The following is a 66,845-nucleotide window of genomic DNA, read 5'->3' as shown; positions in this document are numbered from 1 at the left end:
TGACATTCAAGCCGGTCACATACGAACATCAAATCCGCCCACAAATGCCACAACAAGCCAATCATTGACCCACCAACATTAGCTACTAATATGCACTCAAAACCATCCCAATTCTAAACCACGAGCTCACCAATCCGACATTCAAATCGGCCACAATCAAACGTCAATTTCCCCCACACACGCCACGACAATACGATCATTTAGCCCACCATAATTAGCCACGCAATCACCACAATTTAATCTACCACCTACGACATAATCCATGTACTAATCGTATTCTAACCAACTAATCCATTCCCTAACTTAGTCACTAAACCAATTCTAATTGACCCCTAAACAAGTCTAAAAATACCCATTGTACTAAATAGGGATTAGGAAGTCACTTACTAGGTTTTGGCCCGGGAAAAATCGGCACGGGCCTAAAATGGCCCGGGTGAACAGTGCTGGACTCGGCACGGGCGAGGGCGCGATGGGCACGGGGTTCGGCCACGGCTCGGCACACGGCCCGGCGACTCAGCGCGGCGCTCGGCCACGGGCAAGGGCACGCTCGGGCTGGCTGGGCAGCAGGCTAGGCGAGCTTGGCCACGGCCCGGGACGCTCGGCCATGACCTGGGCAGTCCAGCCACGGCCTGGGCGACTCGGCCGCGGGCTGGGCACACGGCCCGTTGAGCTCGGGCACGGCTAGGCACGCTTGGGCTGGCTGGCCGGCTGGGCACACTGCGGCGGCGGCGGCGACGGCGGCGAGCAGCTGCGATGGCGACGTGGAGGCGGCGACGAGCTCGGCCAGAATAGGAAAGGCGAAGCAGGGGCAGCCGCGTCGTCACCGGAGCGGCAGGGGCGACGGCGGCTCGGGAGGGGAAGTTGGGGTGGTGGTGGCGAGCTGAGGGGAGGGGCGACGGCGTCCGGGACGGCGGCGAGCGGAGCTGGGCAGGGGCGAGCTCGGCCGGAGAAGGGAAAGGCCGGGGAAGAAGAAAAACAGGGGAAAGGATGATCGCGCGGTGGCCGGAGGCGGCACGGCGGCGTCCCGGGCGGCCGGGCGACGAAGGACGAGCCGACGAGCGGCTGGGCAGCGCCGAACCGCGGCGGGCGCGACGTTGACTTGCTGCTGCGCGCGACAGGGAGGAGAAGAATAGCCAAGCCGGAGGAGGGGAAACGGCCCGACGGGTGGCGGTGCGGCGGCTGGCGAGGCGGCGATGCCAGGCGGACTGCCTGCGACGGTCGGGCGTGGCGAGCGGCCTGCTGGGGATGAGCTCGGGCGGTCGAGCAGGAGCAGGAAGCCAGAGCAGTCGGGCGGAAGAAGAGAAACCAACGAAGAAGAAGAAGGAACAGAAGAGAAGAAAAGAAAGGAAAAAGGAAGAGAGAGAGAGAGAGAGAGAGAGAGAGAGAGGGGACAAGCGCAGGGGGGAAACGTGCGCGGCAGAGAGGAGAGAGAGATACAAAGTCAACGCACTTAGTCGATCCAACGGTCTCGATTCGAATCCGAAAACGATCTAACAGTCCACGAAAATTCATAATTAATTATTAGGAAAAAGGCCAAAAGAAATCAAATAAAACACACTATGAGAAATGTCTACTAGTCCAAATTCGTGCCAGGTCAAAAATTTCACTTTTCCACTATTCCTGGCAATCTCGAGGCTGGCCACAATAATATCGATGCCGTTCAATTAAATTCATCCTAGAACTCCGAGAAATTCAACACCAAAGTTTAAGCTCTAAATAATGGTCAAATTCGATCGAGTGCGATTCTAGCGAAATCTCAATTTTAAAAATAATAACCGAGAGTGATCAGTTCTCGGGCGAGATTTTACTATAAGCACACTGACGAATTATACGCTTTATAAATCACAAAAATAGGTCGAAATTCGGAATGTCACAGTGGTGGCAGCCCCCACCAGCGACGATTGGAAAATGTCAAAAACTTGTCACTAGGTTGTTTGAGCTACCGACTTTCATTGGAGCCTACCCACCAACTTCTTCTTCTTTTTTTATTATTTCATACTTTTTAATAACTTGTGATTATTGATTTGGGAGCTCAGCAATGGGTTAAATTTATCAATTCTTATAAGAAATTATCAATTCTTTTTAAAATTACCAACTATTCCAACAATTACTATTATTTATTGGTGGAACTTAAGTTACAAACTTTTATATGTAATTATTAACTTTATCTAAATTCAGTTACCAACCTTTATTTGATTTTTTTTATTAATTAGCAGTTATTCTGATAATCTACCAAAATATGAAACTAATGACTCTTACGTGGTAAGTTTATCATGCTAGTGTTTGACTCGTTGAAAGGGTCGGTAAATTGAAACAATAAAATTAACTTTGGTAAGTAACTGAAATCAAGGTTTGTAGTCTCGTGTAAAAGTTATTAACTTTAACACATTGGTAACTTAAGAAATTAAATATTGGTAATTTTTTTTGGAATAGTCGATAATTTGAAAGAATCAAATAATGATGGCACTTCTCTTAAAATAGTTGTAAGTTAATAACGTGTGATAGACAAGCAAATCGCCCTGTCAACATTCGCTACCAATGCGGTTTTACAGTTGTCAACTCTTTCACGAATTCAACAATACAGAACAGTGTTCTGTATTTTCTTTCACGGAACACAACAAGAATCGTCCAAAAACTTATCCTCTTTGTAACTAGAAGGATATTAAACAGGAAAAAAATTTTCAAAGTATCTATCACAAACAATGTCCTATACTCTTACTTGAAATTCAAAATCGTTCCTTTACTTTTCTTTTCTTCAAAATAGTCCTCGTACTTATGAGATTTTGTGAGAGCACTGCCAACTGTTATAAAAGTTTAACAGCTTAAGCTTTTAAAACAGTTGGCAATCGTCCCACAAAATCTCACAAGGTATTGGAACTGGAGGTCCGGAGTTCAAATCTTTCCAGGCTCCAATTGCCTCCACTATTAAAAATGCCCATGCTTAGTGCTAGATAAAGAGACCAGACTAAGCGTGAGAGGGAGTGTTATAGTAATTAAATATTAAATCATGCCTTCATTTAACAGCTTAAACTTTTAGAACAGTTGGCAGTGGTCCCACAAAATTTCGCAGTACTTATGCACAAGGGTCTCCGTGCAACTTTGAGCCATTCTAGTGATGAATTTTTTCTCATATGGAATTTTTTAGGGGTCATATTCTCATGTGGATTAAATGCTGTTAAAAAATGTTGATTTGCTTGTTATTTTATCGATAACTTACAAATAATTATGCGCTCACTTGTAAAATCTAAACATAAGTGGTACCATTGGAGTTGCCGATCGTAGAATTGTTAATTCATTAGTAATTCAAAGGGTTAATACCACGAAAAATCCCAAACTGGTACACTTGTGACAAATTTACTCAAAACTAAATTTTTGACCAAGAAAAACCCCAAACTGGTACACTTGTAACAATTTTACCCAGAACTAATTTTTTAACCACGAAAAATGCCAAACTGATACACCTGTGATAATTTTACCCGAAATAATTTTTTGACCATCAAAAACCCCGAACTAGTATACATATGACAAATTTATCCTCTGTTAATTTCTGTTAAATTTTACTGTTAAATTGCTGAGTTTGATGACACGCGGTAGTTGACGGGTGTACCAGTTTGGGGTTTTACCCCTCCGTTTGTCACAAGTTTACGAATTTGTGATTTTTTGTGATATTAATCCAATTTAACGAAGGGTAAATTTGTCAAAGATGTACCAGTTTGAGGTTTTTGGTGGTCAAAAAATTAGTTCGGGGTAAATTTGTCACAAGTGTACCAGTTTAGAGTTTTTGATGGTCAAAAAATTAATTCGGGGTAAAATTATAACAGGTGTACCAAATTGGAGTTTTTCGTGATCAAAAAATTAGTTTATAGTAAATTTGTCACAGATGTACCAGTTTGGATTTTTTTATGATAAAAAAATTAATTCGGGATAAAATTATCACATGCATATCCATTTAGAATTTTTCATGGTATTAATCCTAATTTAAATATAGTTGACTGAACTAACAAATTATTGGTCATGTTTTTCTCATGAAAAATGTTTTGAATTTACTACCAAAGTTATATAATCACCGTTGACGGAACAAATTCCGTTTTTGTCGTAAACATAATTTCAGAAATCAGCAGATTGAAGTAGTCATGTCAACCGAAAGCTATTGCACTTACTTTTTTTTCTTTGTTTTTTTACTTTGGGTTACACGTGATTGGAGTAGTTTAATGTGTTTCCTCTCCATAGTAGTCAATGGTTAACGGAGGAGATGACCAAATTAAGAATTTTAAGACCTGTTCTGTCTGTCTACTGAACGAAAGTCCGTCAATCAAAAGCATTTGTCAAGTTTGGATAATATAAAAATTCTTCGAGCCTGTACCCGCCAAACAGGACCAAAGGTGGTCCATGCCGCTTTTGGGTTTGACTACTTCATCCATGGTCTGATTAGTGATGACTGTTGCTTTCCTGTAACTATTATTGACAGAGTATAAACATTAAACCGCACTTTCATTTTTTTTTTTTTTATCTTAACCACACTTTCATTTAACAGCTTAAGCTTTTAAAATAATTGATAGTGGTCACATGATATCAGAGCTGGAGGTCTTGAGTTCGAATCTTTTTAAGTCCCATTTACCTCTTCAATTAAATATGTCCACGTTTAGTACTAAGCAAAAAGATCAGACTAAGCATGAAGGAGAGTGTTAGAGTAATTAAATATTAAACCACATATTTATCTAACACCTTAACCTTTTAGAACAATTGATAGTTGTCACAATCATGTTGTACATGAAATACAGTATGCTAATTTCGATTGGCTTCACTAAGATCTAGTAAGTTTTCTGGAAATGTTAAATCCTAACAGTTATGTGATGCTCCCCATCATACGTTAAATTGTGTCACAGACTAGTTCCACGTGGTCGCACATGATCTAACTGCAATGAAGATGTAAGTTTTAAGCAATCTAAATTAAATTAAGGGTAGCAACCGAAGCGATATCAAGAAATGAAATCGAGCAGGTCACAAATTTCATTGCTTTGATAAGATTTATCTAATTATGTTTACGAAATAGAGTTGCTGAGGTTGGTTAATTCTTGGGATGATGATATTCGTAAGTAGCAAAGAAGGTCTTAATGACAGTAAAAACAAAGAGAATGAAAGTAGTAGCCATGCCAAAGCACTCACGCTCGATCTCGGTCCATTTCACGTGCCATTTGTTCCGGTGGTATCTGGCCACTCGCCCAAATTACTCGGTCAAATAGCTTGAGCCAATATCGACCCTAACATCCTTAGGGAGATCATTGAAGAATCTCGCAACCTCACGAGATTCACGTTAGTGCAGACGAGCTTGGAACAGTAACAGTAGCAGTGCAACGCTGCTCGAAATTCCAATATATTGATTATATATTTCAAGGGCAGAAATGATGTACCTCAGGAGCTTAGCTCTAAATCACGAGACAGGATAATCAAAGAAACTGCTCATCCTTTAATCATAAATTCTATAGGTACAATAAGGACTAGACCTTAGTTTTTTTTTTTTTTGGTCGAAGACTTGACCTTACTTTGAAAGGAGTAAAATCTGACATATGCGAAAGAATGCAAAAGTAAAATCTGACATATGGGAAAGGATGCAAAAGTAAAGACCAAGAAACACGGATCACTTAGGGCACGAATGATAACCATTCTGCTCCAGAAATCAAATTCTTGCCAGAAATTGATTTTTGGAGGAGAAATCTGTTTGATAAAACATGACTAATTCTGCTCCAGAAATTGATTTTTGGAATAGAAATCTATTTTGATTTGTTGATTTTTTCTTGCACCTAAAAAAAATAAATTTCACTCAAAGTGGATGGCCACAGGTATTCTAAGCCATTCTGTGAAGTTTTGAAATTTTTGATTTTTTGATTTTTTTGGGCACCTCAAAAAAATTAAATTTCACTCAAAGTGGGTGCCCAAAGTCATTCTAAGCCATTTTGTGAAGTTTTGAAATTTTTTATTTTTTGATTTTTTTGGGCACCTCAAAAAAATTAAATTTCACTTAAAATGGGTGCCCAAAGGTATTCAAAGCCATTTTGTGAAGTTTTGAAATTTTTTATTTTTTGATTTTTTTGGGCACCTCAAAAAAATTAAATTTCACTCAAAGTGGGTACCCAAAGGTATTCTAAGCCATTCTGTGAAGTTTTGAAATTTTTTATTTTTTTATATTTTTGAAAAAATTCACAAAATTTCCTATTTTCCCGAAATCTGAATTTTTTTTATTTTCTGGAATTTTTCAATTTTTATGCATTTTCTGAAAAACAATTAGTGAGATCTCAAAATGTGTTGTAAATGCCACGAAAAAGAGAGAAAATAGGGAGAATGCATTCTGGAGGAGAGAAGCTACAAAAAGTAGCTTTTCTTTTTCTTGCCCAAAACTCATTCTGGAATAAAAAATGCATTCTGGAATCAAGTATTTTTAACAAATGCATTTTTATTCCAGAATGTAAAAATTGCTCCAGAATGCATTCCGGAAATTTTTTAACAAACACATTTTTATTTCGGAATGCATTCTAGAGCAGAATTTCTACTCCAAAATGGATTTCATGCGCGCCCTTATTTTGTGAAGATCAATCCAAAGGTAACAGGAAAACGAGTCTGAGAGCTCCATCTTTGATTTCCTTATTTTCGCGATAGTGAACATTAATTAAAAAGAAAATCAGGTCCTGATTACAATGAACCTTTTAGATATAAAACGGGAGCAACATGAATATCTGCTCTCAAGAGGGGAACTTGTACTGTAGAAAGCGGGGAATGATGTCCTAGGGAAAGAGATGCTCTTGTTTTTTATTTCTTTGGCTTTTCTTCGTCAGCAGTCAAGAACCACCCAAGGCCGCCACTGGCTCAATCAAGTGATTTGATGAATTTGCATTCATAAGTCAAATCAACATAAGATAGTCACACATAGGGACTAAAAAATTAAGGGATAAGTGTATTAGAAGTCCTAAAATTTATCAGGAAAATGTAATTGAGTCCTAAGACTTCCAAAATATGCTATCAAGTCTTAAAACTTGTCACGAAAGTGTAATCAAGTCCTAAAACTTTCAAAAAGTGCAATCAAGTCCTAAATCTTATCACGAAGGTACAATCAAGTCCTAAAATTTATTACAAAGGTACAATCAAGCCCTAAAACTTTCAAAAGGTACAATCAATGGAAGGACTTGATTGAATCAATTTGACAAGTTTTAGGACTTGTTTGCACTTTCGTGACAAGTTTTAGGACTTCTTTGCACTTTTTGAAAGTTTTAAGACTCAATTGCACTTTCCTAACAAGTTTTAGGACTTAATTGCACATTATGAAAGTTTTAGGACTCAATTGCACTTTCGTGATAAGTTTTAGGACTTTGAATGCACTTATCCCAAAAATTAATGATACGGATGCGACAAGAATTAGAGCAAACACAGCTCCATTGAAATCCCATACATGGAGGTTCCTGTTTATCTGCCTTCCAATAGGAACAAAACTCCTCCTTGTATGTGTTCACTCACTAATTCTGCAAAAGAGTATTGAAGTTTGCACTCAATGAGAACCTTGCAGTTGTTGTGGCTTCTCTTGCCATTCATTGGCATCAGCTTCTAGTCCATGTCTCGGCGATCAAGAATTGTTGCTGGTCAAGTTGAAAAATACCCTTATCTTCAATGCATCCGTGTCTTCTAAGCTGGTTACGTGGAATCAGAACGCTCGCCATTGGAATGGTGTGACGTGTGACAAGGATGGAAAGGTCATCAGTCTAGACTTGAGCTTCGAATCAATCTCTTGCAATATTAACAGTTCGTCAAGTCTCTTTAGACTAAAGCATCTTCAAAAGCTAAATTTGGCCTTCAACGATTTCAAATCCTCTGCAATTCCGTCTGGCTTCACAAATCTCAGTGGCCTGGTTTATCTGAATTTGTCCAATGCTGGATTCTATGGGCAGATTCCAATAGAGATAGCGCGCTTGAGGAAGTTAATGTTGGAAGTTTGTAAAACAAACAAAAGCGGCTTTTCTATGTCCCACATGGATAAGTTGCAGTGAAGTAGGCTTGTTAATAAGTGTGGGCTTCTTTTTGCGTGCTCAAAAAAAGTGTATGAGTTATGGGCTAGATTAGGGGCCCAATTCTCTAAAAAATCCTCAACTTTACCCTTTGTCCCAATTATATCCCAAACTTTTTTTTGTCTTATAAAAAACCTCAAACTTTTACTTTTGTCCCAAATCTACCCAATTCACTTTTCGTCCAATTTTTTAATATTATTTTTTATTTTTTCGAATTTTTTTTATTTTTTCTTTTCTTTTCTTTTTCCTTTCCTTTTCTTTTTTTTTTTTGTTTCACCTTTGGGCCGGTCGCCGGACCGGCGACCGGCCAGAGGCGGGGGCCGGCGGGGGCGAGGCTCGGCCCCGCCGGCGTTGGGCTAGGCCCGAGCCTCGCCGTGGTGGCGAGGCTCGGCCTCGCCAGATCTTGGCGAGCGCCGACCTCGCCGGTCTGGGCGGGGCCAACCTCGCCGGCCACGGCGAGGCTTGGCCCCGCCGGCTATTGGCGAGGTCGGGCTCGCCGGCCGGCTGTGGCCGAGTTCTCGCTGACTGGCGAGGCTCGGCCTCGCCGCAGAATCCGGCGAGGTCGGCCTCGCCCGAAAGAACGGCGAGGTCCTGGCCGAGGCCGAACCTCGCCGTTCTATGCCGGGCGAGGCCGACTCTCGCCAGCTGCCTGGCGGGGCCGAGCCTCGCGTATCTCGGGCGAGAACTCGCCACGCGGCCGGCGAGGCCGAGCCTCGCCGGCTATCAGGCGAGGTCGGCCTGCCGCAAGAATCGGGCGAGGTCGGCCTCGCCCGGCCGGCGGCGGCCGAGCCTCGCGGCTATTGGCGAGGTCGGCCTGCCACGGCTATTGGCGAGGCCGGCCCCGCCGGCTTATTGGCGAGGTCGCCTCGCTAACGGGCGGCGGCTAAGCCAAGCTCGGCAAGCTGGGCCGGGGGGCCGACCTCACCGGCCCCCGCCTCTGGCCGGTCGCCGGACCGGCGATCGGCCAGAAGGTGAAACAAAAAAAAAGAAAAGGAAAGGAAAAAGAAAAGAAAAGAAAAATAAAAAAAATTCGAAAAAATAAAAAATAATATTAAAATTGGACGAAAAGTGAATTGGGTAGATTTGGGACAAAAGTAAAAGTTTGAGGTTTTTTATAAGATAAAAAAAAGTTTGGGATATAATTGGGACAAAGGGTAAAGTTGGGGGTTTTTTTAGGGAATTGGGCCCTAGATTAGGGGTGAGCGATTTTCGATCCGGTCCAGTCCCACCCAAGAATCGGGAACCGGATCGGAAGGACCAGTTCTCATTTTCTAGGACCGAGGATCGGACCGACTAATCCTAGGACCGTGAACCGGACCTGTTGGTCCGATCCGGTTCCAATGGAACCGATCACCTACTTTTAAATTAGGCTTTCCATTTTAAATAAATAAATATATTTATTTTTCTATTTTCAAATGGAACCAATCACGTTTCAATGAAACCAATAGGCTTTCTATTTTAAATAAATAAATGTATTTATTTTTCTATTTTCAAATAGAATCAATCACGTTTCAATGGAACCAATGGAACCAATCCTTAAAAAAATTGGTAAAGGCAAGAGGAAATAGATTAGGCTTTCTTTTTTTCTTCAAAAAATTTAAAAAGTAAATATATATATTTATTGGTCTGGTCCAGTCTGGTCCGGTTCCCACCCTAGAACCGGGAACCGGATCGCTCGGAAACCGGTTCCACTTTAGGAACCGGGAACCAGACCGATACTCTCGAGAACCGGATCAAACCGGCCGGTCCGGTCCGGTCCGGTCCGGTCCGGTCCCGGTTCGGGCGGTCCATCATGCTCACCCTAGGCTAGACCCATAATACTCGCGTGCGGTGATGCGATTATCAGGCGCACTTTGCACGCTTGCGCTTGCGGATTAATTAGCCTAATCCTCTACTTTGTTCTTATTTTTTTTTATTTTATCATTTTGGAATTTTTGGAAATTATGAAATTCAGAATTCATAAAAAAATATACATATATATTTTTTTTATGAATTCCGAATTTCCGTGTCTTTTCATATACCCTTTCGGCAGCATACCTTTTCAATTATAAACTGTCGATCGAAGAGTTGTATTTGTTTATTTTAACCGTTTACCGAAAGGTTGCCATTGTTCATTAAAATGTGTTTATATATACTCGTCGGTTTTTGGCACGACATAATGCTTTTATTTTCGAGATTTTCATTCCTCAAAAAACACAGTCATCTTCTCGAATTGTTTCGTAGAGAGATCCTGGAGAAATACTAGAATTGCTATCTAGTATTCTCATCGAGACTTTGTTGTATCCTGAAGGAAATTTACCGGTGACCATTAGCAACTTAGTGGGGCAAATAATTCCTTAAAGAAAGTGATATCACGCCTCAAAGTCTCACTTCATTGTTCTACTCATTTTCGAAGTCAATTTTCTAACAGTTAAGCATTCATGATCTTTCTCTTCTTTATTTCCGTGGAACCGATACACTAAAGCTCAAGAATCCCAATTTGAAGACCTTGATCAGAAATCTCACGGAGCTACGACAGTTACATCTTGATGGCATTGACCTGTCTTCCGAGGGAAATGAGAGGTGCAATGCATTGTCCTCTTCAGTGCGAAAACTTCATGTGCTGAGCATGTCTAATTGCTTCCTCTCTGGTCCTGTCGACTCTTCCCTCGTGAATCTTCATCATTTGTAATTCATTGAACTCAATGGCAACAACCTGTCAACCACAGTTCCTGAGTTCCTCGACAGATTCCCCAATCTAACCGTTCTGCATATGAGTTATTGTGGGTTGTATAGAGAGATTCCCAGTAAAATCTTTCAGGTGCAGACACTTCGGATCCTTGACTTATCAGGCAACCAACTTCTTCAGGGTCCTTTGCCCAATTTTCCAGAGGACAGTTCTCTTGAGACTCTAGTCCTGACGTACACAAGTATTTCAGGTAGGCTTCCAGATTCAATCGGTAATCTTAGAAAATTGTCGAGATTGGAATTGTCTAATTGCAGATTGAGTGGATCGATCCTGAGCTCAATGGAGAACCTGTCAGAGCTGACTTATTTGGACTTGTCTTTAAATAATCTTACTGGTTCAGTTCCTTCGTTCAGTATGTCCAAGAATCTGAGACAGATTATGCTATTCCGCAATGCTCTAACAGGAGAGATTAAGTCCACCCGATGGGCAGAACTTCTAAGCCTTGTATATCTAGATCTGCTGTACAACTCACCGGAGGGCAGCGTTCCCCCGTCTCTCTTTATACTTCCTTCGGTCAAGATCATAAATTTGTCCAACAATCAGTTTTCTGGTGAGCTGAGTGGGTCACTAAATGTCACTTGCTATCAACTAACCCTGCTTGATTTGAGCAGCAACAATTTAGAGGGGCCCATACCAGCGTATGTTTTTGAACTTCGTGGGCTTAGCTACCTCTTACTTTCTTCTAATAATTTCAGTGGCTCATTGCACATTGATGCATTTCAGCGGCTCAAGAACCTTACATATCTCGATCTTTCCCACAATGGTTTGTCAATTAATGCTACTGCTTCCACTTCTGCTATGTTCAGTTTCCCACTCTATACACTTTAAAGCTGGCTTCCTGTCAGCTGAGTTCGTTACCTGAATTCTTGGAAAATCAACCATTACGCTATCTAGACCTCTCCGACAATCAAATTCAAGGAGAGATACCAAAATGGATATGGGAGAGTAAACTTCTTTCTTATGTCAATCTTTCTTTCAATTTCTTCGATAAATTGGGAGAACCTATACTTAATCTCACTTATACTTTGTCTGTTATTGACCTCCATAGAAACTAAGTCCAGGGAAAAACGTTACCTTTGCCAAGGAGAAGTGTCTACCTGGATTTCTCAAGTAACAATTTCAGTTCAGTTCTTGAAAATGATATGGGTAAACACCTGGGTTCCACAAGTTTCTTCTCTCTTTCAAACAATCATATCTATGGCCCTGTCCCAGAATCAATTTACGAAGCCTGGAATCTTGAGGTACTTGACCTTTCAAAAAACCATTTGATGGGAACCATCCCTCAGTGCTTAATGTTGGAGAATCTAAAGGTGTTGAACATGAGGAATAACTACCTGACTGGAGGAATTCCGCATACATTCCCAGGCACATGCCTCTTGAGGACTTTGGATGTTAATGGTAGTCTCTTGACAGGAAAGCTCCCAATTTCTTTGGCAAAATGCTCCATGTTAGAGGTGCTAGACATTGGAAACAATCGGATTAAGGATGTATTCCCATGCCAGTTGAAGAACATATCTTCCCTGAGAGTCCTTGTTCTGCATTCCAACATATTCCACGGGCAAATTGGTTGTCCAGTCAATAGTGGCACATGGAAAATGCTTCAAATTGTGGACCTAGCTTTCAGCAATTTCAGCGGTATGCTTCCTGAAGATTTCCTGATGTCTTGGGAGGCCATGAAGGTCAATTTGCACTTTGAGCATCTTCAATATCCGTTTCTTCGGTTGAGCAATCTCTATTATCAGGACACAGTTAGTCTTACTTTTAAAGGTCTGCATCTAGAACTAATGAAGATCCTAACTGTTTTCACCTCAATCGACTTCTCGAGCAATAGATTTGAGGGTCCAATACCTGAAGCATTGGGAGATCTCCAAGCACTCTATTTTCTCAACCTGTCGCACAATGTGCTTTCAGGTCCTATCCCCCCCTCATTAGGAAAAATACAGCAGCTCGAGTCCCTAGACTTGTCACAGAACTACCTCAATGGGAGAATTCCAGTGCAGCTTTCTGATCTGAACTTCCTTTCATTCCTGAACCTCTCCTATAATCAACTTGCCGGAATGATCCCAGCACGCAAACAGTTTCTCACATTTTCAGAAGGTTCGTTTGAAGGTGATGAAGGACTACGCGGGTTTCCACTTGACAAAAGTTGCCCGATAACCTCCAATCCTGAAGAAGCAGATGCTGTTCCAACTCAAAGGTCCAAACATCGCGAGGACAATGGCTGGATTGACATGAAGTTGTTTTACATAAGCATGCCCCTCGGATTTGTTGTCGGCTTCTGGGGTTTTTGCAGTACGCTAATATTTATCCAGCCATGGAGGAGTGTGTATTATCAGTTTTGGGATGACTTGCTGTTCAGACTTTCGCAAAGTTATCATGTTCGCTGAACTTTGGTCATTATGCTTGATTGGAGTAAGTTCATAGTTTTTCTTCTCCATGATTGTCCATTATAAACTGTCAATGGTCTATGAAGTAGAACTGAGGATGTGCATCTAGCAGAAGATGATTGGGCTTGAGAAATTCAAGACCTGTATGTCTATTGCTAGGAAAGTTGTTGAATAAAGAAAATTCTTCAAGCTTGAATAACATGAAATTTCTTCAGACGTGTACTGCGCCAAACTGGACCAAGGGTGCCATCTTCCCAGCTCTGACAATGTGCATGGAATTCTTAAGCTTGGTGTGTGCAATTGGAACCCAGGTGACTTGTTGACTTCATCAATGGTCTGATTAGTGATTACTGCTGCTTTCAAGTCCACAGTCATGTTGTATAAGAAATAAATTCTGCTAATTTCAATCACCGGCGCTAGCATTTAGTAAGCTCTCTGGAATTGTTAAATCCTGCATTTAATATAATGCTCTTTGTCGTACCATAAATTATGTCGTGGAGGAGTTCCATCTGGTATTACATGGTCTAAAAAACAAATTAAGAGTAGCAGCCTCAGTGTAATCAAGAAATGATACCAGTACGTCACAAATTTCATTGGTCTAATAAGATTTCTCTAGATATGCTTCTGAAACTAAGTTGCTGTGAGGTTGGAACAATAACAGAAGCACAGCTCGAAATGCCAACATCGCTATTAAATATTTCAACAGTGGATTGACATGAAGTCATTTTACATGAGCATGCCACTCGGATTTGTTGTCGGCTTCTGGGTTTTTTGCAGTATGCTAATATCTATCCGTTCATGGAGGCGTGCATATTATTAGTTTTGGGATGACTTGCTGTCAAGACTTTCGCAATGGTACAGTTTTCACTGAACTTCGGTCGTTATGCTTGATTAGAGTAAGTTCAAAGTTTTTCCTCTCCATCATTGTCCTCTATTAACTTTCAATGGTCTATGAAGTAGAACTGAGGATGTGCATCCAGTAGGAGATGATTGGACTAAAAATATTCAAAACCTGTCTGTCAATTGCTAGGAAGATCCTTCAATAAAGAAAATTTTTTAGTTTGAATGACATAATTTCTTCAAATATGTACTATGCCAAAGTGGGCCAAGGTTGCCATCTTCCCAGCTGTAACAAGATGCATGGCATTCACATTATTGGTGCGTGCAATTGGAACCCGGGTGACTTGTTCACTTCATCAAATAGTGATTGCCGCTGCTTGCAAGTCAACGATCCCGTTGTAAAAGAATTATAGTTTGCTAATTTCAATCAGCAGGCTAGCATTTAGTAAGTCCTCTAGAGTGGTCAAATCCTGCAGTTAGTAAAATGGTCTTCGTTGTACCTTAAATTATCTCATGGACTAGTTCCATGTGGTAGCGCACGGTCTAGGAAGCAAATTAAGAGTAGCAGCAAAGTGTTATCAAAAAATGAAACCGGTACTTCGCAAATTACATTGGTCTGATAAGATTTCTTTAAATATGTTTCTAAAACTGAGTTTCTGAGGTAAGTCAGTTGTTGAGATGATAATGCACGTAAATGGCCAAAAGGCCAGAATGACAGTAAAAACTAGGCTCCGTTTAAACATTTTCCAACATTTGGATCGTTTAAAGAAAATGAAACGACGGAAAACATTTTCCTAATCAACGAAAAATCTATGTTTAAATTCAGGAAAGTGATTTCCTTTTTAAAAAATCAGAAAACATTTTCCAAAATTTGACTAATTATTGGCGCTTGGATAAAAAACTTTACGTTTGGGCACAGGAACCCCAACGCTTGCTTGTTCTTGGGCCCTTGGTAGCGGACTTGGGTCTAGAGGCCGAGCCCGAAACCCTAGTGTTTGGGTCCAGGTCTATAGAGGTTGGGCTCGAGACACCATCGCCCATGGCCTGGCTTAAGACTTCAGTACCATTGCCAGACTCCCTTGGGCCCCAGCCCGGGTCCACAAAGGCCGAGCTCGAGACCTCGATGCTCGTGCTCGGATCTCTAACACCCTGGCTCGAGACCCCGCATCCGAGATTGGGTCCATCAAGGTTGAGATCGTGACCCTAGTGCTAGTGCCCGGTTCCCTAGTGCCTAGGCCTGTGTCCATCGAGGCCTGGTTCAGGACCTTGGTGCTTGAGCTGGGGTCTATCAAGGCTAGGCTCGGATCCCCGGCGCTAGTGTCGTGTCCATTGAGACCGGGCCTAGGACCTCATTTCTCATGCCCAGGAACCTGGCGCCTGGACCTCGGATGGCATCCCTACTTGGGTCCGCGATGCTTGGGCTAGGGGCCTGAGTCCATTGAGGCTGAGTCTAGGACCCTAGCGCCCGCCTGGGTTAATTAAGGCCAAGCTTGAGACCCTGGTGCTCTCGCTTAGGTTCATTGAGGCCAAGCACGTGTCCATTGAGGTTAGGTCTAGGACCTCGGTGCCCAAGCCAGGGTCCTCGACTCTCACGCCCTGTTCCATTGAGGTCAGATCGAGTCTCCGACACCCCGATCGTGGTCTATCAAGGCCGGACCTCGGACCCTGGTATCAGTACCCGATTCTATGGATGCTTATGCGAAAATCACTAACACCCCAATAATGTTTGTCCATCTGATTTTCCTTACTAAATGACATAAAATATTTTTCGGTTCATTTTCAGGTTTTTGCCAAACACCAGAAAAATACTATCATTTTCCTGAAAAATGACTTCTTGAAAAATATATTTTAAAAATATTACATTTTTCATGAAACAAATGGAGTTTTAAAAAATAAAAGCAATCAAGATGAAGGACCAAGGGCCGCCAAAGTACGTGCACTTGATCCCCGTCCATCTCGCGTGTCATTTGTTTTCGTGGTATCTGGTCACTTGCCCGAAGAACTGTGACAAGTAGCTCGCGCTACTAAGGAACCTGACATCCTTAAAGAGATAATGGAAGAATCTCGCAACCTCCTGGTCGGTTCCCAAAATCATACAGCACTGAGACAAGAAGGTTATATCCCAGGGCAGTCTCACTAGACATCCCATGAGGATCACTTAACTGATGTGCTTGGAACAATAACAACTGTGCTGCTCAAAATGCCGGCGTCGCTGTTAAATATTTCAACAGTGGAAATATACCTGAGGAGCTTAGATTCGGATTATGTGACGGATAATCAAAGAATGTGTTCCACCCGTAACCATATAAATTCAATAGGCACCGTAGCTTCACCTTAGTTTGAAAGAAAAAAGAAATGTTATATTTGTGAAAGAATGCAAGAATAAAAACCAAGAAACACAGATCATTTGGGTTTATATGTGATCTCCTCGTCTGACTGCTTTTATTTTTTATTGTTATTTTGTGTAAATTTTCCAAGATTAGTAAAAATCTATAAATAATAAGAAATTTGGGTAGAATGGAGCTTTGTATAGTTTAGCCACACCATCACAAAGCTCCATTCCCTCCTGCTTCCGTAACATTAATTAGACGTATTACTATACATTATTTACACTACAAAAAAATAAGGATTTAGCCACGAAAAATTAGCGACGAAAAAAATTCGTCGCTAATTTGCGACGGCATTAGCAACGAAAAACAAAATTCGTCGCTAATTTACGACGGAATTAGCGATGAACATTACATCCGTCGCTAATTTGCGACGAAAAAAAAATCGTCGCTAATTTTGCGACGAAAAATAATTTGTCGCTAATTTGCAACGGAATTAGCGACGAAAACTAATTCCGTCACAAATTTTGCGATGAAAAAATAGTCGTCGCTAATTTGCGACAGATTTTGCGACGAAAAATAAATCAGCGACGGATTTAGCGACGAAAATATAAAATAGTCGCGAAAGTGCCCGAATGAGATTTTCATCCCGAATATGATTTTCGTCGCTTAGCGACGGATTTAGTGACGAAAATATAAAATAGTCGCGAATGTGCCCAAATGTGACTTTCGTCGCTAAATCCGTCGCTAATTAGCGACGGAATTAGCCACAAAAATATAAAATAGTCGCGCATGTGCCCGAATGTGATTCTCGTCGCTAAATCCGTCGCTAATTAGCGACGGATTTAGCGACGAAAATAAAAAATAGTCGCGAATGTGCCCAAATGTGATTTTTGTGGCTAATTCCGTACCTAATTAGCGACGGATTTAGCCACGAAAATATAAAATAGTCGCGAACGGATTTAGCGACGAAAAAATCAAATAGTCGCGAATGTGCCCAAATGTGATTTTTGTGGCTAATTCCGTACCTAATTAGCGATGGATTTAGCCACGAAAATATAAAATAGTCGCGAACGTGCTCCGAAAGTGATTTTCATGGCTAAATCCATCGCTAATTAGCTACGGAATTTGCGACGAAAAATAATTTTCGTGGCACATTCATCACAAAATTTGACAAAGCGTCCAACGAGTATTTCAAGCAAAACCTTGCTTAGATAAAGAAATCTCGAAATTCGATATTGATGATAATGTTATATCGTCAAAAATAAAATCCTTACACAAGATTATATAACCCTAAAATTAAAATTACAAAGCGTCAAATATAAAAATTACAAAACGGCCCCTTAAAATTAAAATTAAGTCAAGAAAAAATATTAAAATAATTGAAAAAGTCATCTAAATGATCCTGAATCGCTAAAATCCATCGTCGATCATCGCCAACGGCAGTGAGTTGCGTTAAGAAAGCCGTTTCGCTTCAACCGACCAAATTTGGTCAATCGGGTCCTCCTGTTATAGTCGCATCACCGTTTCGCCTTCCGTTTGGACTTCTGCACCACTAATAAATTCTGCATCAAAATTCGTATATTATGCATCATATCCTAGTTTGAAATGTGACAAAACTGATTGATGGGCTGTGTGTAAAATCAAAGCACGAAGAAAATTTGAGGAATACTTGAATGATACAGTATATCAACAAGAGGAAGTTTGTAACAAGGTTGAAACTGAGGAATGTAACATTCAAACTTTACGAGATCCATGTGAAGCAATGATAGATGTGAAGCCAACAGAAATTCGTGAATCAAATTTAAAAGGTGTTGAAGAATCGGATTTTGAGACAAAGGATGCATGAAGATGATGCTCATGAAGAAGATGAAGATGAAGATCAAGACGAAGATGAATGTGAAGATGAAAATGAAGATTATGATTTTTGAGACTTTTAACTAATTGTGTGTAATTATTATTATTATTGCAACATGTGTTATTGTTGTTGTCATAATTATTATTATTGTTGTTGTTATTGTTATTGTTATTATTATTGTTGTTGTTGATTATTATTATTGTTATTATTATTAATGTAATAGGTTGTCGGAAAATTCGTCGCTAAATGGCGACAAGTCAAATACTATTCATGCGATGACATTTGTGATATTTTATTTTCCATTGGATTTGGATTGTTGCTAATTGACAAAATTAGTTACGAAAGTCGTAGTTAATTTCGTCGCTAATCGTCGCAAAAAAGCCGTCGCTATTTTTGCGACGAAAACTTATTTGTGGCTAATTGTTGACAAACAGTGTTCATCGCAAAATTATCGACGACATTGGCGACATTTTGTATTTGCTGAATTTTTAACATTAATAGGTCGTCGCTAATTTGTGTAGTCGCTAATTTCGTTGCAAAATTACAATTTTGCAAAAAAACAAGGATTTAGCCATGGAACATTAGCAACCAATGCCAATTCGTCGCTAATTTGTGATGGAAATAGCGACGAAAGAAAATTAGCGAGGCAAATAACTTTCGTGACTATTTTTATATTGGCGACGGATTTAGCCATGAAAATCACTTCCGGAGCACGTTCGCGACTATTTTATATTTTTGTGGCTAAATCTGTCGCTAATTAGCTACGGAATTAGCCACAAAAATCGCATTCGGGCACATTCGCGACTATTTTATATTTTTGTCGCTAAATCCGTCGCTAATTAGCTACGGAATTAGCCACAAAAATCACATTCGGGCACATTCGCGACTATTTTATTTTTTCGTCGCTAAATCCGTCACTAATTTAGCGACGGATTTAGCGACGAAAATCACATTCGGGCACATTCGCGACTATTTTATTTTTTCGTCGCTAAATCCGTCCTAATTAGCGACGGATTTAGCGACGAAAATCACTTTCGGGCACATTCGCGACTATTTTATTTTTTCGTCGCTAAATCTGTCGCTAAGCCACGAAATCACTTTCGCACCTTTGTCGCTGAATCCGTCGCTAAATTTAGCGACGAACTCTGAATTTAGCTCCCAGCCAATCTCTCAAATCTGCCCGCCCTCACCCCAGTTTTTCTCTCTCTCTCTCTGTGCTATTCCTCAGAACCACCCCCCCCCCCCCCGCCAAACACCTCTCCGTCGCTCCCTCCTCCCCTCCGCCAGCCATGATGGCCACCCTCACCGCTATCGCCGTCGCCTCCTCCTCCATCACCATACGCCCGTTCTGCGCCCACCAGCCCTCCCTAGCCCCAGATCTGGGCGAGGTCGAGCAGCCTTGCCCATGGCCGCCGCTCGACCTCGCCCATGGCTGGTCGACCTCGTTGTCGCCCAGATCTGGGCGAGGGCGAGGGCGAGCAGTGGCCATGGGCGAGGCTGGGATCTAGTGCTTCGTTGCCGAGGGCCGCCGCCGGGGACTAGTTGATTGCGTGGTGGTTGGGGGCGGGATCGACGGGCTCTGCATTGCAGCGCGAAGCTCGTTCTTCGGGACCGCGTTCGCAGAGAGCGAGAGCGAGGCGAGGCTCGAATCGGCGTGAGTTCTTTCTTGGGTGTTCTTCCTTTTTTTTTTCCAGGGAAAAGGAAGAAAATGGAGAGGAGCACGCCGGTGAGGAAGCCTCACACTTCGACTTCATATCTGCTCACGTGGTCGGAGACTCCGCCTCCCCACGATTCGGTCGCGCCCGGTTCGGCTTCCTCTCGCTCCAATGCTCACTTTCACCAGGTGCGGCTTTCGCTATCACCTTCTGCCTTTTTTTTTTTATCTTCTTGGGCTTTCCTTTTTTAAAGGGTTGTTCTGGGGGGATGACGCTGTTAGTAGGGGTGTCAATGGGTCGGGTCGGGTTGGGTTTTCATGATACCCGACCCGACCCGAAATATTGACCATGTGTGTTCGACCCGACCTGAAACAAGACCCGAACAAGATATCACCGCATGATTAGGCCGGGTCAGGTTGGGTCGGGCTGTGTTTCAAACAATGAATTCTCTTGTTTCGCTACTCGCCGTCCCCTCTCAAGATGCCCAAGCAAGAACCCCCTCACTGCTTCCCCGACTTCGCTCCCGCTTCATCCCCGTTTGACTCCCTCTCGCTGGCCGACGACTCGACCCTCTGCTTCCCCCTCCACCGCCTCTCCGACCTCCTCCGCTCCCTCGAAACGCTCCAACCGCAGCCCCCGCACCCGCCGCCGCCAGCAGCAGCAGCTGGTGATGCCGTAGGGAGAAAGAAAGATGGACACACTCGCCACGCTGGAGGAGGCCTACAAGCAGGTGGTGTACCTACAACAGCTGGTGAAGAGCGCTCTTCAGCTCGTGCCCCGCGAGTCGCCGCAGCCGCAGCAGACCCCGTATTTCCCTCCTCGTTGCCCGACGGACAACGATGTCGGCAGCGGCGAAATGTTGGGGGAGGTGGACGATGCGGCATCTGTTGGAGAGGATGGTGAACTCGCCCCCGGCTCAGGCCGTGTTGTGCGATCAGGAGTACGGCGTGGGGGCGGCGGCGGCGGCGGCCGTTGTCCGCCGCCGTAGCTCTACAGATCCCGCCATCCAAGGAGTCCCTAATCCATTCCCTCGATATTCGGTGATCCCGGGATCTCATGTCCGCCTAGCATTCCCTCGAGGTCTCCCCTCGGCGGGACCACGAGCCCAGCGCCGACGCCGCGGACCCCGCCTTCTCCGACGAGGACCTGCCACCATAGCCCCGCCCCTGTTCCCCTCGCCGCTGCGGCCGCTCCCCTGCACCGCGGCGTCGCCGGGGCCGGTCATGTCGACGGCCTTGGTGCGATTGCCGTCGGACTTGGACTGGATGGAGGAGAGACTGCAGAAGAGGCAAGAGTGTGAGAGAGAAAAGTGGAAGAGAGATGTTAGGGTTTCAATCTATCGAAGAATTGCCCAGACTAGAGTTGGGCCAATTGGCCATTTCTATCTATCGAAGCCATCAAGAACCATCAGGAACAGTTTGGGTTATTGTTTGGGTTGGGCTTGGGTACCCGAGCCCAATAGATCCAAACAATACCCAATTCTTTTTATTGTTACCCAAACAAGTTGAGATCCAACCCGACCCAATAAGAAAATTTTGTGTTTGGGTCGGGTCGATTCGTGTTTCGGTTCGGGTATTGTGTTTGGTTTTGACACTCCTAGTTGTTAGCCTTCGGATGGGATCAGCAAGGTGGTGTTTGGAGGTCAAGTGACTGCAGAGAAATCTGAGAATTTGAACAAAAGGTTAGATCTGCTCTTCTTGGTTTTTTTCCCCTCTCCCTGTTTGTTGATGATGTTTTGTGTTTTTTCCCCTTAAATGCAATGTTTCATTTGGCGGAATGGGTCGCCACCGTTTTACCTATTTATCCGCATTCTCTCCATGTTCTCCAATGCTTTGGATTTTCTTTCTTTAGAAATTATGGTTGGATTGTGTAATATAGGTTCAATGTGGATGTGTAGTGATCGATCTGCAGGGAATGAGGGAAGAAACTTTGAATCCAACATGATAATCTTTACCACCTTCATTTAAATTACAAAAGAAGGGAAATTTTTTTGGGGGTGGCTGTTAATGGAGTAATCTTGGTCAATTGGGTGGATCTTAGAACTTCAGATGCCTTGGTAGGTCGAGCTTGCTCATCTTCCTTGGCCTTAGAAGTCTGGTTGGCCTCTTGAGCTTGATTCTATTGCAAGCCCTCATGTCTAATTGAGATAGTCCAGTCATTCCCTTTCCATTCAATGACTCTTCAATTAATAGTAATTAGATGGACAGCGTAAGTTCCTTAGATGTCCGGATTCGAGAAGTAAACATTTCTTGGGCGACTATCTTTGGGGCTCCTTCAATGTCTGCTGAACTTCTGCGGTCATGAAAATGCCGATTTGATCATCCCATTGACAATCTACCGAACTCTGATCTAGATACAATTGTAATAGGTGCTTAGCTGATGTGAACTTATTTTTGATGTCTTTTCAATTTGCGTATGTGAAATATGTTATTGACATGTGAAAGCTCTAGTCCATGTAAGAGTAGGTTGTTCTTAGTCCATTCATGGAAAGGAGATGGCATTTTGCTGAGGATTGGTAAGTCACAAATAGTGCATCGTCAACATCCTTCTAAAAAGTGCTGCAATAGAAACAATTGTTTGTTGCTAGATTAGGAAAAGGTTCAATCCATGGATAACATGTACATACAGAAAAGTCATTACATATACAATTACAAATACATGCACGCACAAACATGTCCATCTAAAAAGCCAGTTACTTGGCTATCTATCTATCTTTTTTCGTACACATATAGAATGGGGATGAATATTTGGCACAAATGCACATGCACCCACACAAAGGCGCACAACCATGCATGTTTGGTTGTGGGCACGCTCTCATACACACGTGACCTTTTTATATCCTCCTTGTCAAGAGAGTTACATAAGCTTTCATAATGCCTTTGCACTTGGACTCCGCTTATTGTGGCTTTTTCCTTGTCTCCTTCTTCATAGAATAGTGCTTTTGTAATCTTCTAGGAAGTCTTGTTCTGCCTACAAGTTGAAAGAAATCACCGGAAGCACCGCGACAGGGCCCCCGACGTGGTCGTCACCAAGGCCAGGGACCGTGTCAAAGAGTTTTATATGTTTGAGATTATAAGTATAGACGGAGGAGCATCAAAGAGTTGCAGAAGATGCTTCACAGATGCAACGAGCAACTTCGACAGTTAAGTCATGTAAACAAGAAAGCACTTGATCAGTACGTGAACTTCACAAAGCAAAGGAAGTGAGTATCTCACATGAACCGTGTCTTTAGTTTTGTTCAATATTTATATGATGGAGATTGTCGCTAAAAGCCGGATATTCTTTTTTGATTCATTTCTGTCGTCATTGTTTATTGTGCAAGATTAGTTATTATGCAAGATTATTTATTCTCTCATTATGTGTACTATAAAGAAAAATATTTATGTCATTCTTGAGGAAAATGTAGATGAATGTATTTCATTTTCAAATTATTATAATATTTTGATGTTATTAAGTGCTTAATCAATGTTAAATATAAATTTCAGAAATTAATTTTGCTTTTAATTAAGTTTAAAATCGAAAAATAAAATAAATGATTTTATTGTACGATCACAAATTATAAAAGTTCGTTACAAAAATAAAATTTTGTCGGTAATTTCGTCCCTAAACGATATTCGTCGCAGAGTTCGTCGCTAAAGAATTAATAAAAAATAGTTGCTAAATTTGTTCATGAATAATGTTCATGGCAAAAGTCAAAATTTTTCGTGACAAATTTGCAACGAATTTTGCCACGAATAAGTTTGTCGCAAATTACTAACAAAAAAAATTCGTGGCAAATTAGCGACGAATTTTGCCACAAATACAGTTCATGGCAAATTAGCGATGAATTTTGCGACGAATAAGTTCGTGGCAAATTAGCAATGAATTTTGCGACGAATAATTAGTGATGAATTTTGCGACGAATATAGTTCGTGGCAAATTAGCGACGAATTTTGCGACGAATAATTAGCGATTAATTTTGCGACGAATGTAGTTCGTGGCAAATTAGTGACGAATAATTAGCGACGAATTTTGCGACGAATAAAGTTCGTGGCAAATTAGCGACGAATTTTGCGACGGAAAAAGTTTGTGGCAAATTAGCGACGAATTTTGCGACGAATTTTTTTCCGTCGCAATTTAGCGACGAAAATTGAAATTTTCCGTCGCTAAATTTTGCGACGCCGAATTAGCAACGAATTTTTTTCCGTTGCTAATTTCGTCGCAAATTCGTTTAGCGACGAATTTTCCCAATTTTTTCGTGACAAAATTCGTCGCTAAAACCTACTTTTTTTGTAGTGTTAGAAAAAAATCTAATCATCTCATTTAATTTTGTACGATATTTCTAAATTAATATATCCACATCAATTTGCCTCATAACTTATTAATTAGGATGTAGTTTGATAGATAAATCAATAAATCTAAACTCATCGACGAAGAATTTTAATTATTTTTCTCTTATATATTATTGTGCTATGATGTTTCTATTAATAATTAAATAACAATTGTGAAAATTGTGTACGGTAATATCCACTTCTTTTGTCAAGTTATGAATTTACCTGTAATTAAACTATGCACATCTATAATCTACAATATGTAATATATAAAGTCATACTATAAATTGAATTTTGTAGTTAAGATAGGTGATTAGTATAGGTGGTCAAAAAAAAAAGGTGATTAATGTAAAGACATTTGGAAATTAGTGTCTTAGCCAAAATGGAATTTGTAGTTAAGATAGGTGATTATTATAGGTGGTCAAAAGGTGATTAATGTAAAGACATTTGGAAATTAGTGTCTTAGCCAAAATGGAATGGAAATAACCTCACCCTTCAAATAATTTACCAAAACATATTTGTGCAGCTTACCAACTTATAAAGCTATTGATTCTCATATGAAATTACCAACTTTTATTGGGCTCTACTTACCAACATTTACTTCATTATTTCATACTGTTCTGACAACTTACGAACATTTATTTGGGAGCTCACCAGTGGATTGAATTTGCCTAAGAAGTTATAAACTCTTTTCAAAATTACCAACTATTCTCATAATTACCATCATTTATCAGTGGAACTTAAACTTACAAACCTTTCTATTTGAAATTATTGACATTATTTAAACTCAGTTACCAACCTTTATTTGATTAGTTAGTAATCACCAACTGTTTCGATAATCTACTAACCTACAAGCTACTAAACTCTTATACAAAATCATAAACTCTTGTACGGTAAGTTTATCATGTCGGTATTTGATTTAATTAAACTTCGTATAAACTATTGAAATGATTGGTAAATTGGAAAAATAAAATAAATGTTGTTAAGCAACTCAAATTAGGGTTGGTAGTTTCCTATGAAAATTAGTAACTTTAACATGCTCATGACTTAAGAAAATAAATGTTGCTGAATTTTAGATAATTGATGACTTCAAGAATCAAATAATGCTAGTACTTTTCTAAAAGTCGTTGAACGTTACCCTAACGTTTAACAGACGAAGCAAGTCACCAGTCAATTTTTGCTACCTACAGGGTTTTGCAATTGCCGACTCTTTCAAAAATTCAACAGTGTATCGTGTTTCACGGACCAAAATTGTCCAAAACTTGATCCTCTTTGTAGCCCACAATATATGAAAGAGGAGAAAATTGCCAAGTAGCTATCACAAACAATGCCCTGTACAGTAGGACAGAAGGAAAATGCCATCGAAACTCCGTACTCTTTTTTCGTTTCTTGTCATGATGAGTCGCCTAAGAATCACATGGAAGTGTCTAACATTCCATTTGGCCATACATAATAGTTTCCGTTCAATAGTAAATTTGTAACACCATTTATAAATTTTAAATAACCGTGGTAAAATCGTCCGACTTGCTACCTATTGATTAAGTAAATTGACTTGATTGTGGAACAATGTTAGCGACTTACGATTATCAATGTTCTAATAACTTACCACTTATGTTACATATTTACTATTGAGCTTGTGGATGGTAAAATTGTTATTTTATTGATAACTTACAAACAGTCATGTGCCTTCTTGTAAAAATGTAAAAACAAATGCTAATTTACCGTTAGATTTATGGATGATGAAATTGTTATTTCATTGGTAACATACAAACGGTTACTTACGCGTCTACTAGTAAAACCTAAAAACTAGCAGTAATCTACAATTGAGTATGTAGATGATAAAATTATTATTTCGTTGATAACTTACAAACAATTACGCGGTCACTTGTAAATTCTAAAAATAAGTAGTAATCTATTATTGAGTTTCTTGATGTTATAGTAAGATTTTCATCTCATTGGTAACTTACAAACAGTTATATGCCAACTCGTAAAATCTAAAAATATGTGATAATTGCTATTGTGTTTTGTGGATGGTAGAAATGTTATTTCACTGGCAAAAAGTCATGTGCCTACTCGAAAAAATTAAAATAAGCGGCAATTTACTACTGAATTCGTGAATGATAAAACTTTTACTTCACTAGTAAATTACAAATATTTACGCACTCACTTGTGAAATAAAAAAAATGATAATTTATTATTGGGTTCGTTATCATCACATTCCAAATTTAATACTGTCGTTACCTTTTTACCACCCACAGATGAAATTGCGTTTTATCCGGAAACGAAATTTTCGAAATCCACGAAAGGGGGAAGCACCACCGAAACGACAATTTTGCATTCTCTAGTCAAGTCAACCGAAAGCTATTGCGTGTATATTGGTCGTGATGCTTTATTGGAGTAAAGTTCAATTGTCTTTCCTTTCCGTAATTGTCGATTGTCGGAAAGTCCTTCAATCAGGACCATTCTTCACGCGTGTACCCCACCGAACTAGACCAAAGGCGCAATCTTCGCAGCTCTAAGATGGTGCATGGAAATTTCGTGTTCAAATTCCAGCTCAGTTGATGTGCTTGGTTGACCAAATAGTCAACTATCATGTTTATCAAATATAGTCTGCTAATTTTCGATTGGCTACGTTAACATTTAGTAAGTTATCTGGAAATGTCGAAATCCTAACGTTAATATAATTCTCAAGTTTATATTTGTTTGCTCTTTTTATAGTCTTAGAAAAATTTTACAATTAATTCCAAATATAATCAAATCATTTTATTTCTCCTCTTGAATCTACTTATTTGATTAAATAATCGGATAGAGTATCTATGGCGTTTGCTTTTGGCCGATCTCTGCGGGGTCAATGTTGATGTACAAAGACAACATTGATCACATAATGTCATTGGTTTTATGATCTTAAAATAAGATGAGCCAAAAGCAATTTCAAGGGATGTCAAGTTCTGATCTCAACACCAAAGGAAGATTTCTTTTATTTTTCCTTTTTTCCTAGAAAACATAAATATGGTCTTTAGTTTTTATTGAAAATTATGATAGAAAAAGAATTTCATTTTGTTGCGCAATATTGCCAAATTTTGCGAGGATTTTTGAAAGTGTTATAAGTCAAATTTGGGGACTAATGACATCTGGAAAATTGACACAAGATTGCCCTTATATTGGACGACTCCATAGTAAGTGTCGACTTTGTTTCGTTCCACTCTCTTCCCCGTGCCCTCTTCCAGCGCTCTTCTTCAACCTCTTCCGATGAACATTTCCATCGTCTCATGGCTTGTTCTTGCGATATCCACCATCTCCATTTTCTCCTACGTTGCTGGGGCTTCAGCTCCAGTCCGGTGTCGCGGAGTCGACCAGAGATCGCTCTTGCTCAAGCTGAGAAACAGCCTCGTCTTCAACGCCTCTGTGTCTTCCAAGCTAGTACAGTGGGACCAAAGCGTTGATTCATGGAGCAACGTGACGTGCGAGGATGACCTTGTCGTCGGTTTCGATTTGAGCAATGAGTCGATCTCTGACGGAATCGACGGTTCGTCGAGTCTCTTGAGGCTCGAGCTCCTTCGAAGACTGAATTTGGCGTTCAACGGCTTTAACTACTTGCCGATTCCTTCGGGCCTCGCAAATCTCAGCCGCTTGACACATCTCGACTTGTCCTATGCCGGATTCGCCGGGCAAATTCCAGCGGGACTATCGTGCTTGACGAAGCTACGCACTCTTGATCTCACTAGTGGCAGGGACTATTATCCGGCTTTGCTGTTCCTTGGGCAGCCCTCTTTGAGTTTGCTGATTGGGGATTTGAGGGAGTTGAGAGAGCTATACCTTGATGGGGTAGATGTGTCTGCTGAGGGAAGTGAGTGGTGTGACGCGTTGACTTCTTCAGTGTCGAAACTTGAGGTGTTGAGCATGTCTTACTGTTAGACATGGCTACGCTTCGGAATCGGCAGTGCCGAAACTTGAGGTGTTGAGCATGTCTTACTATTAGACATGGCCACGGTTCGGAACTAGCCGGTTCCGATTCGTGGCCATGTATGAACCAGAACTGGAATCGGCAGTTCTGGGCCAGTTTCGGTTCCGGCCCGCTTCAGAACCGGCTGGTAAAAATTAAAAAAATAAATTATGAAATAAAAAAATAATGAATTATCAAATTATGAAATAATAAATTATTCAATATAAAATGTAATCAAAATGTACATTGTAATCAAATTTGGGGAAAAAAAGAGTGAAAGAGATGGGGCTTGAACTTAATGAATTATCATTAAGCGCCTTACATATCTTCTTGGAGATAGAAGAATCAAAATCCATGTAGTTTTTTTACCCTCAATCGTCGCTACCCATTCTATGGTACCGGTACCGGTAGTGGTGGTATCTCTATCGTCAAAGAATTCGGATTTATTATTCAAATCTATCTCTTGTTGTCGATATTGAGCCTTCATTCAATCATCGACGCAAGCTTGAGCCTCCACTGATTCCGGAACTAATCTTGAATGTTGTTCATCCAAAATATTACCTCTGGCACTGAATGCTTTTTCGACCGCGTCTATCGAACATGGGGTTGCAAAAATTTATTTTGCAATAAGAAAAAATGATTGGGTATTGGCTTGCGTGCCTCTTCCACCAATCTAAAATTAAAAAACCTATACTACATTCGGATTCAGAAAACTCAAAGGAAACGGTTAGATATATCTCTAATGCAGAAATGTTTCCTATTACTCCCTTTTGCTTTTTTTGTCTATGTAATAAAAGTTGGTACCCTCTACTAATTTACCTGTACTCTCACTTTGTGTCTCGGTAGATTGAGAAGATCCAATATCACCTCCCTTAGTATAAAATTCATTATATAATTCTATTACTACGTTTTTAACCTCCCTTAGTATGGTTGCAACATCTATCGTATTAGAATGTAAACATTAATAATATATATGCAAATAATCACCTAAACCATTTAATTTGCAACGTGGATAAAAAACACAAGCAACTAAATAAATAATGGGAATTTCGCTATAATAATGTAGCTACTTCATTCTTATTATTACTATAGTATTTGGTAATTCAACATTATTTTTATATTCCTCAAAAACTCCGACAATATTAATACACTCTACAAAAAATAAATGCATAGTAGGATAATAAATAACGGACAAAGTATAAGTTGCATAATTAAAAACCTTTAAAATATCTAATTTTTTTTTACAAATATCCCACTCTTGTGGGTATAAATTAATCTGCGATATATTATTAAAAATGAATGCACATAATAAATCTTTATATGCAAAAGATTCATTAAGTAAGTGGAAAGTAGAATTCCAACGAGTTGGAACATCTCTTAGAAATCTTCTTGGCCTTTTTCCATTTACTTTACAGAATTTACTCCATTCTTTCATTTTTTGGGGATGTTTTCATAAAAATTAAATCGTTGTTTTTATTGGTTCAAGAAAAATATCAAGAGTTTTCAAACCATCTTGTACACATAAATTTAAAACATGACAAGCACATCTAATGTAAAAAAATTTTCCGCCAAAAGTGAATCTACAAATATTTTCTAAATCAGTAATTGAAGCAGTATTTGCCACGGCATTATCAAAACCAATTGAAAAAATTTTGTTAAGCAAACAATATTCTTCTAAAATTTGCATAATTATTCTATAAATATTATTTGCCGCATGCTTACCATCGAAAACTCTAAATGCGAGGACTCTTTTTTTAATATTCCAATTGTCATCTATCCAATGACATATTATGCCCATGTAAGAATGAATTTGCCAATGATCACTCCAAATATCACTACCTATATGCACACATCCATTAAATTGCATAAAAAAGTTTTGTAAATCTTTTTTTCCATTTTTGTAAAGATCTTTAATTACTCGTTTAAGTGTATTTCTAGGAATACGTTTTGCTTGTGGAGCACAAGCTTTTTGTACAAATTGATTAAAACCAAATCTTTCTCCAAAATTAAATGATAAATGCTCAACGGAAACAAATTTACCTAATTCTTCCTTATAAGTTTTTTCATTAAAACGAAATAAATGAGAAGTGTTAGGATTGACGTACTCGGAAATTTGTTGTTGCTTGGTATCGATTCCCGCTTCGGTTGGATGTTTGCTCCTAAGATGTCATTTGAATGTTCTGTATCCTTGTCCACCTGTATATTTATATATTGCCCCACAATGTTTACAAATTATATCATACCTTTTTGGACCAATATCAAACCTTTCCGTTTTCGTAAAGTGGTCCCAAATATCAGATGTAAGTTCCCGCTCTGCCTCCTTTGTTGTTGACATTTCGGCATGAAGACTTTCTTGTGTTGGACGAGCTCCACATTGGGAAAAATGTTGATTTCATCATCTTGAAAATCTGCATAATCACGAGGATCAAAAGAATATTCGGATTCCGTCATTCTATTCTTACCTTTGCCAGTTGCCGCTTGACTTCCACTTGCCATTTTTCGAGTGGATTGAAAGAATTGAGCAAATTGATTGGGAGAATTAAAAGAGAATTGCGCGGACTGAAAAAATTTATAGAATTCGGATTGAGAAAATTGAGAGAATTTATAAGAAAAAAATGAGAAGGAAATTTAGGGAAAAATAATAATAAATATTAGCAACGGCTACTTTAAAATATATATATATATATATATTAGCCATTGCCAAGGCCAAGTGGCCAACGACCACTTGCCCTGGGCCTGCAGGCCCTGCTCCAGTTTTTTTTTTTTGGAACCGGGCCCGGAACTGGCGGCTCCGGGCTGATTCCAAAATTATTGGAACCGGGCCCATAGGCCACAGGCCGGTTCCGGTTCCGAACCGCTGGCCCGGTCAATGGGCCAATCCCGGGTTTGACCCTGGCCGGTTCCGGGTCGAAACCGGCCCGTGGCCATGTCTACTTACTGTTCTCTGTCTGGTCCTATCGGCGCTTCTCTTATGGGTCTTGCTAATCTATCTATCATCCAACTCAATCATAACAACTTGTCCACCACAGATCCTAATATCTTGCGAATTTCTCCAACTTGAAAACTCTGAGCCTAAGTTATTGTGGCCTGTAGGGGGAATTTCCTCCTAAAATCTACCAGGTACAAACACTTGAGACCCTTGACATATCAGGCAACGAACTCCTTCGAGGTTCTTTGCCAATATTTCCGGAGAATAGTTCTCTTCAGACAATGGTTCTGAATGACACAAATATTTCCGGGAGGCTCCCAGATTCAATTGGTAATATGAGGAATTTGTCCAGAATAGAATTAGTGGATTGTAGCTTTTATGGAAATATCCCAAGCTCTCTTACCAATCTCTCGCGATTGTCTTATTTGGACTTGTCATTCAACAATTTTACTGGTTCTATTCCATCACTCAGCAAGTCCAAGAATCTAACACATATCATTTTGTACTACAATAATCTAACTGGTCCGATTGATTCAACAGAATGGGAATCCCTCTTGAGTCTTCTTATTCTCAACCTAGAATTCAATTTATTTGAAGGAAATATTCCTTCATCTCTGTTTACACGTCCATCAATTCGAGAGCTTCGACTTTCCAACAACCGATTTTCTGGTCAATTGAAGGGATTTTTTAATGCTCCATTGCAAATGCTGAAAACACTTGATTTGAGCAACAACAATATAGGAGGTGAACTACCGACGTCTATATGGGAACTCCGAGGGCTCAATGTCCTCTCACTTTCTTCCAATAATTTTAGTGGCTCATTTCATATTAATTTGGTTCAGCAGCTGAGAAATCTTTGGGATTTGGATCTTTCCTACAATCATTTTTCCATTGATGCCACAAATACGGCTCCCCAGGACTCTTCATTCCCTGACCTTCAAGACTTAAATTTGGCTTCCTGCCAATTGACGACATTGCCTCGGTTTTTGGCTAACCAGTCCACATTGTTCTTCCTCGACCTCTCCCACAATTATATAAAAGGGGATATACCGAGATGGATATGGACACTAGAAAATCTTAACCATCTCAATCTTTCCTCTAATTTCTTTGAAGATATGGAAACACCTCTGGGCAATCTTACCTTTCCTTTGGATTTCATCGACCTCCATTCAAACATGCTCCGAGGGAATATGCCACCCTTGTCGTCATATGCTTCCTACTTTGATTTCTCAAGTAACAAAATAAATGCTATTATTCCGGATGACATCAACATACTAAACTCGATGTTCTTCTCCCTTTCAAAGAATAATTTCCTTGGGTCCATCCCGAAGTCAATTTACAAAGCTGGTTATCTTGATGTGCTTGACTTATTGCATAACCATCTGAACGGAACTATTCTTGATTGTTTAATGATGGCATCCCCAAAGGTATTGAATCTGCAAAATAACCAGTTGAGTGGTGATATTCCGCAAAACATCTCGTCAACATGTGATTTGAAGATATTGGATATTAGTGAGAATTTCTTGCAGGGCTAGATTCCGTTGTCGTCGGCAAATTGCATGACGTTGGAGATTGTGAACATCGGCGACAATCAAATAGATGGGGCATTTCCATGCCCATTTCCAGGCAATATCGAGTCTCCGTGTCCTTGTTTTACAATCCAACAAATTGCATAGGGAAATTAGATGTCCGCATAGTCCCAGCACTTGGCAAATGCTTCAAAATATCGACCTATCTTCCAACAATTTCAGCGGCACATTGCCTGTGAGTCTCCTCGCATCTTTGGAGGCTGTGAAGGCCAATGTAGACTTCAATCTTTTTATGTATGAGTTATTCCAATTAATGGATATCTATTATCAAGATACAATGGGTGTAACCTTCAAAGGTCTGAAGCTAGAACTCGTCAAGATTTTGACTATTTTCACGTTGATTGACTTCTCGGCCAATAGATTGGAGGGTCCGATACCAAACACACTTGGAGATCTCAAAGCACTTTATTTCCTCAACCTATTGCATAATGCCATCTCTGGTTCAATTCCTCCTGTTTTAGGGAATCTGGATCAGCCAGAGTCGTTGGGCCTGTCATGGAACTATCTCAATGGAACCATACTTGCTCAGCTTGCAAATCTTCATTTCCTTTCGTTCCTGAACCTCTCAAAAAATCGACTTGTGGGAAGCATCCCGACTAGTCAACAGTTTCTCACGTTTTTCGAAAGTTCTTTGGAAGGAAACCTCAGATTGCGTGGGCTTCCGCTCAACAAAAGTTGCTCAACTACAACGAATGGGACAGAAGAAGCGAGTAGTGTTCCAACTCAAAGCAACATAGATGATGACGAAGACAATGATGATAGCAAGAAGTGATTTTACATGGGCATACCGCTTGGATTCGTGGTTGGCTTCTGGCTATTTTGTGGTCCGATAGTGTTTATCAGATCATGGAGGTTTGCTTATTATCGATTCTGGGATAAAGTGTCGTTCAGACACTCATGACCATGAAGATTTCCACTGAGGTTCAGTTGCTAAACTTGGAAAAGAGTCTTTTCCTTCTTTCTTCTCTTCATAATTCTTCATCACCTAGCATGCTTCTAAATATCCTTATCTATTGATCTTTCCATTTTATTATTGATATGCAACTACCTAGGTGATCATGAATAGCCTATATGCCACATGACAATTAAAGATGCAATTTTATGATTTTTCTCACTAATCTACATGAACTAGCAAACTGTATCCTATATGCTTGAATAAAACGCAGTAAAGGTTTGATCTTTCCTTGAAAGATTCTATCTTTTTGACATGAGCGAAGTAATCGATAAAGGTCGAAGCTTTAGCCTATTTTCCATGAATCTCAGCAAAACAGATGATCAAAATTCTTCCAAGCAAGACAAACCCTAACCGAGATGCAAGGAAATTAAAATAAGGGCAATCAATACGAGACAACATTAAACATATGCAATCAAACAAGGAGGGGGCGAACCAAGAGCACCAAGGGGACCGGCCATGAACAACATGCAAAGGAATTATCAATTCAATCCGATCCCTTAAATGTTAACATGCAAAAAGATCATCCTTATAATTCAACCAAGGACAAATCCACGCAAAAAGAGATATATCTAAGTAATAAAGATGCGACCCTTCTCTGATTAAGTTCATCCAAGGGGAATCAAAACATGGCAATCTATCAACCCTATTAACATGAGCAATTTAGAGATAAACATGGAATCAACAATCCCTGCATGTAAATCATGATCAATACTTGGCCATAGACATGCAATCGAATCATGGACACGAGCCGATGGATATGCACTCGAGACTAGATAGAATTCAATTCCTAGGTGTAAGGGATGAAAGTCTTACTTTCAATGGACACCAACACCGAGAACACCACAACCTTGAGTATGGACATTGGGATTGGAGGATTGGACGCCTCTGCACGAACAGTTTGTGAATTCTCTGATTCAACGAGGCAGATTTAGTAACTTCTCTTGCTTGTTTCGAGGTTAATATGAACTCAAAAGGCTATGTTTCAAGCACCAAAATAATCATCTTCGAGTGTACTTTCCTACAATATATTGCTAGCACACTGATGTAAAATATATTGCGCAACCACCTACCTTCTGCTCATGTATGTTGACTTGATTTTGCAACAATGTTAGTGATTTGCTACAAGATAAGAACAGCACAAGCGTCATAATTTTTGTACAGCGCTTAATTGAGTGCCATAACTTTTTTTTTTACTACTTGAGTGTCGTAACTTTAAAAAAAAATTTCACGCTAAAGTGCCATAACTTTCAATTGATCATTTGAGTGTCATAAATTTTTTAAAAACATTCACCTAAGTGCCGGAAATCCAACGTGTCATGAACTTGTGGTGAATGTTTTCAAAAAGTTTCGATACTCAAGGGATCGATTCAAAAGGTATATGCTCAGGTGATCGCCAAAAAAAAAAGTTATGGCATTTACGTGAGTGCCTTATATAAGTTATAGAACTCAAATCATCGAAAAAAGTTATTGTACTCAAATGAGCGATGACTTTCAAAGCCCATTCGGCCATTGAATTCAAATTTGGCCCGATTAGCTTGACTCAAACCCAAACCCGTTTGCTCATGAATTTGACCCGCAAGACTTCAATCAACGTGTGCGCTCACCTGACCCATAAGGGTTGAGATTCCGAGATATAAACAGAGATCGGTTCCTTCTCCATTGCCGCTAGTCCCCAACTTCGACCGCTACAACCTTGTTGCCGATCGTCGCTCGCGCGGTACGGAGAGACGCGCCTCCGCACGGATTGAGTTCGAAACAATTGCGGAGTACACTTTTGAGAGAGATTCCACCATAAAATTTCCCTCAGGGAATCGATTTCCAGAGACTACTTTCTCGTTTCTGGCTCATCACCGCGCCCAAGGCGACGTAGCCATCGCCGGACCCCCACCTCGCGAGAAGGCCCCTTGTTCAACTCTGTTTCGCGGCCGTGAAGATTGAAGTGGCCCAAATTGGCTTGAAACTCGTCGACGGGTCTTCGGTTTAGCCGACGACAATCATGAGAGCTCTCGATAGTTGATTGGACTTAGCTTGGCTTCATCAACAAGGTAATCTCCGATTCTCCATCATGCTATGATTCTGGCGAAGGTGAATCGAATGTGGAGCTCGTTTTGCTTCGATTAGGATCGGTCATGTTAGAGTCGCGTGTTTGATTCCGAACTTCGCATGTTGATTTCGTTTGCGGCATGGTCACAAATACGAGCTTAAAATAGCAAAAAATCTGCTCCTTAACCGATTGACTGCAATCTGTTTGACAGAATGTCTATGAGGTTTCAATGCGAATTAGTTTCGTTGTTTTCCTGAATCCGAAAGCATGCTGACATAGATTAAGTTGATGTTAATTGATTGGAGTTCTGGTGTTTTCACAATGGCCGAATACATTTATGCGAAAATCTACCTCGGCAATCTCTACAACGAAACCTCACGGTAACATCTCAGAGAGAGAGAGAGATGGGCAAAGAAGAGAGGAGCGAGAAAGCAGGAGGGCCTAGCTTTCCAACGATTTCAGTGGTATGCTGCCTCAAGATTTCCTGAAGTCTCGGGAGGCCATGAAGGTTAAGTCGCACTTTGACCATCTTCAATATCCGTTTCTTTCATCGACCAATCTCTATTATCAAGACACAGTTAGTGTTACTTTCAAAGGTGTGGAGATAGAACTCACGAAGATCGTAACAGTTTTTCACCTCGATCGACTTCTCGAGCAATAGATTCGAGGGTCCAATACCAGAAGCATTGAGAGATTTTCGAGCACTCTATTTTCTCAACCTGTCGCACAATTGGCTTTCAGGGCCTATTCCCTCGTCATTAGGAAAAGTACAGCAGCTCGAGTCCCTAGACTTGTCACAGAAATATCTGCATGGGACAATACCGGTGCAGCTTTCAGATCTGAACTTCCTTTCATGCCTGAACCTCTCCTATAATCAACTTGTTGGTATGATCCCAGCAAGCAAACAGTTTCTCACATTTTCAGAAGGTTCGTTTGTAGTTAACAAAGGATTATGCAGGTTTCCACTTGACAATTGCTCAATCACCACCAATCCTGAACAAGCTGATGCTGTTCCAACTCAAAGGTCTGAATGTCGTGAGGAGAATGGTTGGATTGACATAAAGTCGTTTTACATGAGCATGCCACTAGGATTTGCTGTCGGCTTCAGGGTTTTTTGCGGGACACTAATATTTATCCAGCCATGGAGGCGTGTGTATTATCAGTTTTGGGATGGCTTGCTGTTCAGACTTTCGCAATGTTATCATGTTCGCTAAACTTTGGTCATTATGCTTGATTGGAGTAAGTTCACAGTTTTTCCTCTCCATGATTGTCCATTTTAAACTGTCAAAGGTCTATGAAGTAGAACTGAGGAGGTGCATCTAGTAGAAGATGATTGGACTTGAGAAATTCAAGACCTGTATGTCTATTGCTAGGAAAGGCCTTCAATAAAGAAATTCTTCAAGTTTGAATAACATAAGATTTCTTCAAATATGTACTGTGCCAATCTGGACCAAGGGTGCCATCTTCCCAGCTCTAACAAGGTGTATGAAATTCACATGCTTGGCGTGTGCAATTGGAACCCGGGTGGCTCGTTGACTTCATCAATGGTCTGATTAGTGATTACTGCTGCTTTCAAGTCGACATTAATGTTATATAGAAAATATAGTCTGCTAATTTCAATCAGCGGCGCACGCATTTAGTAAGTTCTCTAGAATTGTTAAATCCTGCAATTAATATAATGCTCTTCATCGTACCTTAAATTATGTCATGGACTAGTTCCATGTAGTAGCGGACGGTCTAGAAAGCAAATTAAGAGTAGCAGCGAAGTGTTATCTCATTGGTCTGATAAGATTTCCTTAAATATGTTTCTGAAACTGAGTTTCTGAGGTTTGTTACTTGTTGAGACGAAAATGCACGTAAATGGCCAAAAAAGCCAAAACGACAGTAAAAACTAAGAAAATGAAAGCAGCGGTAGTCGAGATGGAGGACCAAGGGCTGCCGAAGTATGAGCACTTGATCCCCATCCATCTCGCATGCCATTTGTTCTGGTGGTATCTGGTCACTTGCCCGAAGAACTCTGACAATTAGCTCGCGCTAGTACGGAAACCGACATCCTTAGCGAGATAATTGAAGACTCTCGCAACCTCCTGGTCGGTTCCCAGAATCATACAGCACTAAGACAAGGAGATTGTACCCTCTCGGGCAGGCTCACTAGACATCCCATGAGGATCACTTAACTTATGTGCTTGGAACAGTAACAGTTGTGCTACTCGAGATGCTGACATCTCTGTTAAATATTTCAATAGTAGAAATATACCGGAGGAGCTTAGATTCGAATTGTGTGACAGTATAATCAAAGAATGTGTTTCACTAGTAACCATATAAGTTCAATAGGCACGATAATTGCTTCACCTTAGTTTGAAAGGAAAAGAAATGTCATAAATGTGAAGGAACGAAAAAAAAAAAAAAGAAGACCAAGAAACACAGTTCAATTAATAAATAGGGCTTGGAGAGATTCGAACTTAAGACCCCCAACTTTGACACCATATCAAATTTTATGAAATCCCTACCGACTGTTCTAAAAGCTTAAGTTATTAGATGAAGACTCGATTTATTATTTAACTATTCTAACATCCTCTGAGTAATGTTTTTATTTTCTTTAAATTTTCCATGATTAGTCAAAATCTATAAATAATAAGAAAGTTGGGTAGAATGGAACTTTGTATAGTTTAGCCACACCATCACAAAGCTCAATGCCCTCCTGCTTCCGTGACATTAATTAGACATATTACTATACATTAATTAGAAAAAACCTCATCATCTCATTTAATTTAGTATGATATTTGTAAAATAATATATCCACATCAATTTGCCTTATAAAATTAATTTGGATGTAGTTTTTGATATATAAATCAATAAATCTCACCAATGAAGAAATTTATTTATTTTTCTCTTATATATTATTGTCGTAAGATGTTTCTATTAATGATTAAATAAGAATTGTGAAAATTATCTAGGGTAATATCCATTTCTTTTTTAAAGTCATGAATTTACCTGTAAATTTATCTATGCACATCTATAATCTACAATCTTTAATATATAAAGCTCATACTATATATTAAATTTTGTAGTTAAGATAGGTGATTGCCACCGGTGGTCAAAAGGTGATTAATGTAAAGACATTTAGAAAGTAGTGTCTTAGCCAAAATGGGATGGAAATAGCCTCGCCCTTTAAATAGTTTACCAAACCATACTTGTGTAACTTTACAAACTGAGTCTCATACGAAATTACCAACTCTTAATGGGCTCTACTTACCAACATTTACTTCATTATTCCATATTGTTCAGATAAATTACGAGCATTTATTTGGGAGCTCACCAATGGATCAAATTTGCAAAAGAAATTATCAACTCGTTTTAAATTACCAACTATTCCCATAATTACCCTCATTTATCGGTGGAACTTAATATTATAAGCTTTTACATGAAATTATTAACTTTATTTAAACTCAGTCACCAACCTTTGTTTGATTATTTATTAATCACCAAAGGTTTTGATAATCTACCAACCTACGAAGCTACTAAACTCATACAAAAGCATAAACTCTTGTGTTGTAAGTTTATCATGTTCGTATTTGACTTAATTGAATTTCATATAAACTATTGAAATGGTTGGTAAATTGAAAAATTAAAATACATGTTGCTAAGTGACTCAAATTAAGGTTGGTAGTTTCGCATGACAATTAGTAACTTTAACACTCTGGTGACTTAAGAAAATAAAGGGAAAATTCCAAATAAGGTTTGAAATGCCCTCATTTTCTCAAATAAGAGCATGAAGTGGACTTTGTATTAAATAAGGGTATAAAGTGCCTTTATTTTCTCAAATACGGATTTGAAGTGGATTTTGTTTCAAATAGAGGCATGAAATGGCTATGTTTGTTTCAAACTTATTGGATAATAAGGGAATTTTCGTCCTTTTAATTTTTTTTACTTTTTTTCCTTTCTTTTCTTTTTTTCCTTTTGCTTTTTTCTTTCTTTTTTTGGTTTTCTTTTTTGCTGCCGACCACCGGCAAAGCCCGGGAAGGGCTGGGCGACCCTCGCTCAGCCCGATCTGGCAAGGGCCACCCTTGCTGGCAACAGGTGGGCGAGGCCAATCCTCGCTAGATCTAGTAGAGGGTTGCCTCGCCCATGGCCGTCATGGCCGTCCCTCGCCTGTTGCCGGCAAGGGTGGCCCTTGCGTAGCCCTTCCCAAGCTTCGGCAGTGGTTGGCCAGCCACTGGTGAAGCACAAAGAGAAAACCAGAAGAAGGAAAAAGGAAAAGAAAGGAAAAAAGAAAGAAAAAGAAAAAAGAAATAAAAATAAAAAATATTTAAAATTAAAATGGTTTTTGGACGAAAATACCCTTGATCGGCCGGCGACCGATGAGGTCAAGCCCTTATTTGGACTCTTATGGCCACTTCAGGCCTTTATTTGAGACTAACATTCATGCATTTATTTGACACTAAGTCCACTTCAGGCCCTTATTTGAGAAAGTGAAGTCACTTCGGGCCTTTATTTGGAATTTTCCCGAAAATAAATGTTGGTAAATTTTAGAATAATCGATAACTTTAAAGAATCAAATAATGCCGGTACTTTTCTAAAAGTGGTTATACGTTACTAACGTATAACAAACCAAGTAAGTCATCGGCCAATTTTCGCTACCAATGGCTTTTTACAATTGCCAACTCTTTCACAAATTCAACAGCATAGAACAGTGTCCCGTATTGTGTTTCACGGACCAAAATCCTCCAAAACATCATCCTCTTTGTAGCCCAAAAAATATTAAACTGGGGAAAATTGAAAAGTAGCTATGACAAACAATGCCCTGTATAGTAGGACAGAAGAAAAATGCCATCCAAGCCCGTACTCTTCCTTGTTTCTTGGTCACGATGAGTCGTCTAAGAATCACGAGGAAGTGTCTATCACTCTGATTGACCCATATGGAATTGTTTCCGTTCAATAATAAATCTACAACACCATTCATAAATTTAGAATAACAGTAGTTAATCGTCCGACTTGCTTCCTATTGATTAAGTAAATTGACTTGATTGTGCAACAATGTTAGGGACTTATGATTGTCAATGTTCTAATAATTTACCACCTATGTTATATATTTACTATTGAGCTTGTGGATAAAATTGTTATTTCATTAATAACTTACAGACAGTTACGTACCTTCTTATAAAATATATAAAAAGTGCTAATTTACTATTAGATTTGTGGACGATGTGATTGTTATCTAATTGGTATTATACAAACAATTACTTACACGTCTACTAATAAAATCTAAAATCTAAAAATAAGTGGTAACTGCTATTGGATTTTGTGGACGGTAGAAATGTTATTTCAATCGACAAATTGCAAAAAGTCGTGCGCCTACTTGTAGAACCTAAAATAAATGGCAATTTACTGCTGAATTTCTGAATGATAAAATCTTAATTTCGTTGGTAACTTACGAACATTTACGCACTCACTTGTAAAATAAAAGATAGCAAGTGATAATCTACTATTGGGTTCGTTATCATCCACATTTCAAATTTATTACCGACGTCACGTATTTCCATCCACATACGAAATTCAATTTTATTCGGAAATGGGATTTTGGAAATCCGCGAACGGCGGAGCACCACCGAAACAGCAATTTTGCATTCTCTAGTCAAGTCAACTTAAAGCTATTCCTTGATTGGCGGAATTTCAATGTTTTTCCTTTCCATAATTGTCTATTGTCGGAAAGTCCTTCAATCAGGACCATTCTTCGCGTTCGGACAAAATTAAGATTCTTCACGTGTGTGGCCCACCAAACTGGACCAAAGGCGCAATCGTCTCAGCTCTAAGAAGGTGCATGGAAATTTCGGGTTTGAAGATTTCCATCCCAAATTAGGGTTTTCAAATCCCTGCTCAGTTCATGTGCTTGGTTGACCAAATATAGTTAACTATCATGTTGTATATCATATATAGTCTACTATTTTTACATTGGCTGGGTTTATATTAAGTAAGTTGTCTTAAAATGTTGAAATCCTAACGTTGATATGATTTTAAAACTTATATTCTTTTTTGCTTTTTGACAGTCCTATAATTAAGTCCAAATATAAGTAAATCATTTTATTTATCTTCTTGAATCTACTTATTTAATTAAATGATCGGATATAATATCTATATTGTTTGCTTTTAACCGATCTCTGCATGGTTAATGTTGATGAACAAAGACAACATTGATCAAATAATGTCATTGGCTTTGTGATCTTAAAATAAGATGAGCCAAAAGCATTTTCAAGGGATGTCAAGTTCTAATCTCAACATCTTTGGCATATTTTTTTTCCTTTTTCTTAGAAAACATAAATATGGTCTTTTGTTTCAATTGAAAAATTATGATAAAAAAAGAATATCATTTTGTTGCCCAATGTTGCCAATTTTTGCTAATATTAGAAAATTCAACCCGAAAACTTAAACTGATCGGTGAAGAGAAATCACATGAATATAAAGGCATGTTGTCAAGAGGATCTGCACGCACGAGGCACGAAAAATTTGAACTCAGAACCTCCTACTCTGATATCATGTTATAAAATCTAACACAAAAGCTTAAGCTGATAAGTAGAGAGAAACCACATGAATATAAAGAGCATCTAGGATCCGTTGTCAACCGATGTGGGATAATACTTTAATAGTTAGGATTTTCAAAAGTGAAATAATTTAAATTTAGTGACTAGTGGCATCTCGAAAATTGACACTAGATTGCACTTACATTGGACTATTCCTCTGCTCCTATGCCACCCTTGCCATCACACGCTTACTACTTGATTCTCAAGTAACAACATCACTTTTTTTATTATTCTGGATGACATTTGCGACTACCTATCATTAATTCAGCTCAATATAAAGTATTTCTCAAATCATTTTATAATTCATTTCATAAGCCAGATTTGTAAAGTAATGTATAAGGGTAAGCGACTCCAGGTTCTGTACAAGTTCCACTTAGAACCTTTTCCCTGGAACCTACTCATTGGAACACGTTTCTCATTTTTTGAAATCTGGAACCTACCTTACATATCTTGGAATCTGGAACTTACCCTATCACAGGTTCTAAGGTCTACCCAAGTTCTATTTGTATTATTAATTGAACGATTGCAGTGAATTATCACCTTTAATGACCATCACTTACTGCTACAATCCACTGACCTCGACTTATATTTATACACACGAAGAATATAAAATATTAACTTAGTAAAAGTCTCAGTCATAAAATGAAAGGTCAAACTAGATCGGACACCATTGAATACCATAGGATTGCATAAAGACATAAACAAAGAGAAATACAAAAACTTGTTCCAAGTTCTAGATTACCCAATTTTTGGAATCTGGAACCTGCCCGTCAAAATAGGTTCCCCAATTTTTGGAACCTTCAATGACAACCACTTGCTGCTACAATCCACTAACCACAACTTATATTTATACACACAAAGAATATTGTGACATCCCGAATTTCGGCCCATAGTTGGGATTTATAAAACGTGTAATTCGTCAGTGTGCTTATAGTAAAAATCTCGCCCGGGAACTGATCACTCCCGGTTATTATTTTAAAATTGAGATTTCGCTAGAATCGCACTTGATCGAATCTGGCCGTTATTTAGACCCCGAACTTGGCAGTCGATTTTCGGGAGTTTCAGGACGAAATAAATTGGACGGTGTCAATATTATCGTAGCCAGCGTTGAGATTGTCAGGAATAATGGAAGAATGAGAGTTTTTGACCGGGTGCGAATTTGGACTAGTAGACCTCCCTCGCTATAGTTTGATTTAATTAATTCGGCCTTTGTCCCTTTTTATATGCGAGGCTTATTTTGGACCGGTAGATCGCTTTCGATTTTGAATTTGGGCAATCGGATCGCAATTAATATTTGATTGAATGTTTATTTATTTTTCTCTCCCCTCTCTCTCTCTCTCTCTCCTCCCTCTGCCGCGCTGAGCACGTCCCCTCCGCGCACGTTCCCCCCTTGCGTGCACGTCTCCCTCCCCCTTCCCCATGCAACTCTCTCTCTCTCCTCTTTCTTTTTCTTTTCTTTTCCTTTCTCTCTCTCTTCTCCGCTTCTTCTTCCTCGTTGGCTTCTTTTCCCCCTCGACTGGTTCTGCTCCGCCTCTGCCTTCTGCAACTCGCCGACTGGACTGCCTCGCCGCGCGCTGCCGCTGCTTGTCGGGCCGCCGCGTCGCCGTCCGGCCGTCAGGCACCGCCCGATCGCCGCTCACCGTCCGCCAGCCACCACCCCGACCGACTGGTCTCTCCTTCTCCTCCGCACCCAGCTTGCCGCTCGAGGCCGCCGTCCTGTGTCGCTCGCCGCCGTTGCCCGTCGCGCTCGGCGTTGTCCAGCTGCGCCTGGCCGTCGCTGCCGTCGTCCCAGCCGCCGCCGTGCCGCCCGTCGCCCGGCAAGTTCGTCGCCGTCGCCTCCCTCAGCCCCAGCCTCTCTCTCCTTCACCCTCACCGCCCCGGCCGACCTTCATCCCCCTTTTAGCTCACCGCCGCCGCGTCGCAGTGCCGCCACCGCTCGCCAGTCGCCGGGCATAGTCGGCCAACCCGGCCCGGTCGGCTCGCCCACGGCCAGCTAGCCCGGCTCGCTGGAGGTCAGCTTGCCCGAGCTCGCCCGGCCCGCCGACCGATTAGCTGCCCGCCGCCGTAGCTACGCCTCTCCGTCGCCCATCCTGAGCCGTCATTATTCCGGCCAATGCCCACTTTCGCCGGCCGAGCGTGCCCGGCCCGTGCTCGAGCTCGCCCGGTCGGCGTCCCGGTCGTGGCCGAGCCGTTGCCCACGCGCACCAGCCCCGCGCCCGCTTCGCCCAATCGTGGCCTGTCGCCGGCGCCATGCCCGTCCGACCAGGCGCGTCGCCGGCCGTGGCCCGGCGCCTTGCCCGTTCAGCCCGGGCACCTCGCCCGTTCTCGGCTTGCCGTGCGCCCGGGCACGCCGTTCGGCCACCGCGCCCGCGCGCTTGAGGCGCAGCTTCGTCCGGCCATTGTGCCCGCGTTGGCCGGCCACCGCGCCTGTTGGCCCGCGCCCGCGCCCAGTCCGGTACTGTTCACCCGGGCCATTTTGGGCCCGAGCCGACTTTTCCCGGGCCAAACTTAGGTAAGTGACTTCCTAAACCCTACCTAGTACTTTGGGTATTTTTAGACTTGTTTAGGATGTGATTAGTATCGGGTTAGGAATTAATTTAGGCGTGGGCTAATTAGATTGAGTGTGCCCGATTTATGAATTATTGTAGTGATAATTGTGTGGCTAATTTAGTGATTGACTGAGGTAAATAGCATGACTGAATTGTCGTGGCGCTTGTGGGTGAATTGGAATCAATTGAATGTGTTGACTTGAATGTCGGGTCGGTGGGCCGATGTGGGGAGCATGAATTGAGTTGACTAATGTGGCGTGCTAGATTGACATTGGTGAAAGGGTGGTGATTGAAATTGATTTATATGACTAAGAGCATAGTGAATTTTGTATTGTGGTGCATGTGCATGAGAAGAGCCCGGCTTGATCGAGGGCGACTTGGGGTGTTGACCGGGTCGTGTGAAAGTTTGTTTGTGAAAGGTCCTGTGGGGTGTTGACCGGGACAGAGCCGGATTGATCGGAGGGCGACACGTGGGGTGTTGACCGGGTCGTGTGAAAGTTTGTTTGTGAAAGGTCCGTGGGGTGTTGACCGGGACGAGCCGGATTGATCGGAGGGCGACCATGGGAGTGTTGACCGGGTCGTGTGAAAGTTGGATGGATGCGCATGTGAAATGTGTTTGGGTTGAATTGGATGAACGTACGTGTGTATGGCGCTCGAATGATTTTGATGTGTTCATTGACTATTATTGCATTATTATGATTTGACTAATGTGCAGTGTGGGCATGTGGTTGGATGGCGAGGTAAGTCCATTTATGTGAATTATATATATGTAATCGGGTAGATTGCATGTACGACTTGTCTGGGTACGCATTGGCCTATGTGGGGTATAGGGGGTTGCTTATTGAGACTCGTTCTCACGGTTATTATATAACCATTTTCAGATCTGCGACCGTGATTGATTGGAGACGACACCTGGGTATCTCAGGGATGGAGGACGGGTCAAGTTACCCCATATTTTATGTGCCCCTCTTTTGTATAGCGAAGTAGGATACCCCACCACTATTCCCTTTTGATGTTGTGTATTTGGAATTATTGTTTTGTGCTATCCCTTTGTCATATTTTATTATCCGGGTTGTTTTAAATTCGCTTCCGCTTGCCTTTATCGTTGGGTGTTTCGTTTGGGTCGGCGACGCGTCCCGGGACGTCGCGTTCAATACGACCGTTGAAGGGGTGTCGCGAGCCCGTTGGGGTCCGGGGCGTGACATCCCTGTTGATTTGGTATCAGAGCAAGGTCAGCTCGATCCAAGTGGTCGAAGCCTGGAGTGATAAGGAGCGATGACTTTGGGGTAGCCAGTTAGGGAGACTCGTGTGCCATGCGTACCCCAGACCGTGTGATTATGATTGCTGAGCGATTATATGCAATGATATGTGAAATGCAGGTGCGTCAGGACTTGAGGTAAGTGCGTGAAACCTGTTGGTTGTGATTGAGTGATGTTGGTGACTTGCTTTGCTTTGTGAATTGTGGTTGTGATTTGGTGTCATGGATGATTGGTCACTTGCTAAGTGAATTGTTGTTGTGATTCACGCCTAGGGCTTAGACTATTATAGTTGGCCTAGGTCTCTAATTCCTGGATGGAATTTAGCAGGTGAGCATTTGTGAGAATCGGTAAGATGAGCAGTCGAGGTCGAGGTAGAGGTCGAGGTAGAGGTCGAGGTCGAGGTCGAGGTCGCGTAGCCCCGTTAGCTGGAGTTATGGAGGATCCTAGGGTGGATGAAATCTGGAGGGCGCTCGAGGAAGCAGGAATACTATCGAATAGACAGACGAGGGAAAGAAGTGCTACTGTCGCCGCTGTAGCTGCCAGCGAGATTATTGGGAATAATGGAGGTCAGGGGAATAATGTGGTTGGTGGAAATCCTGATCCAGTGCGAGTAAATGCAATCAGGCCAATGTCCAAACTGGTCGAACAATTTCTGAGGTTGAAACCCCCAAAGTTTGATGGGAGAGGCGACCCCGAGGCTGCACCAAGATGGGTTGAAGAGCTACAGAAAGCTTTTGAGGTGCTGGGGTGTACTGAGGAAGAGAAGGTAACGCTAGCAGTCTACCAGCTTCAGAATAATGCAAGTGATTGGTGGAGGGCCACCAGAGGTCAAGTATTCCCCGCTGGTGCTGCCCCGAATTGGACTGTTTTTACCGAGACCTTCAATGGTAAGTATTTCTCGGAAAGTGCCCGAGAGCAGAAATTAGCAGAATTTATGGGGCTCCGCCAAGGTCGAGATCGGTAGATCGATGATGAGCCGAGTTCGCGACCGTCCAAATTTGCCCTAAGGATGGTGGAGGACCCGATGGACAAAGCGAGGAGGTTCCGGGATGGGCTGAAGCCGGACCTTCGCAGTCAGATGATTTCGTTGAACTTGAGGGGCTACAATGAGATATATGAAAGGGCTCAGGCAATTGAGCGAGATCAAACGGATCGGGCTGCCGCTTCTGGATCACGGTATGCCCTAGCTAGGGACGACCGTCAATTTGGGAAAAGACCCATGGCAGAAAATAGTCGCTTTGTCCCTCCCGTTCGGAGGAATATCGGAAAGCCAAACCGTTACCAGAACGCCCCGTGTAGGCTATGTGGAGGAAGACACGGAAATGGACCTTGTCCAAACAGGGGCGGATCGTGTTTCAGATGTGGCGGAATGGGCCATCAGTTTAGGAAATGCCCTAATAACAGACAGGCTGGGTCGCCTGCACTACCGCCGCCGCCGCCCCGGAATGGAAATCAATTTGGAGCTGTTCAGCCAATCAATCAGGTTAGGCCGCCGATACAACCGTGGCAACCACAAGTAGGACATCAAGCGGGAGCTGCTCCACCGAATAATTAGAATTGACTACGGGTGTAAAGAAAAGTGTAAGTTGTGGTTGGGAAGGAAGCGGAGGACCTGCCTTAGTGGTTTAAGTACGATGTGTAAGGATATTGGGTGTATTAGAAGTGCTTTTTGGAAATTTTAGATTCGAATGGTCATGGAAGATGTATAATTACTCATGGTAAATTGACGCAATCAGTTTTTGTATTTTGGAATTACTGATAATATCCTTCGACAAAAATTTGGATGAATGAGTTATCGCTTGGAAATTTCAGATTTTGTAAAGAACAGGAGCGATTGTTTTTGGGAGACCGTTGGATTGAAATTGGATGGATTGAGTTTTGTCATTGAGGCGTAGAAAGATAACTATATTATGATTAACTCGTTGGTTAAGGAGCCAAGACTATAGGACATAGCCATGGTGTGCAATTTCCCGATGTCTTTCCTTAGGAATTGCCGGGATTGGCCCCTGATAGAGAAGTGGGGTTGTGATTGAGTTAGCCCTAGAGACGGAACCGATCTCGAAAGCGCCTTATAAGATGTCGCTGTCAGAATTGAAGGAATTAAATGTTTAAATACAAGAGTTATTGGATAAAGGTTTCATTCGTCCGGATGCGTCTCCATGGGGAAACGCCAGTATTATTCGTGAGGAAGAAGGATGGGTCGTTGAGGTTGTGCATTGATTATAGACAGCTGAATCAGGCGACCATTAAGAATAAGTACCCGTTGCCAAGGATAGATGACCTATTTGATCAGTTACAGGAGGCGTCGATATTTTCAAAGATCGACTTGAGGACCAGCTATCCCCAATTGAGAATTAAGGAAGAGGGTGTGCCAGAGACGGTATTCAGGACGAGAAATGGGCGCTGTGAGTACGGTGATGCCGTTTGGATTCACTAACGCCCCTACTGCCTTTATGGATTTAATGAATCGGGTGTTCAAGGAATTTCTGGATCAATTGGTAATTGTGTTTATAGATGATATCTGGGTATACTCGAAGAGTCTCGCTGAGCATGAGTTACATTTGGAAAAGAGTTCTACGGACCCTAAGGGAACACGCACTCTACGCTAAGTTCAGCAAGTGCGAATTTTGGCTCCATCGAGTGGCGTTCTTAGGACATGTGATATCCGGAGAAGGAATTGCAGTGGACCTGACAAAGATTGAGGCCGTCACGAATTTGGCTGAGGCCGACAACCGTAACCGAGGTTCGGAGTTTCTTGGGTCTAGCGGGTTATTACCGACGTTTCGTGGAAAGGTTTTCGACATTGGCAATGCCGCTGACGCGGTTACTAAAGAAGGAAGCGTAGTTTGAATGGACGGATAAGTGCGAAAGGAATTTTCATGAGTCAAAGCAGAGGTTGATGACCGCGCCGGTATTGACGGTCCCGTCAGGTCTGGAAGGATATGAAATATAGAGTGATGCATCGCTAAGAGGACCCGGATACGTGTTGACACCACGTGGAAGAGTGGTGACATACGCATCGCGACAATTAAGATCGCATGAGCAGAATCATCCGACGCATGATTTGGAATTAGCCACGATTACCTTCGCTCTTAAGATTTGGAGGCATTACCTGTGTGGGGGAGAAATTTCAAAATTATACGGATCATCAGAGTTTAAGGTACTTGTTTTCCTAAAAGGAATTAAATATGAGATAGCACAATTGGATGGAACTCCTTAAGGATTATGACTGTGAGATTATGTATCATCCCGGAAAAGCTACTAAAGTAGCGGATGCACTGAGCCGGAAATCGAGCATTGCGCATATGATGGTTAAGGAGTGGACTCCGTTGGACGGAATTCGGGATTCGAAATTTAAATTTGAGGTGAGTCGGGTCTCAAGTCTACTTGCCGCGTTAAGGATTGAGCCGGAAATTCAGACTAGGATCAAGGCCTTACAATCAACGGACCCAGAGATTCAAAAGATTCTGAGTATGGATGTCACAAAAAGGAAATCAGACTTTCAGGTATCCGAGGATGGGATACTGAAGTTCCGTGGACGATTGTGTGTACCCTGTGATGCAAAGCTTAAGGAGGAGATTTTGTCAAAAGCTTACCGTAGTAATTACAGTATTCACGGGGGTAGTACGAAAATGTATCAAAACTTATGACAACATTATTGGTGGAACGGCATGAAAGTAGATGTAGCCAACACGTGGCAAAGTGTTTAACATGTCAGCAAGTGAAAGCGCAACACTGTAAGCCGGGTGGAATGTTGCAACCATTAGAAACCCCTGAAGGGAAGTGGGAACACATCATGATGGACTTTGTAATGGGATTACTAAGGAGTCAGAGGGGTCATGATTCGATTTGGGTAGTAGTCGACCGATTGACAAAGTCTGTACATTTTCTGCCAGTGCGAAAGGACTTCGCCTTAGAAAGGTATGCCGATATATACGTGCGACAATTAGTTCGTCTACATGGAATGCCAGTGACGATCACCTCGGACCGTGATCCCAAGTTTACTGCCGCTTTTTGGAAAAGTCTTCACACGGCATTAGGAACAAAGTTACAATTCAGCACGGCTTATCATCCGCAAACGGATGGCCAGTCTGAGAGGACTATTCAGACTTTGGAGGACATGCTGAGAGCGTGTGAGTTAGATTTTCAGGGCAAGTGGGGAGAATAGTTACATTTGGTGGAATTTATCTACAACAACAGTTTTCAGCAGAGTGTCGAGATGGCACCGTTTGAGGCACTATATGGCAGGGCGTATAGAACACCATTGTGTGGGGATGAAGTGGGGGAAAGAAGTATAACGGGTCCAGAGTTAGTTCAGCAATCGGTGAAAACAGTAAAGGTTATCCGGGAAAGGTTGAGAACAGCCTAGAGTTGTCAGAAAAGTTATGTAGACCGAGGGCGTAGGCCGTTAGAGTTTCAGATTGGCGATCATGTATTTCTTAAGATCTCGCTAATGAGGGGACTATCTCGGTTTGGCAAGAAAGGGAAACTAAGTCCAAGGTATATAGGCCCGTTCGAGATTTTGGAAAGGATTGGGACGTTGGCCTACCGTCTCGCCTTGCCGCCGAATTTGTCGCAAGTTCATAACGTCTTCCACGTGTCGATGTTGAGGAAGTACGAACCGGATCCGACCCACGTGCTGAATCATGTGGTGATAGACGTGGACGACAGGGTGTCGTACGTGGAGAAGCCAGTTCGGATCGAGGACATGAAGGAACAGGTTTTGAGGAGGAAGACGATTCCGTTGGTTAAAGTTATCTGGGAACATCACGGGACGGAAGGTGCCACATGGGAAAGGGAGGAGGCGATGCGACAACAGTACCCCTAATTGTTGGAGTAGTCGGGTTTGGACTGTAAATTTCGAGGACGAAATTTTTGTAAGGGGGAAAGAGTTGTGACATCCCGAATTTCGGCCCATAGTTGGGATTTATAAAACGTGTAATTCGTCAGTGTGCTTATAGTAAAAATCTCGCCCGGGAACTGATCACTCCCGGTTATTATTTTAAAATTGAGATTTCGCTAGAATCGCACTTGATCGAATCTGGCCGTTATTTAGACCCCGAACTTGGCAGTCGATTTTCGGGAGTTTCAGGACGAAATAAATTGGACGGTGTCAATATTATCGTAGCCAGCGTTGAGATTGTCAGGAATAATGGAAGAATGAGAGTTTTTGACCGGGTGCGAATTTGGACTAGTAGACCTCCCTCGCTATAGTTTGATTTAATTAATTCGGCCTTTGTCCCTTTTTATATGCGAGGCTTATTTTGGACCGGTAGATCGCTTTCGATTTTGAATTTGGGCAATCGGATCGCAATTAATATTTGATTGAATGTTTATTTATTTTTCTCTCCCCTCTCTCTCTCTCTCTCTCCTCCCTCTGCCGCGCTGAGCACGTCCCCTCCGCGCACGTTCCCCCCTTGCGTGCACGTCTCCCTCCCCCTTCCCCATGCAACTCTCTCTCTCTCCTCTTTCTTTTTCTTTTCTTTTCCTTTCTCTCTCTCTTCTCCGCTTCTTCTTCCTCGTTGGCTTCTTTTCCCCCTCGACCGGTTCCCGCTCCGCCTCGCTTCGCAACTCGCCGATCGGATCGCCTCGCCGCTGCGCGCTGCCGCCTTGTCGGGCCGCCGCGTCGCCGTCCGGCCGTCGAGCACCGCCCGATCGCCGCTCACCGTCCGCCGCCACCACCCCGACCGACCGGGTCTCTCCTTCTCCTCCGCACCCGGCTTGCCGCTCGAGGCCGCCGTCTGTGTCGCTCGCCGCCGTTGCCCGTCGCGCTCGGCGTTGTCCAGCTGCGCACCGCCGTCGCCGTCGTCCCACTCGCCGCCGTGCCGCCGTCGCCCGGCAAGTTCGTCGCCGTCGCCTCCTCGCCCCTGCCTCTCTCTCCTTCACCCTCACCGCCCCGGCCGACCTTCATCCCCCTTTTAGCTCACCGCCGCCGCGTCGCCGTCGCCGCCACCGCTCGCCGTCGCCGGACACTCCGCTCCGGCCCGGCCGGCGTCGCGGCTGGCCGATTTAGCCCGGCTCGCCGGTCGGCTGCCCGAGCTCGCCCGGCCGTAGCCCGCCAATTCCAGCTGGCCGCCGCCGTAGCTCGCCTCCGTCGCCGTCCGATCGTCATTCCGGCCAGCCAACTCGCCGGCCGAGCGTGCCCAGCCGTGCTCGAGCTCGCCGGCCGAGCGTCCGGGTCGTGGCCGAGCCGTTGCCCACGCGCACCAGCCGCGCGCCCGTCGCCTTAATCCGTGGCTCGTCGCCGCGCCGTGCCCGTCCGACCAGGCGCGTCGCCGGCCGTGGCCGCGCCTTGCCCGTTCGCCCGGTGCACCTCGCCCGTTCAACTTGCCGTGCGCCCGGGCACGCTGTTCGGCCACCGCGCCGCGCGCTGCGCGCGCCGTCCGGCCATTGTGCCCGCGTTGGCCGGCCACCGCGCCTGTTGGCCCACGCCCGCGCCCAGTCCGGTACTGTTCACCCGGGCCATTTTGGGCCCGAGCCGACTTTTCCCGGGCCAAACTTAGGTAAGTGACTTCCTAAACCCTACCTAGTACTTTGGGTATTTTTAGACTTGTTTAGGATGTGATTAGTATCGGGTTAGGAATTAATTTAGGCGTGGGCTAATTAGATTGAGTGTGCCCGATTTATGAATTATTGTAGTGATAATTGTGTGGCTAATTTAGTGATTGACTGAGGTAAATAGCATGACTGAATTGTCGTGGCGCTTGTGGGTGAATTGGAATCAATTGAATGTGTTGACTTGAATGTCGGGTCGGTGGGCCGATGTGGGGAGCATGAATTGAGTTGACTAATGTGGCGTGCTAGATTGACATTGGTGAAAGGGTGGTGATTGAAATTGATTTATATGACTAAGAGCATAGTGAATTTTGTATTGTGGTGCATGTGCATGAGAAGAGCCCGGCTTGATCTGAGGGCTGACCTGTGGGGTGTTGACCCGGGTCGTGTGAAAGTTTGTTTGTGAAAGGTCCTGTGGGGTGTTGACCCGGGACCCGGATTGATCGGAGGGCCGACAGTGGGGTGTTGACCCGGGTCGTGTGAAAGTTTGTTTGTGAAAGGTCGTGGGTGTTGACCGGGACGAGCCGGATTGATCGGAGGGCGGCACAGGGTGTTGACCCGGGTCGTGTGAAAGTTGGATGGATGCGCATGTGAAATGTGTTTGGGTTGAATTGGATGAACGTACGTGTGTATGGCGCTCGAATGATTTTGATGTGTTCATTGACTATTATTGCATTATTATGATTTGACTAATGTGCAGTGTGGGCATGTGGTTGGATGGCGAGGTAAGTCCATTTATGTGAATTATATATATGTAATCGGGTAGATTGCATGTACGACTTGTCTGGGTACGCATTGGCCTATGTGGGGTATAGGGGGTTGCTTATTGAGACTCGTTCTCACGGTTATTATATAACCATTTTCATATCTGCGACCGTGATTGATTGGAGACGACACCGGGGTATCTCAGGGATGGAGGACGGGTCAAGTTACCCCATATTTTATGTGCCCCTCTTTTGTATAGCGAAGTAGGATACCCCACCACTATTCCCTTTTGATGTTGTGTATTTGGAATTATTGTTTTGTGCTATCCCTTTGTCATATTTTATTGTCTGGGTTGTTTTAAATTCGCTTCCGCTTGCCTTTATCGTTGGGTGTTTCGTTTGGGTCGGCGACGCGTCCTGGGACGTCGCGTTCAATACGACCGTTGAAGGGGTGTCGCGAGCCCGTTGGGGTCCGGGGCGTGACAAATATGAAATATTAACATAGTAAAAGTCTCAGTCATAAAATGGAAGGTCAGACTGGTGGCTCAAGATTATACAGTCATCATTGGATGCCATGGAATGCCACAGGTTCGCGCAAAGACATAAACCAAGAGAAACACAAAAACTTGTTCCAGGTTCCAGGTTACCCAATTTTTGGAACCTAGGACCTACTTATCGAAATAGGTTTGATCTAGTGTTAATGGGAAAGAAAAGAAAAAAGGAAATGGGAAGAGGGAAGAGGGAAAACAAGGAAGGAAAAAGAAAAAAAAGAGGATATAAACACATTTTAAAAAGTAAAAAATTAACAAAACTACTCAAAAGGACGTCGTTTTGAATAAATTTGTATACGTAAATCGCCGATTGAGCTCATAGAACGGCCGGTGATGACTGGAATACCACGTTAGCATTTTCAGGCAAAAATTGGTGAGCATGATTATATTGGAATTTGGCGCAAGGTTTTAGGACAACATTAATCAATTGAAAACTTTAGAACTACGTTGGAATCTGTACAGTATTAAATTAGTAATTTTCCCACCCTTAACTAAACCTAGCCTTGATAATAATATCCAAAATAATAAAAAAGTTATTTTTCTTTCAAGAAAGTTGAGATAGGAGTAAAGGATTGATGTAGAAAGAAAAAGACTGAAATGGCCCTCATTTATAAAAAAATAGTTATGTTAAAAAAATATATCGGTCGAGATTAATGAGAAAAATTGGCACTTATTGGTTTTCAGTAGGTCGAGTTTTACATTATAATGCTGGAACTTTACGAATATATTTTCCAGTTCTCATTATCAATTATTTAACGACTTCTACCATTAGTTGATAATTTTTTTGTAGGCCCCAGCGAACCGGTGTTCCCTTGCTAGTAGAAAAGATTAAGTTCAATTTTAGTCCCCAAACTTATGTTGCTTGTGCAATTAGATCCTCCAAATTTTTTTTTGTTTTTGGAATCAACTCCTCTAACTCTAACCCATTCTCAATTCAGTCCTTAAATAACTCTTAGTATGTTAATGTGGTATGTTAGGATGATTTTTTTTATTATTATTATTGAAAAAGGTAAAAGTCGATAATGTTAAAATCAAAAGAACCTAGTTTTAGTTTAAGAAAAATAAGAAAGTCAAATGTAGAAGACAAAGGTGGAAAAGCGAGAGATGCGAAAAAAGGGGCGGACGACTTGGTGGCCGAAGCCACCACCAGCGACCATTGGTAAGGGTTGGAAAATGTGAAGCGATGGGCTTGACCTTCGGAGAAGCGGTCATGGTGGACTCCAACTTTGCATCGTAGTGGTAATGGCTCGCCGGCGCGAGGACCTGATCACACATATTATGAATTGAAGGATTAAAAATAGATTTAACCCCATTCGAAGACAAAACTCAACTAGAATGAAATACGCAACACTCAAGATTGAAACGATTATGCGCTTTACCAACATTTTGTCACATGCTTCTTCGAAATCAGGTTTTAATTGCTTCTTTATGTGCAAACCAATCAAGCTACTCCCCTAGATTATTTACGAGTTCAAAGTGCGGGAATGAGTCAAGTCTGAGCCTCATTTGTTCAGATTTTATGAAAGTCGAATTTGAGCTCAAGCTTGAATCAAGATCCGACAAATACGCATTTATGATAGCTGAGTCGAATCAAACTTAGTCATTTCAAGTTAATAAAAAAAAATTCACGAGTCAAACTCGATCCAAATAAGTTGATGTTTGATGAGATCAAGTCCGAATAAAGTGTCCAGTCTTAAATTTTCAAGTTTAATCTGATTCAAATATAAATACCGGCTCGATCGATTAGACCTCTTTTATGTATCCGCTGAAAAATATTCCCAACAAAACTTGGAAATCAGTCTTGGTAATCACTGGACATTCGTTCTAAGAGAATCTTGCATCTGGTTGTTACTTTGTGCAAGATGACATTACTTAATGTGGAAAAGCAAAAAAAAGTTTGGACATGGTGTTGCCTTGCGTCTACGTCAGCCCTAGAAGATACGTCGCCAATGCCAGTGCAGACCCACGACACAATTGCGATATAATTAAATTGAGTCTGCTATTAAGAATCATTTGCACACTAGTCAATATCACTAAAATAGGAGGAACACTTAAGTAGACACAAGCACACATCAACAAAAGAACAACCATCAATCGATGGAAAATTTTCGTTTTCAATTAGTTATCAAGCTTTAACAAGTGATCTAAAAGGTATTTTCTTTTAATCTAGAATTTGTGATATTCTCAACAACCTTTTGTCCGTCAACAATCTCCAATCCAAAAAACAGGCCCTTTTCATTGAAAATCGAATCCATCTCCGATTCAATCTTGGCTTTAGTGGCTGCAACGAGTATGGATCAAATATAAAATCCATCGCTTTTTGAAGGACAATATCTGAATCGTTCTAATACTGAACCACCATTTGGTTTTGGGCACTATTTGACAATCCCTATTTTCATCACTAACCACAGCTCATATTCCAATCCCCTAAGCTGGCCATATCCTATCCATTGAAGTTTGATTTTTCTTGATCTGGCCAGCATAACATAAATTGACACCAAGAAATCCGCAAACAAATAAAGAAAAGCCGATAGAGACAGATGTGTTGCTGCTCCTATTCCCTACACAAGTGTCCGCAGAGGAAGTAACATCATCAGTCCCGCAACGAACGTTAACACTAGACAGAATCGTCCCCGCCAGCAGGCGTTTACTTTGACTGCTCCCTGTTTCCAATTTGTACATCCCCTGTTTTCCTCCCCCTCCTCCCCGCAATTCTCGGTTCTTGAAATTGCCCATTTCGCACGAAATTTTCCGGATCCCTCTCCCCAGGTCGTCATTTTTATGGGCTTTATATTTATGAATATTAGAGAATTCAATATTAAAAGATATTATTAGAAATATTATTAGATGTTAGGGGTTTTGTTTGACATTTCGTTATCTCCTAGGACAACTACTATCCTTATTAGATTAGATTACTTCCTCTCTTGTATGTATTGTTCGGATATAAATACTCCTTGATTGTAACTCATTAAAGTAAAGATGTAACATTTGAGTATTTTCATCTTCGAGAGCAACCGCAGCAAGTCTTCGTCATGAAGAGTACTTCATTGGCAGGCATCTACTTGTCGCTCACGTTGTCTCCGAAGGTAGCTCTATCTCGCCAGTCGATGGACTCTCCCTCGTCGTCAGAGGAAGTTGTCCTTTCTCTGTGGCCTCATCAGTCATGTCGCAAACATCCTTGTGCTGGTGAAGTCTACCAAAAGTCGAGCCTGTTTGTTCTCTAGCTTCACTCCTTCGTGCATCCTTCTTGATCGTGGTCATTGGTTCTGCTTCTTTGTCAAGATCAAACTACTGTTGGTTTGTTGGTTTTCGTCTTAGTCTATTTTTGTGTTTTTCTATTTTATGTTTTTTTTGTCCTATTTCAATTCCAAATGAAGAAAAACACAAAATAGAGTTTTCTACGGTGCCATTAGTGCTCCAATCTGCAACACCTACGTACTATAGATGCGTTGGACTTTCTTGCAATTGCGAGTGTCATAAATGAGCAAAGTCATTGTCAAGTGTCTAGGCAGCTGCGAGCGCCCGAGTCAAGCACTTATTCATCAAGTAGCCAAAGTTGAGCACAGTGGGGTGATTTAGTTTAGCTTGCCGCAATTCAAGTTAGATTTCTACTGTTATTAATTCATCCCCGTACTCGATCGCATTTACTAAAATACTTTCATATTTAATTCAACCTATGAAAATCCGTATCAACATAGTTAACCCATTCTAAGCTCTTCATGTATATATGTTAGTTGGATAAAATCATTATTTAGACTATAAGCATTGCATAGAATTTTTATTTTTATATTGATTCACAATGAAGAATAAGAGAAAGTTAGTACTTGGTAGTGAATTTATAAGATAATTTATATTGACAATGGATTGGAATGACAAGAACTAAGATTAGAATATTATGTAAAAATGACAATGCCAAATGCAATTGAGGAAAGATATACTCTAATAACTAACAAGTGAAACTTACAATATTAATAAAAATAAAAAATAATGAGAAAAAGTAGCCGTCTTGATATTTTTAATAAAGGTGAAGTCGGACTCATCTTGCGGGCCACCAAAACTTCTCTAAACTTGGAACAGTATGAGAAGTCCATTATTTTCTCATTAAGGGCAAAGAGAGAGTGACAAATGTGGGTTGGGTTTAGGTAAATTGTGAAATCATTTAACACTCATATCTTTTTGGGTTTTGTCATTATAAATTCATTTATAACACATTTACTGAACATAGTTAATCCATATAATGACTCAACCCATCAAATATAGGTTAAGAAATGGGTCTATGATCCATTTTGAAAGGCCTAGCAATTATCCGACCCATTTCATGCGGGAAAAGTCCTCAAGAAGTGTGTAAGTAAACATACAATGTGGTGCTCATTTTTTCTTTCATTTGGAGAAGATATAGAACATAGCTAACGTGGCGCCCATTTGAGGGTAGATTTTTATGTATGAATTACTCAATAGGATCTCTTTCTCTTGTAGTAAGATCTGACAATTTAATTACATTAAAAATCTAGCACTAAGGTGTTGTCTTAAATAGTAAGGAAGTTTGCTCATCTTCTTATGGTCTTTGTTTCGAATCTTATTGTAAGCTAAACCGGCACTTGACTGCACAACAAAAAAAAAAAGCAAAAGCCCAAAAAATCTCTCTCGGACCACTCTTACTATAGCAAAACTTACAAAGAAACAAAGAAAAAAAGAAGGAAGAAAACCTTTAAATATATCAATGTGCAATACCAAAAGAGAAAACCCGGGCGACTATCAGCATTTGCCATACGTTGTACGTCGATTGTTCTTTCAGCCAACGCCCACACACACATATAGGGGTAAGTACAGTGCAGGTGCATAACTTTTGTACGGAGGACACTTAAGTGCTATAACTTTTTTTTGGCTCACTTAAGTGCCATAACTTTCCAAAAAAAATCACTTAAATGCCACTTACGAGCTGGTCGTTAGGGCTCAAAATCGCGACTTTTCCGGCCGAACGGTGACCTTTTCGGTGAGGCGAGCACCACCAACTTGAAGAGGGGGTGTCAGTGAATCATTCCATGGCCTCCGTTCGTCTCGAAATTTCCGTTTTAGCCTCCGTTGACGAAGGTAAAAATGTTTCGTAGTTACACAATTTATCGAACCGATTTGTGTGACTACGAAACATTTTTACCTTCGCCAATGGAGGCTAAAATGGAAATTTTTCCAGATCCCTCACGACTAACTTGTTAGAGGCCTACCTGCAATTCTCTGTTCTTGAATGGCCCATTTCGCACGTAATTTTTCCAGATCCCTCGCTCACGGATCATCATGTTTATGGGCTTTGTTCTTAGTATATTTATTGATATTTGAGGAATTATGAAAAAATATTATTAGAGATATTATTAGATTTTAGGGTTATTATTTGACATTTCGTTAGTTCCTAATACAACTAGTTTCCTTGCTAGATTAAGATAAGTAATTGTCTCGTTAGATTAGAGCACTTTCTTCCATGCACATATTGCTCGAGCATGAATTACCCTTAATTGAAGCTTACCAGAGAAATCAACAAAGAACGAGAACAAAAGGTTTATGTGGTTCAATTGAGTGCCGGTACAGATGTTACGTGTTTGATGCGCATAGAAAAAATTCCGTTTTTGTCGTAGATAGAATTTTAGAAATTAGCCCATATAAAACCACCATTGAAACGACAATTTTGCATTCTCTAGTCAAGGTGAACAAACGCGTTAACGAGGAAAAAGACAGATAGTGCAAGCAGCAGTTGCAGTAAGGAAGGATCAAGGGCTGCCAAAGTCCTCGCACTTGATCCCTGTCCACCTCACGCGCCATTTATTATGGTGGTATCTTGTCACTCGCCCGAATTACTCGGTCAAGTAACTCGAACCAATATCGAACATGACATCCTTAGCAAGATCATTCAAGAATTTGCATCCACAGTCATAGAACCACTGAAACCCACCACAAGTCAAGTCAACTTAAGATAGTCGCGCATAGGGACCAAAACACACAACCCTTGTTCAAGGAAGCTCATGTTCGTTTGCCTTCCAATAAGAACACAACTCCTCCTTCTATGTGTACACTCACAAATTCTGTAATGAAGCTGCATTCGAACGTTAATAAATCATTTTATTTCTTTTCTTGAATCTACTTATTTAATATAAAAAAAAGGATATGATAGATGCATTTTGATGTTATCGCGAAAAGCTAGGTATCTTTTACGTTTAACAAATTTCTACATCGTTAATGTATGCGCAAAGAAAAAATTGATTCGTCATTTGTCATTTGTTTGATGATGTAAAATAAGATGAGCAAACAGCATTTTCAAAAGAGATGTCAAGTTCTAATCTCCACATTTTAGGCGGACTTGTTTATTTTTTCGTTTTTTCTTAGAAAATAAAGATATGGTTTTTTTTTCTATTGAAAAATTATATTAAATAAAGGATGTAATTTTGTTGCAAAGGAATGCGCGATTTTTGCTAGTAATTTCGAAAGTGAGATGAGTCCAAATTTAGTGACCAATCACATCCCGAAAATCGACACCAGCTAGCACTGACTTCGAACGACGACAACTCCATAATAAGTGTCAACTCTGTTTCGTTCCACTCCCTCTTCCCCTTGCCCACTTCCAGCACTCTTCTTCAACCTCTTCCGATGAACACTTCCATCTTCTCATGGCTTGTTCTTTCTATATCCACCATCTCCATCTTCTCCGATGTTGCTACGGCTTCAGCTTCAGCCCGGTGTCCCGGCATCGACCAAAGATCGCTCTTGCTCGAGCTGAGAGACAGCCTCGTCTTCAACGCCTCCCAGTCCTCCAAGCTAGTATGGTGGAACCGAAGCGCTGATTCATGGAGTGGCGTGACGTGCAAGGACGGGCTCGTCGTGGGACTCGATTTGAGCAGTGAGTCGATCTCTGGCGGAATCAACAGTTCGTCGAGCCTCTTCAGGCTCGAGTTCCTTCAAAGCCTGAACTTGGCGTTCAACGATTTCGACTACTCAGCGATTCCGTCTGGCCTCGCGAATCTCAGCCGCTTGGTACATCTCAACTTGTCCAATGCTAGATTTGACTGGCAGATTTCGGCGGAGCTATCGCGCCTGACGAAGCTACGTACTCTTGATCTCACTAGTCTTTATTACTATGGATCGGCTTTGCTGGTCCTTGAGAAGCCCCCTTTGAGGTCGCTGATTGGGGATATGGGGGAGTTGAGAGAGCTGTACCTTGATGGGGTCGATGTGTCTGTTGAGGGAAGTGAGTGGTGCGACGCGTTGTCTTCTTCAGTGCCGAAACTTGAGGTGTTGAGCATGTCTTCATGTTCTCTATATGGTCCTATCGGCGCTTCTCTTATGAGTCTGGCTAATCTGTCGGTCATTCGACTCGATGACAACAACTTGTCTACCACAGATCCTAGTATCTTAGCGAAATTTTCCAGCTTGAAAACTCTGAGCCTAAGTGATTGTGGCCTACAGGGGGAATTTCGTCAAAAAATCTTCCGGGTACAAACACTTCAGACCCTTGACCTCTCATTCAACGAACTGCTTCAGGGTTCTTTGCCAATATTTCCGGAGAATAGTTCTTTTCAGACACTGGATCTTAGTTTCACAAATTTTTCCGGGAGGCTCCCAGATTCAATTGGTAAGCTTAGGAATCTATCAAGAATAGAATTGGAGCGATGCAACTTTGATGGAAATATCCCAAGCTCTTTCACCAATCTCTCGCGATTGTCTTATTTGGACTTGTCATTCAACAATTTTAGTGGTTCAATTCCATCACTCAGCAAGTCCAAGAATCTGACACAAATTACTTTGTCCTACAATAATCTAATTGGTCGGATCGATTCAACCCAATGGGAATCCCTCTTGAGTCTTCTTATTCTCGACCTGCAATTCAATTTACTTGAAGGAAATATTCCTTCGTCTCTATTTACGCTTCCATTGATTCAGGAGCTTCAACTTTCCGACAATCGATTTTCTGGTCAAGTGAAGGTGCCTATTAATACCAAATCACACAAACTGAATACACTTGATTTGAGCAACAACAATATAGGAGGAGGACTGCCAAAGTTTATATGGGAACTCCGAGGGCTCAACTACCTCTCACTTTCTTCCAATAATTTCAGTGGCTCATTTCACATTAATTTGGTTCAAAGAATCGAGAAACCTTTCCTATTTGGATCTTTCCTACAATCATTTTTCGATTGACGCCACAAACACTACTGCCTCGGCGTCTTCATTTCTGTCATTAAAACTTTAAAGATGGTTTCCTGCCAGTTGCGGACATTGCCTCAGTTTTTGGCTAACCAGTCCGAATTGGAATCCCTTGACCTCTCCCACAATTATATTCGAGGGAAAATACCACGATAAATATGGACGCCAACAAATCTTTCGTATCTCAATCTTTCCTCTAATTTCTTTGAAGATTTGGAAACACCTCTTGGCAATCTTACTATGAGTATGCTTTTCGTTGACCTCCATTCAAACAAGCTCCGAGGGAATATGCCACCCTTGCCGGCATATGCTTACTACTTGGATTTCTCAAGTAACAGCATAAATTCTGTTATTCCAGATGACATTGGCAACAACCTACCATACATGATGTTCTTCTCCCTTTCGAAGAATAATATCCATGGGTCCATCCCGCAGTCTATTTGCGCAGCTGGTTATTTTAATAATCTCGAAGTGCTCGACTTATCGCATAACCATTTGAATGGAACTATTCCTGATTGTTTAATGATTGAGTCCCTCAAGGTATTGAATCTGAGGGATAACCAGTTGAATGGTAATATTCCACAAAACATCCTGAGAACATGCAATCTGAAGACATTGGATATCAGTGAGAATTTGTTGCAAGGGCATATTCCGTTGTCGTTGGCAAAATGCACGATGTTGGAGATTGTGAACATCGGGAACAATCAAATAGACGGGACATTTCCATGCTATTTCAAGGCTATATCAAGTCTTCGTATCCTTGTTTTAAGATCCAACAAATTGCATGGGGAAATTAGATGTCCGCATAGTCCAAGCACCTGGCAGATGCTTCAAATCATTGACCTGTCTTCAAACGATTTCCGCGGAACACTGCCTACAAGTCTCCTCACATCTTGGGCGGCTATGAAGGCCAATGTAGACTTCAATCGTCTGCAGTATCAGTTTTCCCAACTGAGTGGGGTCTATTATCAAGATACAATAAGAGTAACTTCGAAAGGTTTTCAGCTAGAACTCGTCAAGATTATGACTGTTTTCACATCGATTGACTTCTCATGCAATAAATTGGAGGGTGCAATACCAGACACACTTGGAGATCTCAAAGCACTTCATGTCCTCAACCTATCGCACAATGCCATCTCGGGTACAATTCCTCCTGTTTTGGGGAATCTGGGTCAGCTTGAGTCGCTAGACCTGTCAGGCAACTACCTCAATGGAACCATACCGGCTCAGCTTGCAAATCTAAATTTCCTCTCCTCCCTGAACCTCTCAAACAATCAACTAGTAGGAAGTATCCCGACAAGCGGACAGTTTCTCACGTTTTCCAGAAGTTCTTTGGAAGGAAACCTTGGATTGTGCGGGCTTCTGCTCAACAGAAATTGCTCAATTACCACGACCTGGACGAAAGATGCTGGTGACGATGGCGACAATGATGATAGCGAGAAGAAGTGGTTTTACATGGGCATACCGCTTGGGTTTGTCGTTGGCTTCTGGGTATTTTGTGGTTCGTTAGTGTTTATCAGATCATGGAGGTTTGCCTATTATCGATTCTGGGATAAAGTGCTATTCAGACACTCGTGTCCATGAAGATTTCCTCCAAGGTTTAGTTATTAAACTTGAGAAAGACTATTTCGTTCTTTCTTCTCTTCATAATTCTTCATCACCATTGAAAAGATGGTTTTGTTTATTGATCAATAGAACTCTTGCTTACCAATAGGAGAAATAGAAGTAGGTCTGTGTATTGCGTAGAAATAAGAATACGACAGAATATATAACTATTTTCCCGGAGTTTTGGAATTAAAAGATTGCAAATGAAGAAATTTTTTTAGTGAGGATTGTTTTAACTAAGATGGAATGCTTTTAAATTGGAAAAGTCTTAACCTAATGCCATAATGTTGTTAGAAAAATAAATAATATTAGAAAATAAATGCATCGAAAGTCTTAAAACTCATAGAAACTATAAATCTTAGAACTTTCATATAGATTAATCCCATGCTAATTGTTCATTACAATCAAGCATTTCAATTAATTATATCTATGACAAAATTGACTCGAATTCTTTAATATACTTAGTGATACTTGGCGTTGATGGGGATTTAAGTGGACGACACATTAGAAAAAATGTGAAAAATAAAAAAGCTCTCTCTCTCTCTCTCTCTCTCTCTCTCTCTCTCTCTCTCTCTCTCAATATGAGCTCTACATGTCCTGCAAAAAAATTAAAATAAAAACCATGTCAAAACAGTCGGACCTAATGGAAATACTCAGTTACAATTTTTGCATAAATTTTAGGAGCTCCATGCCATGGCGGAGCTTGATCTGCCAGATCTGGGGTTCGAGCTCGGTGCTGCGATGGAGCTCGAGCTCTCCAGATCTGGGGGCTCGAGCTCGTCGCCGTGGCGGAGCTCAAGGTTGTCGAGGTCGACGGCAAACAAAGCAAGCGAACAGAGTCTAACGATGCTGACATCAGATTTGGCGTTGAACACATTTCTTGTGTGGGTGATGAATAATGTCCCCGTAAGCAAGAATAATGTCCCCGTAAGCAATAATAATATAATGTTTGCAATTTATGAACGAGGCTAGGTTGGAAGTTTTCATGATCCGTAAGAAAAATAAAAATAAAAACTTTATGGTTTATGCAAATGCCACTATTACGCAATATCTGCTGATATGGATGTAATATTGTGGTGATGCTGGGTTATTGATGGAGAGTTTGAGGATTGGGTTTCAGATCTGGTGTTAATGGGAAAGAAAAGAAAAAAGGAAATGGGAAGAGGGAAAGTAGGGAAGGAAAAGAAAAAAAAGGAAATAAAAACATTTTAAAAAGCAAAAAATTAATAAAATTACTCAAAAGGATGTCATTTTGAATAAATTTGTCCACTCGCTGGCCGAGCTCATAGGACGGCCGGCGATGACTGGAATACCACGTTAGCATTTTCAGGCGAAAATTGGTGGGCAGGAGTACATTGGAATTTGGCGTGAGGTTTTGGAGCTACATTTAATCAATTGAAAACTTTAGAACTACACTGGAATCTGTACAGTATTAAATTGGTAATTTTCCCACCCTTAACTAAACCTAGCCTTAATAATAATATCCAAAATTAGGAAAAAAAACGGAATCTTTCTTTAAAGAAAGTTGAGAAAGGAGTAAAGTATTGATGTAGCAAGAAAAAGACTGAAATGACCCTCATTTATAAAAATAGTTATGTTAAAAAAATATATTGGTCGAGATTAATGAGAAAAATTGGCACTTATTGGTTTTCAGTAGGTAGAGTTTTACATTATAATGCTGGAACTTTACGAATATATTTTCCAGTTCTCATTATCAATTATTTAACGACTTCTACCATTAGTTGATAATTTTTTTGTAGGCCCCAGCGAACCGGTGTTCCCTTGCTAGTAGAAAAGATTAAGTTCAATTTTAATCCCCAAACTTATGTTGCTTGTACAATTGGATCCTCCAATTTTTTTGTTTTTGTTTTTGGAATCAACTCCTCTAACTCTAACCCATTCTCAATTCAGTCCTTAAATAACTCTTAGTATGTCAATGTGGTATGTTAGGATGATTTTTTTATTATAATTATTGAAAAAGGTAAAAGTCGATAATGTTAAAATCAAAAGAAACTAGTTTTAGTTTAAGAAAAATAAGAAAGTCAAATGTAGAAGACAAAGGTGGAAAAGCGAGAGATGCGAGAAGGGGCGGACGACTTGGTGGCCGAAGCCACCACCAGCGACCATTGGCAAGGGTTGGAAAATGTGAAGCGATGGGCTTGACCTTCGGAGAAGCGGTCATGGTGGACTCCAACTTTGCATCGTAGTGGTAACGGGTTGTCGGCTCGAGGACCTGATCACACAAATTATGAATTGAAGGATTAAAAATAGATTTAACCCCGTTCGAAGACAAAACTCAACTAGAATGAAATACGCAACACTCAAGATTGAAACGATTATGCGCTTTACCAACATTTTGTCACATGCTTCTTCGAAATCAGGTTTTAATTGCTTCTTTATGTGCAAACCAATCAAGCTACTCGAGCTTGCCTTGATTATTTACGAGTTCAAAGTGCAGGAATGAGTCAAGTCTGAGCCTCATTTGTTCAGATTTTATGAAAGTCGAATTTGAGCTCAAGCTTGAATCAAGATCCGACAAATACGCATTTATGATAACTGAGTCGAATCAAACTTAGTCATTTCAAGTTAATAAAAAAAATTTCACGAGTCAAACTCAATCCAAATAAGTTGATGTCTGACGAGATCAAGTCTGAATAAAGTGTCTAGTCTTAAATTTTCAAGTTTAGTCCGATTCAAATGTGAATACCGACTCGATCGATTAGACCTCTTTTATGTATCCGCTGAAAAATATTCCCAACAAAACTTGGAAATCAGTCTCGGTAATCACTGGACATTCATTCTAAGAGAATCTTGCATGTGGTTGTGACTTTGTCCAAGATGACATTACTTAATGTGGAAAAGCAAAGAAAATTTGGACATGGCATTAGCTTGAGTCTACGTCAGCCCCAGCAAATACGTTCCCAATGCCAGTGCAGACCCACAATACAATTGCGATATAATTAAATTGAGTCTGCTATTAAGAATCATTTGCACACTAGTCAAGATCACTAATATAGGAGGAACACTTAAGTAGACACAAGCACACATCAACAAAAGAACAACTATCAGTCAATAGAAAATTTTCGTTTTCAATTAGTTATCAAGCTTTAACAAGTGATCTGAAAGGTATTTTCTTTTAATCGAGAATTTGTGATATTCTCAAAAACCTTTTGTCCGTCGACAATCTCCAATCCAAAAAACAGGCCCATTCCCATGAAAATCGAATCCGTCTCTGATTCAA

At 41.3% G+C, this 66,845-nt stretch overlaps 7 protein-coding genes and 1 long non-coding RNA gene across 9 annotated transcripts; all 8 read left to right on the top strand.

The window, feature by feature from the left end:
* Positions 1–7,441: 7,441 nt before the first annotated feature.
* LOC115685155 (receptor-like protein 7) lies at positions 7,442–11,607 on the top strand. The gene is made up of 4 exons (XM_056316696.1): positions 7,442–7,490; positions 7,591–7,976; positions 10,462–10,718; positions 10,827–11,607. Exons 1-4 carry the CDS (start codon positions 7,442–7,444, stop codon positions 11,605–11,607), a joined length of 1,473 nt encoding a protein of 490 aa, XP_056172671.1.
* A 226-nt stretch (positions 11,608–11,833) lies between these two features.
* LOC115685153 (receptor-like protein 43) lies at positions 11,834–13,382 on the top strand. Its single transcript, XM_030610168.2, has one exon. It carries the CDS (start codon positions 11,922–11,924, stop codon positions 13,164–13,166), a length of 1,245 nt encoding a protein of 414 aa, XP_030466028.2. The 5' UTR covers positions 11,834–11,921; the 3' UTR covers positions 13,167–13,382.
* A 6,414-nt stretch (positions 13,383–19,796) lies between these two features.
* On the top strand, positions 19,797–23,234 carry LOC130139468 (uncharacterized). 2 transcript variants are annotated; one of them, XR_008817638.1, is made up of 3 exons: positions 19,797–20,034; positions 21,454–21,527; positions 22,778–23,234. XR_008817638.1 is itself a non-coding variant. In XM_056316505.1 (3 exons), the coding sequence occupies exons 1-3, from the start codon at positions 19,900–19,902 to the stop codon at positions 22,920–22,922; spliced, it is 330 nt and encodes a 109-aa protein (XP_056172480.1). In that variant the 5' UTR covers positions 19,797–19,899; the 3' UTR covers positions 22,923–23,234. The 2 variants fall into 2 exon arrangements, 1 of the variants encoding a protein (XP_056172480.1); XM_056316505.1 differs by having other exon boundaries at positions 22,802–23,234.
* Positions 23,235–27,405: 4,171 nt separating this feature from the next.
* Positions 27,406–28,071, top strand: LOC115685152 (receptor-like protein 7). Its single transcript, XM_030610167.1, has one exon. It carries the CDS (start codon positions 27,406–27,408, stop codon positions 28,069–28,071), a length of 666 nt encoding a protein of 221 aa, XP_030466027.1.
* Positions 28,072–31,309: 3,238 nt separating this feature from the next.
* Positions 31,310–32,563, top strand: LOC115685151 (leucine-rich repeat receptor-like serine/threonine-protein kinase RGI4). The gene has a single exon (XM_030610166.1). It carries the CDS (start codon positions 31,310–31,312, stop codon positions 32,561–32,563), a length of 1,254 nt encoding a protein of 417 aa, XP_030466026.1.
* A 64-nt stretch (positions 32,564–32,627) lies between these two features.
* LOC115685150 (receptor-like protein Cf-9 homolog) lies at positions 32,628–33,389 on the top strand. The gene has a single exon (XM_030610165.1). The coding sequence runs from the start codon at positions 32,628–32,630 to the stop codon at positions 33,387–33,389; it is 762 nt and encodes a 253-aa protein (XP_030466025.1).
* Positions 33,390–35,119: 1,730 nt separating this feature from the next.
* Positions 35,120–36,878, top strand: LOC130139469 (uncharacterized). The gene is made up of 2 exons (XR_008817639.1): positions 35,120–35,617; positions 36,009–36,878. It is a non-coding gene; the product is annotated as an uncharacterized LOC130139469 (long non-coding RNA).
* Positions 36,879–60,445: 23,567 nt separating this feature from the next.
* On the top strand, positions 60,446–64,576 carry LOC130139524 (receptor-like protein 19). Its single transcript, XM_056316688.1, has 3 exons — positions 60,446–61,427; positions 62,211–63,490; positions 64,286–64,576. Exons 1-3 carry the CDS (start codon positions 60,446–60,448, stop codon positions 64,574–64,576), a joined length of 2,553 nt encoding a protein of 850 aa, XP_056172663.1.
* Positions 64,577–66,845: the final 2,269 nt, after the last annotated feature.

Source organism: Syzygium oleosum, unplaced genomic scaffold (genome assembly GCF_021117445.2).
Source record: "Syzygium oleosum isolate NSW1041296 unplaced genomic scaffold, Sole_v2.1 Sole_v2.12, whole genome shotgun sequence".
NCBI classification, from domain to species: domain Eukaryota; kingdom Viridiplantae; phylum Streptophyta; class Magnoliopsida; order Myrtales; family Myrtaceae; genus Syzygium; species Syzygium oleosum.
This window is presented reverse-complemented; position numbering and strand designations above follow the sequence as displayed.

Bases quoted from the DNA above. Each gene is read 5' to 3' on its own strand.
- LOC115685153 (XM_030610168.2), top strand. From the start codon at position 11,922: ATGGGTAAACACCTGGGTTCCACAAGTTTCTTCTCTCTTTCAAACAAT.
- LOC115685151 (XM_030610166.1), top strand. From the start codon at position 31,310: ATGGTTCTGAATGACACAAATATTTCCGGGAGGCTCCCAGATTCAATT.
- LOC130139468 (XM_056316505.1), top strand. From the start codon at position 19,900: ATGGAGAGGAGCACGCCGGTGAGGAAGCCTCACACTTCGACTTCATAT. The intron at 20,035-21,453 runs GTGCGGCTTTCG...CCTAGTTGTTAG, and splicing joins CCAATGCTCACTTTCACCAG to CCTTCGGATGGGATCAGCAA. The intron at 21,528-22,801 runs GTTAGATCTGCT...GTAATCTTCTAG, and splicing joins TCTGAGAATTTGAACAAAAG to GAAGTCTTGTTCTGCCTACA.
- LOC115685150 (XM_030610165.1), top strand. From the start codon at position 32,628: ATGGGGCATTTCCATGCCCATTTCCAGGCAATATCGAGTCTCCGTGTC.
- LOC115685152 (XM_030610167.1), top strand. From the start codon at position 27,406: ATGAACATTTCCATCGTCTCATGGCTTGTTCTTGCGATATCCACCATC.
- LOC130139524 (XM_056316688.1), top strand. From the start codon at position 60,446: ATGAACACTTCCATCTTCTCATGGCTTGTTCTTTCTATATCCACCATC. The intron at 61,428-62,210 runs GTAAGCTTAGGA...ATTTCTTTGAAG, and splicing joins GAGGCTCCCAGATTCAATTG to ATTTGGAAACACCTCTTGGC. The intron at 63,491-64,285 runs GTATTTTGTGGT...CATAAATTTTAG, and splicing joins GGTTTGTCGTTGGCTTCTGG to GAGCTCCATGCCATGGCGGA.
- LOC115685155 (XM_056316696.1), top strand. From the start codon at position 7,442: ATGGAGGTTCCTGTTTATCTGCCTTCCAATAGGAACAAAACTCCTCCT. The intron at 7,491-7,590 runs GTATGTGTTCAC...CATTGGCATCAG, and splicing joins TAGGAACAAAACTCCTCCTT to CTTCTAGTCCATGTCTCGGC. The intron at 7,977-10,461 runs GTTTGTAAAACA...ATTTTCTAACAG, and splicing joins TGAGGAAGTTAATGTTGGAA to TTAAGCATTCATGATCTTTC.